We start from the raw sequence: 72,089 nt of genomic DNA on the forward strand, positions 1-72,089 counted from the left end.
TCTACTCGTAAAATTATTTCTAAGATCCTTGCTAATCCGCTTAAGCACCGCCATCAGCTAGCCTAGTGGATGAGTCTCAATCTGGCTTTATTAAAGGTAGATGTATTATGGACAACATTATTGGTGCCCATGAAGTTATCTTCAACTTGCAGAAATGGAAAACTCTTAATTATGTCTTCAAAGTAGACTTTGCAAAAGCCTTTGACACCTTAGATTGGAACTTTCTCCTTGATGTTCTGTCGCTAGAGGTTTTATACCTAAATGGCTTTCTTGGGTCCATGCTATTCTTAGCACCACTGAAACCCAATTCATCATTAACGGAACTACTCGGGATATGCCGGATGCACAAGGGCTTGAGACAAGGTGATCCCTTATCCCATATACTTTTCGCTCTTGCTGCCGATGTCCTAAGTGCTATGTTCTCTCATGCACTTAGATCCAAAGTTCTTATCGATGTCCCTTTAAAGCAGTCGGTTAACATCTGTCATTTCTAATATGCTGATGACCTTCTTATCTTTTCTGTTGGAGGATAAGACGATCTCCAAATCATCAAACTAATCCTTTACCTTTTTGAGGGGTCTTTTGGTTTATCCATTAATTATTCAAAAAACTGTTTATACTCTACAAACTACGGCTTCTAACCACATCATTCCTCTGCTAGAATCCTAAACTGCTCCAGGAACTATCTTCCTATCACTTACCTTGGGATCCCACTTTCTGGCCGAGAGACCAAGACGCTTAGACTGAGCTAAACTCAATCGATATGGTCCGATAGCTAAACTCACACCCCGGAAAGAAATTACCTTTCTCTTGAGGCCGCCTTACTCTCATCAATTCCGCCCTCTCCACCATCCTCGCTTTCATCGGATGTCGGTTTTCAAACTCCCTATTTGGGTGATCAATGAAATTGATAAAATTTGTATAGAATTCCTTTGGAAAGATCCTGACCTGGGCCCCAAAGGTATCAGATTGATTGCTTGGAATAGGATCTCTAGACCTCATGACATGGGAGGATAAGGAATTCTCAACCTCCAGGAATTCAACAAAGCTTTGCTAGGGAAATGATGGTGGAAATTATCCTGTTGTCCAAACAGTTGTTTGGCTAAAATCATTCGACCTAACTATTCCATCGATGATCCTAATGGACTCTTGTTTCACTCCCCCACCTAGAAATAAATCTTTCTTTTTAGGCAGGGAGAGATCTCCATTTAACCTGCATTCCATTCCCCGCCTTTATCAAATCTATCAGAAGTGGGTCTAACACTTTTCTCCTGCGGTTCGATCGTTGGCATACTAGGCTCCTTCTCAAAGATCTCTGGCCGTTCCTTTTTTCTCAATGCATTTCTCCATGGATTACTATCAGACAATTTTCTCAACTTCTAAATAACCCGGAGATTGTTTTCTCCTCTGACTCTCTTGATATATTATCTTCAATTCTAAAGATCATTCCTGATTGTTCTCTTAACCAGGATGACATTACTTCTTGGGCTCCAGAAAAAAGCGGAAATTTCACAGTAAAATAATTCTACAAATTTCTTATTGACGGTGGATTGCGAAGTTCGCATTACCCCTATTTCTGGAAAATCCGTTGCCCTAATAAAATTACCTTTTTTTGCTGGTTCGATGGGGAGGACAAGATCATTACTCTTGCAAATCTTTTCAAGAAAGGGTGTTTATCTCACTACACCTCGATACTCTGTTCTCTCTGTCACAATGCTATCGAAAAATCGAATCACCTTTTCCTCAATTGTGTTTTTTTCTAAACGTATCCGGGATTTCTTTTACTCAAGCCTTAGACCTCAATCCTCTTCCACAGTCAATCCCCTTACTTTGGACCTCCTGGTTACCATCCCTTATCTCTCACCACCAAATACTTTGGGACCTCATTTCCCGAGCTGTCTTGTGGATTATCTGGATTGAAAGAAATTCTCATATTTTTTTCAAATGAATGCTTTTACCGCATTACAATATTATTTCTAAAACTCGTAATATGCTTCTCTCTTGGTTCTCAACAGTTGCTCATAAGCACCAGCAATCACTCAATGAAGCCTCATAGAAAATTAAGTGCTCTTTCAACTTCCTTAGCTCTAGAAAATCTACCTCATTTGGCGATCCCGACGACGGTGCCGATGTGAGTAGGTGTCCCTCACGTCCGCCTAAGCGGGCTCGAGATGTCGGACGGTGTCTTCCGGCTCACTTTACCTTTTCCTGCTATTTCCTCACTGCCCTGCTTTCTCCTTTGTTGTTTCTTTGTTCTTCTTCACCTCTGTTGAGAGATGACTCTACCTTTGTACTTCTGCTTTTTATTTCAATAAATCTGTGGTTTATCCACATTTAAATCAAAAATAAATAAATAAATAAATAAATAAATGAATCTTGCTAGCCATCTTATATATTTAAAGCACATAAGAATGATGCTCGGAAACAAATAACCATAGGTCCTAGATGAAATCGTTTCACAAAAGGCAAACGTGTTATTTAATAGAAGAGCTCAATCTAATGGATTATATTTAAAACAAACAAAAGAAACAAATGATAGAAATTAAAACAAAAAAGATTATAACTTGACAAGAGCAGGGGAGAAAATGAATAGAGAAATGCTAGCAGAACCAACAATACACAAGTTTTATAATTGATTCTGAAATCACAGCAAAAAAACAAAGGGTTGATTTTTGCATCCTAACTATTTTGTGGGTAAAAACATGTAACTATGGCTTTGATTCTCCAAGTAATGAGCTAATTGCTGATGGTAGCTAACAACGACTGAAGATCCATCTATAACAAAATGAACTTTCCAGTCTTTCCCCCTTGTTGCCAAGAAATAACCACCAGTAACTCCAAATCCCTCCTAAAAGTTCAATCAGGAAAAACAAGCCAATTAATTGGTTTCTCTGAGGGGATTTTATCTTCAACATGATGAGTCTTATAACCTTCGGTAATTTGCCTAGTCATAGATTGCATCAAATATGCGACAATCATATTATAGATTCAAGCTAATACAAGTCCATATCTTTGAAGGGAAAAACTCCAAATTCTTTTGCAAAACAATACACCCTCCTGAGAATGAACTGTGGTACCTGCTCAGAACGATTTACCAATAACAAAACATCCTCCACCTCCCTAAAAATCTGTAACCAAGTCACATGAACTATTAAGATTAATACATTATCACTTGGTGCAATATAGTCACTGATAAAATGATTGGAAGCTGGTTTAGACAAAGAGATCAATTCAGGGAAGCTGCATAAATGAGAACTAGCAAAGAGAACACCACGAGAGTTATGTACATTGAAAGACATGAGATCAACTGGGAAAGATGCATTTTTCCTCTATTTTTCCTGTGCCATGATATGATAACAAGAATAAGTGTTCATTAACAATAGCAAAGCACAATGAACATGGACTGAAAAACAAAGGCACAAATCAAGCTTGCATGAATAACAAATACAACTGGATTTTATTAACTCAGAATACCTTGCAATTTTTGATTGTGATCTTGAGGCAATAATAATGAACATATTAATGATTAAGACACCCAGCATCACACTTCCTAACTGAACTAATTACAGTGATTCCATATATTCACAGTTACAATTTATACTGATCCTAATCAGTGTTGCCTCTTGATTGCCAAATGTGGTCTTAATATTTCTGGTTTTAAAATTAGTCAAGGAAGCAGAAAATATTGCTTTTGTAGGTCACAACACACAGAAAATGAAGCAGAAACAGAAAAGTGATAATAATTATATTTTCGATAAACAAAAGAAATAAAAGAGAGAAATAACATAAAAAGAGCAGGGAGAAGATGGCACCATATAAAACATGCTTGTTGAAATAAAAATGTATCAAGCAAACAAGCAAAACGACTGATGAAAATCGCCACCAAAAAGGCGGAATTTGTTGCAATGCATTGATTCATAACTTGTAAAGAGAGTAGTTATGTTTTGAGCAGTAACAGTGCTCACTATTTATGCTTCCATGATGTTAGAGACAAGGTGCTAATAGAGTCCTTCTAGGGCTGCTTTTTATGGATCTTTCTGAGATGCTAGAGACAAGATGGAAATAGTCTCCTCCTGGCCTACATCGCCTCTCTAGCTTAGGGCATCCACTAATTTTAAGCCTTGTAAGAGTAGGAAGCCTCTGTTGGAGGCCTTCTGGGAATGACTTCAGGGCTGGACAATCTTCAATATATAGATATTTAAGGAAAGTGAGGCCTTGCAACCCTTTTGACAGAGACACCAGCTTGGGTAATTTAGATAATGATAAAAAGATTAATGAAGTGAGGTGTCCCATATCTGAATACAAAGACATGATGCTTGGACAATTGCGTAACGGACAAGCTATCGAGAGATGCAGGGGCACTTGGGTAATTCTATCGGTAGCATCACAATCAGAAACCGTAAGATCCGTTAGAAACGGTAGACCACAATCTCCTTGTGATGATGCACTTATCAAATTCTTGCAAAAGTTTAAATTCAGATATTTGAGGGATTCTGAATCTCTCAACATCTCATCCGGCCAGGACAATAGGTCTTCAAAATGAGACATATTGAGACATTCGAGGGAGGTAAGGTTCTGCAAAGCCGCTGATAATGAGAACTGACTGCAATCATTAATACCTAATAAATGAAGTGATGAACTTAAGGGTATTGTCTCCTCCTTGTCTTCCAGTGACAGAAAGCCAACTCCTCACATCGCCTTAGCCACAACCCTGTCAAGAGATTTCAAATGCTTGAAGAACCCCTTTACGCTTAGCCATGAGAGCGATTTGTGTCCCTGATGATGATTCCGATATGTGTAACTCTTTGAGAGTTGGAATTTGTGGCATGGTTGTCAACTTCGGGCATTCATAAATAACCAACTCAGTCAGGCATGGAAACAAGGGTGGAGCAGTTTCTCTATCCTCCTCCAAACACCACCCCTCCAGGTTAGCCATTTGACTAAGCCAAAGTCTCCTCAGTGCAGGGAATGATGATGATGCATTGCCGATGGCGATGGTGTTGTTAATTATGTGTTTGATGCCATGCATTTCACAAATAGTGAGATCTTCAAGATAAAGGTAATTGCTCCGGGGCCGGGAGTTGTCTACATCTTCCGCACCATGCGAGACGGATCTTAACGGATCTTTGAGGTTGCTTTGTCATCTCTAATCCACATTGAAAAACCCGTAGTGCCCGGATAATATTGCGATCGAGCTCTTTTTAATGCAGCGTGAGGTTTCAAGCTTCAACATTGTTCGCATTTTCGCATTTTTCCACTGATGCTCTCCTACCCCAAGACAGGTACAATGACTTAATGTTTTGTTTGCTACTCATATTAGCTTCTTTTGCCTCATCTGCATTCTGCACCTTGTGGAGGTCATACAACACAAGTTCACCTTCAAGATCCCAACGCTGTAGCTCTCCTATCTTGTTCCCCGCATCCTCCCGAGACAATGTATTTTTGTTAATGTTTTTCAAGCAAGGCAATTGACTTAGACCCGGATGGCATGATTTCTAGTGTATGACAATTACTAAGATGAAGATGTCTAAGACTCTTCATGTATACTATACTCATGGGAAGTTTAGTAAGATGAATACAAAGACTCAAATTCAATGTCCGCAAATTAACAAGCATACTGATTGATTACTGGTAGTTCTCTTATGTCAGTCCCAGAAAGATTGAGATATCTTAGATGGTGGAAATATTCTATTGAAGTAGGCAGCTCGTCAACATTTGCTTCTCGACCCAACTGTAACACTCGAGCAACTTCAACTTTGATGACCCTAATGAATTCCATTCCGACGAGATAATGCGGTACGAACACTAGGGACGCAATCACCCATATCATATCCTACATCATGATTTAATAAGAAATGACGGGTCCTTTTTTTAAAAATTTTTCATGAATTCATTTCTTTGAGGCGATGTGGAGCACTCATCTCCGAGTAACAAATAAAGGCAAGGTCATGAATGAGATCATGCATCTTACACAGTCTACAACCTCGGGAAGGACGCCCATCATTAGAGGTATAATAATGGGTGACACTATCAATTCCATCAGTAACATTTTGCAGAAGAGATCTCCCTATCAATTCATCGAAAATCTCATGGCCTTCAACTTCTATATCGTTTACAGTTTGAGATGGAATAAACCCATGAGCCATCCAAATTTGAACAAGCATATCTACTTCAATCACACTATCTTTTGGGAATATGGCACAAAAAGGCAAAAACATTTCTTCACTTCAGAGGGCAAATCAACATAGCTTAGCCACAATGGGGCTCCGATTTCATCCTTAGCACGTCACTACACCAAAAAAGTGTTTTTGAGGCGGTTTCAAAGCCCTATAGAGGCGGTTATAACCGCCTCTATAGATATAGTGTTGGTTTTTTTACCCGCTCTAAACCGCTCAGTATCAGCTCGGGCTCTATACTTTAGAGCCGGTTTCTATCAACCGTTGGGGTAAGTTTTTATTTACGGAAGCGGTTTTTAATAAGAAGAGTAGAGGCGGTTATAACCGCCTCTACTAAGTTTTTCATTACCCTTCAATAGTTTTTAGAGCGGTTATAACCACCTCTATAACTACTAAGTTTTCATTATTCTTTAATAGCTTTAGAGGCGGTTATAATCACCTCTAAAAATTATAAATGGTAGAAGCGGTTATAACCGCCTCTATATCTACTAAATTTTTCATTAATTTCGAATAGTTTTTAGAGGGTGGTTATAACCACCTCTAAAAAAATTATAAGTGGAAGAGGCGGTTATAACCGCCTCTATAGCTATTAATTTCTTCCATGTTTATACTTTTTAGAGGTGGTTATAACCATCTCTAAATTTGTTATTGAATTCAATTTTTAATTTTTTCCTATTAATAATAAATAAATTTGTTGAACCCTGTAAATCAAAAACATAAATTTTTTTCATTACATTCAAAAAAATATCCTAAAATTCAATTTCATTGACCTTTATTGACATGTTATGAGTTAAAGTGCAATGTTTTTTGAGTAATAACAAAAATATAAGAGGTTTACACTATATATGTACTTTCATTACAAAATATTTTTCGAGTTAATTACACAAAGTAAAAAGCTTCATGTATCTTCATCTTTAACCATGAATTCTCCAAAATCTGCAAAAACATTAAAAAAAAAATCCATTCCAACTAAAAACTTGAATTTTGAGTATTGCAGGTCACTACCTGAGTACCCATTCCAACTCATAAGAAAGGTGAAAGAAAAGAACTGAACAAGAGTGAATTCAGAAAGCATTGAAGATTTAGATTTAGGGATCTCAAACATCATATTATGCAAATCAGGCTCTGAGAAGATTTAGAGAAATTGTACCTTTTCATTTTCTCCTGAATTAACATTTGGTGGTGAAGATCTGTCAATATTATCTGAATGCTCACTAGCTGTCATTAAATTTAATTTTAGCCAGCAGAAGTTTGAATATAATACTGCTGCATGGTAAAAATATTTATGGCTATACATGACAAACCTGCAAGTGGTGAAACCAGATGTTGTCCTTGAATGTTCATCTCTTCTAAATCTGCAACTTGATGGTTGTTCACAGGTAAGTTTTCACCTTTCTGATCTACTGGCTGTAGCATAATTATAATTTACTCAAACAGATCCAGCACAAATTTCTATATAGATAAAACACGCAAAGCATGACAACAAATTGTGTTATATTTCTTTTTTCTCCTCCAATCTACAAATTGATGGAAAATTTAGGAATACAATTTTATAACCGAAATGGTACATTGGTATCTCAATGAGAACTAGAATATATCAGAAATCAACAGTAATCTAACCTTTACTTCTGTTTGCTGCTGGAGACATTCACCTCCAGAAGGAAATGATCCACACTCTTCATCAACTGTTGAAATTTAACAATGGAAATTGAGTATACCCAACAACTATTTATTAGTAACTGGATATTCAAATCATAAGGAGATTATCAGTTATAAAGAATTCACTTTTAAGTATACATGTGGCAGAGAACAAGAATTTTCTCATAATCAAAGTTATCTCTTAAAGCATATGACACATTTTGTGCTCTAATGCTTACCTTTGATATTTGAGAAGCTATCAACCATCTGACCTATCATCTGTAGCATTGAAATAAACTTGTAAATACATAGAGAGAGAGAGAGAGACCATAACAAACTTTGCAAGCAAAATCTATAATTGAGATATTACTCCCCTTAATGTGTCAAGTCAACAAATGATAGTGAAGTTAGCAGAATGAACTTAATTAAAAAACCTGAGTATTTGGGCTACTAAAACTGCCGATGATTGCTATCATTCAAACCCCTTTGGCCCTGATTCATATAAAACCCTCAACTATCAAAGATTATTTTTGCTTTACAAAGTTTCAAAGCTCCCAATAGAAAATGCAATGTGACCAGGTGTTTTAAATCAATAGAAATTACATAAGCCAATAGCCCAAACTTGTGATTTGAAGTTTCACATGCACTTACTAACCCAATGATAAAGAATTCTATGTCTCCACAAACACACACAGAAAGCAAAAAATCTATGATAGCAGCAGCAACACCAACCAAAGGAGATTATAGAAACGAGAAAGAAGCAAGACAACTCTGTGTTAAGCAAGGATATGAACCTCATTCTCTTCTGTATGTACCGTTCCAAGAACCATAGGTGAAGAAAATGAGCCGACATTATCTCCTACAATATTTGCAATAAGATTGGTAAAATAACATCTATCAATATAGTCCCCAAAGCTTCACAAAATTTTGCTGCTTGACTATTGTTAATAATGATGTTGAGATATAAAAAGCTGGAGAAGATATAGACCTGATAAAATTTCATCAAGTAAAATGTCATTCGCTCCAAAACTTTCCCTCCATGATCCTGAAATATTTTTTTCATTATATGGGTAGAGCACATTAGAACCCTCAATTCAAATAAGTATTAAATCTGAATCTCACTCTTGGAATTAGAACACTTGCACAACTTACAGGCCACTCTTTGGATACATTTGTTGCCTTTTAAATTAATCTTTAGTATTCTTCCATGATAAAAAAAGAAAGAAAGCAAAAACAGCGAAAGTTCTTCATTGTAACCATACAATCCATCACGTACTTGTTCTTGTGCAATTTGTTGAATTGGAGAACACTTTAATAAATCCAAATCAAAAAAAGAGAACTTAGATTTTTGATTGTTCTGTTACTAGTGTTGCAAAATCATATGGTCAAATAGAATCTGTTCAACTTCAAACATGTTGAGTCTTGGAGACGATATCGCAGGGCAAGCAAAAACTAGATGACAAGTGTTGACAGACAGGAAAAAGAGAACATGGAGATCAATTGCTTGTTCTTTAGACACAGAATCTAAAACCCAGTTAGTGCTAGAGATGCCTTGATTAATTTAATAAACAAAACATACCACCAATGAGAATTGATCACATTTGTATATAAAGAAAAAGCCGATCTCATAGAACCTTTACAGGACCACCTCATTTATTAGCATTTCCGACGTAGATGGACGTGGAACCCAAAATTACCTTTATACATAGATGACTTCTATAATGGCCAGCTTTTAGATTCTTCATCTAGTGCTAAATTCCCTTTACATTAAGGTTTAGAATGATGATCATATCTTTGTGACAATTTCAGGAACCATCAAAATTAATGAAGTTATTCAATAAGCAATTAGAAATAGTAAACAGAGACAAACTATGTTAAAAAAAAATTCTAAATCATATTCAAGACGGTAAGTAGTAAATCGGCACTAAGCATTAGATTAAAGAAATGGGTAATCTTTGTATCTGACAACTAATGGCCAACTTCTAGATTCTTCACTTATTCCTAAATTCTATTTACTTTAAGGTCTAGATTGATGATCACCTCTTTATGTCAATTTTGGGAAAAACCTGGAAAATTAATGAAGTTCTTTAACAAGCAAGGAGAACAAAGACCAAGCATGTTAAAAAGATTATACATATTCAAGATAGTAAATAGGTACTTAGCATTAGATTCAAGAAATGGGTAATTTGTATATCTGACAACTGGATCAGAAATGTAATCAAGTCTGTATTAAAAACTAAATCAGGGACTACATCACTCAATTACAAAATCATATCAAAAGCATAGATCTAACAATAGGTCCATGCATAGACCTTCAAAACTAAATCAGGGACTACATCACTCAATTACAAGATAAACTTTAAACAACTCCCCCAAAAATGGAAACCAAATGATCAAAATAAGTGGAATCACTATTAAAAAAAAACAAAAATAAAATAAAATCAACAAAGAAGATCCCAAAAAAATTAAGGAAAAAACCCCATAATTAGATACACCCAAAGTGCTAGCTAAAAATTTTTCAAACAAATGAAAAATGGCTCTACAAACGCTTAGATCTCTCAAAATAAAAATAAATAAAAAGAAAAAAATCCCCTAATTATCAAAAATAATTTCAGAAAACCTGAAAAATTCCTCAAAAAGAAGCTTAGATTTCTCGAGAGAGAGATCCCGATCATGGCCAGCAGGTTTTCCTCAGATCAAGCTCCGGTGGCGAGTGCTGAAGGTCCAACGGCAGTGAAGCAATGCAGAACCACATTCATAAAAAAATCTATCCATAATCTAAAAACTTAGAATCACTACACTTGATCTTAGCCAAAAGGCCGAGAAAGGTATATTAAAACCCTAGAAATCTAAGGGCAAAAGGAAAACCAATTCCGGCGCCTCAACATCGGCCGGAGACCGGAGGGAATGAAGGGAAGACTGAGGGGTTTAGGACTCACTGGCGGCGGTGCTTCGGTGCGTCGAAGATTAGCGCCTGGCGGCGATCGTGTGAGTGAGTGCTCGGCAGCGCGGCGATGCGGCGAAGATCAACACCCGGCGGCGTGTAAGTGAGAGAGAGAGAGAGAGAGAGAGAGGGTTTTTTAAATTTGAGGGGGTTTTTGTAAACCGGTTGAATAGTTTAATAAAAAAAAAATAAAACATAATTATGGAGTCGGTTTTTAAAAACCCCCTCTAATAAACTGCTTCTAAAATTGAAAATTGGTGTAGTGCGTGGTATATCCCATATTTTATTCTCTAACACAGTTTGCCATTGACTTTCTTTGCTCTTGGAATGCATGATACTCCCCGTTACTTTTATTGCAAGAGGTAATCCTTTGCACTTCCTAACAATCTTTTTACCTATCTGTACCAATTTCGGTTGTCTTGATACACTTGAGGTGAATGCTCTTTGTTCAAACAAAGCCCAGGAGCTTTCTTCTGATAAACCCCTGTAGAGGATAAGGTTTTCTTGCACCCATTATCCTTGAGTAGTTCTCGTTGCGTGTGGTTACTAAAATTCTGCTTCCTTCTGCTCCATCAAGAAGCAGCTGTCTAAGTGCATCCCACTTCATGTGATTTTCATTCCAAACATCATCCAATACAAGCAGATACCTCTTCTGCCCCAGGAGCTGCCGTAGATCACGCTGTAGCACCTCCATGTTTGTATGATCATAAGATTTCTCAGAGGAAGCGAGCATGATGTTTCTAGCAAGCTTTGGCACATCATAATCATCAAAGACACATACCCATATGCGCAGTTGGAAGTGATTCTTCACATTTTCATCTCCATAGATCAACTGAGCAAGTGTTGTCTTGCCTAAACCGCCCATACCGACTATGGAAACCACTGCTACTTTCTCTTCAAAATGGTCATGTATCAGCATCTGCACTATTTCTTTTTTATTTTCATCTCTGCCGATCACATCTGATTCAGGTACATAGGAATGTGTTTGTGGCCTATTCCTCCAAGGCCTGTCGCTGTTGTTGTTTTTGTTGTCGACAACATTAAAATTGAAGGTATGCATCTCCTCTACGACATCATCTATTCTTTTGTTGATGCTTTTAAGTTTATCCCCCAGCTGAAGTTGAAACAGGAGTGGGTTATGATGAAGAGAGAAAAAGTCACGCACCTTGCTTTTCAAGGAACCATAAAACTCGGCCTTGCGCTGGATGAGCAGGACATGTGTGTTGGCCTGGTCAAGAATGTCCTCAGCATCATAGGCAACATCTCTGAGCAGCATCAGCCAGGACCTGACAGCCTGTTCCATGAGCTGCCGCTGGATTTGAAGTAAATACCTGCGGAGCTTCTCCAGCTGCCCATCAACTCCTCCCCAAATTGGGCCCAGATATCGAAATACAGAAGGTGCTGTCAACTTGATGATCAGTCCTAAGACTGTTGAGAGAATCGCTTCCACGGCCATTGTTCCCGATGAGAGGCGAGAGAGAGAGAGAGAGAGAGAGAGAGAGAGAGAGAGAGAGTTGACTGTACACACTTCTTGACGGGATATTATCACGAGACCATTCCGGTAATACATTAAACACGTAAACAAGTTTAGAACCACTCATATCCATAAATGTCATATTTCAGATTTATGATAATTAATATAAATAATAAAATATATAATGACGATATAAATTATTTAATAGGATAAATTATTTTAGAAGTCTTTTGTTTTAAAATTGACCAATTAATCTATGCATTTATTTTAATTATCAGTATTTTTTTTTTATTTTTTTAGAAGTCTTTTGTTTTAAAATTGACCAAGTATCCACCCAAATTAAAATTTTCTTGAATTATCCACAAGCGAATGTTCTAAATTTACACATCAATGGCTGTGCAAGATTAATTACATCCACTTGAATATCATGGCATGAATCCTCTCATAATCAAGATGAAAACATCATAGTAATATGGCTCATTTTACCTTCCCAAGATGATTCTCCAATGATTATCAATTATTATCCAAAGACATTGCAACAACATGCCACTCAAAATTATTCTCAGTTTCAAGGAGGATTAGGACATCATCAAACTATAAGAAATGTTGTTCCTCAAAATTTTTAAAGCATATCTTGCCACCCAAAGCTCATATCAATACTCCAACCACTTTAAACAGGGCCAAGGACAAGCACAATTTAACTTCACAAACTATTTTGGCATCCAGAGATGTCAATAAATCACACCTAACTAAAAAGTGTTGTACCAAATGCAACTTTCTAGAATTCAGAACATTGAAGAAAACAAAATGGGTCTAATGCACAAATGATGTCCATAAGTAGATAACATCATATCGCAACTCAATGTGATATACACAATTAACAAATGTATAATCCAAAGGATGGCAATGAACCAATAGCTTAGCATATGAGTCATGTCAAATACGAGAAGCAAAATGACAAGCCAAGGTTGTTTTTAAAGAGAGATACCACACACACCATTTGACTTTGGCACAAGACTTACTTTGGGGTAGAAGAAAGCATTTCCTTTTGAAGGATCAAATAATCCACAAGATACTTAATGCTCAAGCTACACAATCATGGGTGATGGCAGATGACCAAAAGGTTTTTTTTTCCCACTAAAAAGAATGGCACAAAGTGATTACTCTTAAAGAAAAAATCAAAATCAATGTAATCATCAGTAACATAAGGTGAATTAAAGCTAGCGGATCTACTATATAAATCAAAGTCATTCAAGGCATGGAAACTAGACTAAGGCTCAAGATGCTCTTTTAAGGGCAAATCTGGAAGTGAGGTGGCAATATAGGATCAATCAAGTGATTAAAACCCATTTCCGATGTCATTAACTCGATATGGGTTCAAATTCTAAACAACACTTCAGGTTTAACACTTCTATCTAACACACGTACTAAGACCACTAAATGAAATAAAAAAAGACCGAATCTCTCTGATACCACTTTATTTGTTACACCCTGAACCCGGCTCGCCGGACCCGGTACGCAGACAAACGGCCGTAGACCAATAAGGTGTGATCCCTATAGGCCTGCAAGGCCTCAGAATCTAATTCAGAACAGGTAAATCTATAACAACCCAACTGAGTTACAGGATTACAAACTCTACAAAGTACAGAATACCGGGATACAGAAGTCCAAAATACAAAATACACGAATACAGGGATAGACAATAATAAGAACACAAAATTTACAATAGGATAAGACAACATCTACAGACAATCTTTCAAGATCCACGCCAGTCTATCACTCATGATCTGAAAAGGATTTAAAGAAAATCCATGAGCTCACTAGCCTAGTAAGTAATCCAGAAATTGTTTTAAAACAACAGGGTTTACAAATCTCCATTTCAGATATTAAGAATAATTCAAAGTTCAAACATAGTTTAAACAAATACAAAATAAATAATTCAACAGAGGTATAGTTCTTAAGTAATAACGCTATTCAAGATAATTGAAATCAAAAGAATACCAGATTTCATAACTGCGAATAATAATTCGCCAGAAATGAGCATAGGTCTTCAAAACATAATTTAAACAAAACAAAATACAAGTTGAAATATTCCAATAAAGAATATTTCCAAATATGATTTACCGGAATTCAAAACCCTGAAATACGATATCAAAAATGCAAAAATTTCAAGGCAGGACAAATATTTGTGTTTTTGCAGAAAATCAAAATCAAAAGGGCAAAACCAAAAAGTAACAGATTCAAGTTTATGTCTCCAAATTCACTATAGATGCCACAAGTCATTTGTTTATCCTCGGTGACCCGAGCCAGAATAACAGAGATCATTTATTTATCCTCGGTGACCAGAGACTGAATATCAGGTGGCCGTTGATTTTTCAGCAAACGGACACAGTGCGAAACTACAGTCTCATTTTCCAGAACTTCTTGTCGACAAGGTCAGGGTTTAACCCCCCACTGACAGGGTTGCATATCACTAATTTGGAGACGAAAACATTCATAAACAAAATATTTGCAGAGTACAAGTTCAGAAATTCCCAAATTTTTTTCAAGCTCGCATATATTTAGAAATATTGATCAAATTCAAAATTCCACTTTAGGGAAAATAAAAAGATAAACAAAAATTTACTATAAATTAAATTAACAAAATTTAAATCCTTCAAACATCCACTGTTATCCAAAGTCAAAAGAATAATTTAAAATACTGAGTATAAAATCAATGGTAATCAAATAATCAATAAACAATTAAATAAGGAAAATACATATATTCCACAAATGATTAAGCATAGCTAGAAAATAATTAAATATCTAAATAAACCACTTATAAAATTTCAGAAATTTTATAATCTCAAAGTACGAAATTTTACCAATGGATTACTTACTTGTAAAAGAAAATCTTTTAGACTACATGACTCCAATCGACACTAATAGTGACTTCCTTGGAGGGTCCTATGATTAAAGACATCAAACTATAACAACAATTTGGGGAAAAGTTTGAGAACAATTCTAGCATAATAAAGGATAATAAGGCATAACTAAACAACCTTATTCCCATTACAAAAATTTCTAACAAGGAAGTGCATGAGAACATAGCACACAAGCAAACAAAAAGAGGAACTTAACAACCCAGGTATAAGCTATCAAACATGCTAGTATGACTAAATGAACAAGAACTAGATAATAGCTTAACAAATCATGCATGGTATATCAAGCCTGCAGGTTGGGGTGAGTGTGTAAAATCCCCTATAGGTTCGGAAAACCATGCAACTCCACTCACATTCTCACTTACTCCAAATATATATATATATATATATATTATCACCATAAGGCTCATGAAAACAAGTATATACATATATGATTATAGTACAATATCACAAAACCAAAGGAAGCCAAAACATAAAGAGGATGTCTTTAACACTCTCAAATTCAAGGCTTAAAACTTAAGCGTGCTCCTACAAAATCATTACTTATAAACCCATAAATGGTTGGAACCTGAGATTTACACCTAAGTTTAAGTGTGTGGAAATGCTCAAGGTTGCACTACAAAAATTTGAGCATGTGTACAAACAATCATGAAAACCAACCATCATAAGGGTATTGCCATTACCTAAACTACCAACCTAAAAACTTAACATTTTCCAAATATATATGCAAGCATTAAAAGGGCACTAAAACAAGAACAACAACATGCTAAAGGGCAATACTATCAAGTAGAAGGAAGACTTACTTGGTGTGATGAGTTGAAGGAACTACACTATCAAGGTGGCAGCCATTAAGGAGAGAAACAAGGTTTCTCTTGAAGGTAGGTTTAAAGAGAAAAGTGGTGACCAAGTCCGGGTTATCCGCGGCTCACAAGCTTTCAAGAAATCCCATGATCATTTGATTAAGTAATGCAAAAAAGGGAAGAAATAACCAATGGATTTGCATCTTGAGAGCAAGAATGCCTTAGTTTGGATCGAGACATGCACTCCATCTACTTTCACTCTCTTAAAGGACTGCACTCACTTCTTGCTAAAGAGCTCTAATATGGAGAACTTTCTCAGTTGTCTCCAATGCTCACCGGAGTTTCGAAGGTCGAAAGTTTTCCGATCCTGGAATATCTCTCTCTCTCTCTCTCTCTCTCTCTCTCTCTCTCTCTCTCTTTTACAGAAAATATGTAGCAGATGGGGTGGGTTGCTAATGGCTTTGCCTCAACATGCAACCAACAAGATGGCAACAAAAAGTCCACAAAACAAGGCTTAATACAAGGCTTTTGCATGGAAAGAAGGCCAGGAATACAGCTTCAAATGTGGTTTACACGTGAATGGAGACAAAAAGCTAGGGCCCACATTTGTTTTAAAGGATGTCTTCATAAGCCACCTCTTTGTAAAAATTTTAATAAAATCTCACAATTGATTTTCTTTTAATGTATAAAAAATGAAAGCTAACACAAATACAAACTTAAGATATACAATTAAAACATCAACCGGAGGTGGAGCAAACAATACAACACATCGAATACAAAAATGAAAAGATATAGCACAATTGATTTTTTTTATTAATTTTTTTCAAAGCATATCAATAGTAATTCTTTTCTTAAACAATTGAATAAATCACAATTTTCTTAAAAATAATATAGATTCTGAGACTATGAAAAGAAACTAACAAATTAAAAAACATATATAAAAGATCAAAACTCGACACAAGTGGTGAGATTTGTCTCATCATAATACTATTAATATATTCTTCATTTTATATTTTTAAGTAATAAATGGTGCAATATATATATATATATATATATATATTTGACAAAGTGGATAACTACATATATTAATAGAGAAGTAGAGAGAACACAACGAGAAGCAGAAGGAAGCATAACAGGGTACAAACACTATCTGACCAAAGCAACAAATAAAGTCTACTAGCCGTTGAGTATACAGGTGAAATAAGAACCACATAATGTTGAATAACACAATAGCTCAACCTAGAAAGGGGGAGAGGTCCCTAAGAAAGCTCGAGGGTACGAGAGCTACAAAGTGACTGGTCGAGCTATCTCTCTGGTCCATTAGGGGCTACTTGGCTCACCCTTCCTAGGTTATGCAAACTTCAGGCTTCTCTTGATCTTGCTGACAAACTCATCTAGCTTTTGCTCTTGCACTACAAACATCCAAGAAATTAACATATAAGAAACTTTACAAATAGCTGAATAAGCAAGACAAAAACATGCATAAAAAATTCGTTGATTCCTTTCAATCCAAATGTTCCAAAGTATAAGTTTCCTTTGAGGGCCCTCTAAAGTGTGTCCTCCATAGGTCCCACAGATTAGTAGGAGATGTAGGAGTATCTGTTGGGCCTAGCTGCCGACAAAAATGAAGCCAGATTTGCATTGCAAAGGGACAATGGAGCAATAATGGTTTGAGGAGTCAATATCTGCATAACATAGGATGCAAGTAGTAGTTGGAAGCTCGTTGCATCTTCCTTTGGCAGGTTCTTCAAGGTGATTTGTAATGAACTAATCCCAAAGTGTATAGATCATCAAGTAATAATGTTTGTGTGAGTAGAGTTGTCGTATCCACAAGGACTAAAGATCACTAGTACTAACTTTATCCTTGTTATCTAACTAGAAGTCAAGTTGTAGAAAAGTGAATTGCAAACTAAAATTCAAAATTAATAAGAACTAAGATCATTTTTTTGAAGAAGTGATTAACCAATCAAATCAAAGAGATGTAGGATAAGATTTCACTTGGGATTAATGAAATAAAGTGATTTCAATTAACATGGATTGCACCTAAGTGTTATTGAACCGAGGGGATTCGAGAATATATCTAGTGCTATCTCGAGATGCCTCAATACATAATCCTGTACTACAATAGAATTAAATCTCCTTAAATTCTACTTTCATACGATTGCAATGAGATCTAGGAAACCCCTATTTAGGAATCGGAGCTCTCACTACGACTATCCTAACTGGAAGAATCTAAGCGGCCTATCTCTATAGCACGCTAATGATTCCCTTCATCTATGGATGATCCTAACACAATGAATCTCTCAATATCAATCATGCAATCATAATGAATAAACCACTCTCGTTATGCTAATTCAACAAGATAAAAACATAAATGAACCCAAAGATCTGATGGAAATATACATCAAGAGCAATATGAAAGTGAAAATATCCCAAGTTATATCAAATCAGAACACCCAAGGAAGTTAGCCCTCCATTGGGGTGATGTTCATCTCAAAACAAAGGAAACATTGCATTAGAACAAACTCCATGAAAGAAAAAAACCCTCTTCCAATGTCTTCAACAATAGTGAGTGATGTGAGCTGATATCGTCGCCAAAGATAGTCACTTTGGTGACTCCCTCAAACTTTCTCTTTTTCTTTATCCTAGCTCCAAAACCCTACCCATCATTTAGAAAAAATCTCCCAAAAGTTAGCCTCCCTCAATACTTTTTTTAGGTTTCCTTTTATACCCCAGAAATCAGGTAAGTACATGGGAAAGTACATGGGCATGTACTTTGCCTATGTAACTCTTAGGAAACTTTAGAACATGAATTCTAGAGTTACATGGGCATATAGTTCAGTGGCTGCCCGGTACTTCTCTAGAAAATCCTTTTAGTCATTCTTAGGATTTACACGGGTATGTACATAGACGTGTAGTTTGGCCGTGTATTTCTCTAGACTCTTGATTTGCTCGAGCTAGGGTATGCGGCTATGGACACATCCATGTTTTTGGTTCATGTATTTCTCTAGAATTCCTCATTACCAATGCTTAAGAGGTACAGAGCAAGCATATGGCCGTGCACTTTGCTCGTGTTATGGACCCCGCCAACATTTGTGGACCTACTCCTTTTCATTAAAGCCTAGTTAGGTTGCTAAGCTTTTAGTTTACTCCCTTAATCCCTTCTTCTTCTTGTCACCTTGCTGGGAGAGTCTTGTGGAGAATGGAAATTCTGGAGGGATTCCCGGACTCCCATCCCATCCATGTCGCCAACCAAGCATTTACCTCCTTTGAACATCCTTCTCTCCATCCCTCTCTTCTCCAATCCCCCACTCCACCTTGCTCTCTTGAGAAAGTTGAGGAGAATTTAGTACCATCGGCGGAGCTCAAACTTCTACCGGAGATCTTAACGACCAGAGACGAGGCTAAGGAGATCAATGAACCATGATGCTCCCTCAAGTCTAGGTAGGTGTCTTTCTCTCTTGTTGGTGGTAGAGTTGGTGCTTGAGTAGTATAAGAAACTTGCTTGAATCCAAGTTTATAGCATGTTTGTAGACTAAATTCAGGTGTGAAGCATGTTTGGAAGCTTTTAGTTGCATGGTATTAGTGGGTGGTGATCTTAGTACAAAGCTTGTTCATGTTAGCTATCTTTGGCCTTTGTGTACACTCACCTTGTTGGCATTTATGCTTTTGTTTTCTTGAAGAGCTGCACTCTTTGATGGATTTTTTGGACTTGTTCATGCATGAAACCCTATCTTCTTTATGCTGGACAACACCTTGGTGTCTAGTGATTAATTGTAGTTCATGACCTTGAATGTACATATATACTCACATGCATGGAACCACCTCTATATATATACATATATGTTTGAAACCACTCCTACATGTGTAGGAAACCATGTTCTCATTTGCATGAAACCATATGTTTACACCCTTGAATGCTAGCTTGCATGATCCATGCATTGGTGTATGGTTTTACATGCATATGCCTGCCCTTATATATATAGATTATATTTATTTAATGTGTGTGCATGTGTGCATTACAATAGTTCTTAAGTGGCCTGCATCCTGGTTGTGATAATGTGAAATTATATATGCATTGGCATAGTTAAACCACTACGTTGGTAGAGCTTGAGTTGTGTTCAATTAATTATAGCTTTTGATGCTTTGCTTTTGTTGCTTCCTTTGAATCTATGAGTTCTAAATTGTAGTTAGAAAGACCATGCTTTGTAGTAGAGTGTTGGTATTTTAGACTAGCTTATCTTTAGCCTTTGTGATTGAACTCTTCCAAGTATTCATGTCTATTTTCGTTTGGTTCTCCCCTTGGGTTATAGGACCACCTTGAGAAGATAACCTTGAATTTCTATTGGAATTAGGAGATCATCAAGTAAGTAATCCCTTGAACTCTTGTATTGAACATTTTATTATTTTGGTTTATTTTCATATAAATTTCTGAAATTTATTTGTGATTATTCGTTGAAACTATTTTTAGGAATGACATCTTATTTTATGACTTTAGTTTCTAGGATTGGTTGAACCATGGTGTTATTACCTTGCCAAAATTTCTATATGTTTATTTTCCCCTATTACTTCCAATTATTTTGACAAAGCATTTATCCTTTCACTAATCCTATTTATTACCAATAACTAGATTTTTAAGATTTAATAAGCACTTGAATTTTTATGTCCACCTGCCATTAGCTTTGGTTATTTATTTATTATTTGGTTATTTATTTATCCTTTAACCTGTCCACCTTCCATTAGCTTTGGTTATTTATTTATCCTTTAACATGTCCACTTGCCTTTATATTTTGCTTATCTTCATTTTGAAATTGTGATCATCTATGTTCTAGCATCAATTCTTTTTGCAATTATTTATCTAGTTATTTTGGAAATAAGTGGGCTATATTCTTGGAATGATGAGATACATTAAATCTTGTATCTTCACTCTTTGGTATTTCGATATATTAATAATTATGCATTAATTCCACCCTTGTGATTATTTGAATAATTTTTTTTTTTTGGTTTCACTGTTAATTATGCTTGTGGTATTTTATTTTAATTGGTTAATCATTTTTTTCTTGAAATTTTCAATATTTCTATGTACGTGTGAGCTTGAAAACTGTCGGATTCTTTTTTGGAAATTAGTACATTGCAAACATTTTTGTATTTGAATATTTTGATCTCCAAAAGAGCAATATGCAACCCAATCAATGGGGGGTTAAACATTGACCTTATCGATACGAAATTCTGGAAAATGAGACTGCAGTTTCGCACCGTATCCGTTCGGTGAAATAATCAACGACCATCTGTTATTCAATCTCGAGTCACCGAGGGTAAATAAATAACCTTTCTTATTCTGGCTTGGGTAACCGAGGGTAAACAAATGACCTCTGGCATCTATAGTAAATTTGGAGACATACGTTGGAATCTATTAATTATTTGTTGTTTTGTCCTTTTGATTTTGATTTTCTACAAAGACACAAACTTTTTGTCCTGCCTTGTAGTTTCTGTAGTTTTGATATCGCACTTTTGGTTTTCAATTTTTGGTGAATGGCATATTTGGAAATATTCTTTTATTAGAATATCATACTCTGTGTTTTGTTAAATTATTATTTTGGAGATTTGTATTATTTTGAAAATTCGGTATACTTGAAAACACACTTCTAAAATTTCTGTTTTAGTCTAACTATGGTTTGGAGACTTATGCTCATATATAGAAAATTTTCTAAATTTTTGGATTTATAGCTTTGAAATCTGGTATTGTTATGATTACAGTGTTCTTGAATAGTGGTATTACTTAAGAACTATACCTCTGTTAGATTATTTATTTTGTATTGTTTAAACTATGTTTAAACTTTTAATTATTCTTAATATTTGAAATTGAGATTTATAAACTCTGTTGTTTTAAATAAATTTCTGAATTACTTACTGGGCTAGAGAGCTCATGGATTTGTTTTAAATCCTTTTCAAATCAAGAGTGGTAGACCGGTGTGGATCTTGAAAGATAGTCTGTAGATGTTGTCTTGTTCTGTTGTAAAATTTGAATTCTTGTCATTGTCTGTCCCTGTATTCTTGTACTTTGAATTTTAGACTTCTTGGATCCTTGCATTGTATACTCTATAGAGTCTGTAACCCTGCAACTCAGTCGGTTGTTTTAGTTTTTGTTTTGTCCCAGAATCGAGTGTCGAGGGCCTTGCAAGTCTCTTTGGGTTCCCGTCCTGTGGATCTGTGGTCGTTTGTCTGCACATCGAGTCTGGCAAGCCGGGTTCAGGGCGTGACATGTGTATTCTTTTGAATGCTATTTTTGGCTTTGTTTTACTCCCGATGTCATGCTTTGGTTTGAGTTGTGTTTATATTGGCCTAAAAGTATAGATGGAACAAACTGAGTACTAATTCACTCTTAAAAATACTTTTGAGGACAAGTTTAAGTGCATAAGATAGTATTAGCATTTATATAATATAGCAATTATCATGCATCTTCCCATCCATTCGTCAAACCAAAAACGAGTAGGGAAAGGTTCCAAAAAGGAGGCAAAAGAGGCCTAACAACTGGTATGTAGCTAAGGAGGCCTCCCTAGAGGAAGGATCTATTTAAAGGTGCCTTTTGGAAATGGTTTAAAAAAATGATTACGCTGGAAGTAGTTGAATTGAATAACTAAGGATCCACACTACTTAGCTTTTGATAAGATTTTTCCACCACTACTTACCCAACAAAGGCGAGTTAAACTCTTGAATATTGAGAACCCCCTGACTTCCCAAGTCGCATGCAGCTTGCAAAGTAATTCCAATTGTCAGATCTACATCCTGCCTTATTAATGTTTGAACAACTTCATCCAAGGCTGTCTGCCGGAGAACCTGACCCTCACAGTCCAGCCCTCGCCGCATCTCCGGGTGACCGTTGGGTGGCGAGTCCGTAGGGTGCGGGGGACAGTGCCGCCAAGTCAGTCTGAAACTAGGGCCGCCGACTTCACAGTTGACTTGTTGCAATTACCAATATACAGTGCCAACCTCGTGTTGGGAGTACAGTGGCTGTAAGGACTGGGTCCCGTTTTCTTCGATTACCGCGATCTATGGATTTAGTTCGAGCACCGAGACACCCGCATCGATTGCATGGGATTTCCCACCCCACATTAAATTACATCTCCCCATCAACCCTGGCTAAGACGGGTCACGCGCACCAGACGGCCCAATATTGGCACCTCGAAGTTGACCATGCCAACTCGCGCGTTGAACCCAAGGTGGGTCCGCAAGCACCGCGTAAGTTTATCTCGTCCCTCAGAGATATCCTATCACGGTTTTCGGACATCTTCTCCTCACCATCAGGGATACCCCCCAGCGACCTCTGGATTACCGCATCCCCTTGCTTCTAGGTATGACCTCCGTCAATGTTAAACCATACCGTTACCCGTATTTCCAGAAGGCGAAGATAGAAAGGCTCGTCAGGGAGATGATCGTGGAAGGGATCATCCGCCCTAGCTCGAGCCCTTACTCGCCTCGGTCCCGCTCATCAAGAAGGCGATGGCAGTGGCGGTTCGCGTTGATTACCACGCTAGCGAATCGCGGTCACCATCGAGGACCGATTCCCCCATACCAATCATGGAGGAACTCTTCGATGAGCTCACCGGCGCACAGGTTTTCTCCAAGTTGGACCTCCGTGCCGGGTTTCATCAGGTGCGCATTCACTCTCCGGACATCGAGAAGACGACTTTCAAGACCCATGAAGGCCACTACGAGTTCCGGGTGATGCCCTTCGGCCTGACCAACGCCCAATCAACTTTCGGTGCGCTTATGAACTTGGTGTTCAAGGATGTATTGCGTCGTTTTGTGTTGGTTTTCTTCGACGACATCCTCATCTACAGTCCGGACTGGGTCAGCCATGTCGAGCACCTGCATGCAGTCTTCACCCTTCTCAGATCTCATCGGCTATTTACCAAGCAGCAGAAGTGTGAATTCGGCAGCACTGGGATCGGTTATATCGAACACAGGGTGTCTGTTCTGGGGGTCATGGTTGATCCCTCCAAAATCACGGCCATCCAAGAGTGGTCCCTTCCAAAGTCTGTCCGGGAACTACGGGCCTTCTTGGGCCTTACCGGGTACTACCGACGCTTCATCCGACATTATGCCACACTCACTATACTGCTCACCAACCTCCTTCGAAAAGAAGCCTTCGTTTAGTCGCCCGAAGCCACCACTGCTTTTCAGAACCTAAAAGCAACCATTACTACGACACCGGTCCTCCAGCTGCCCGACTTTTCTCTCCCCTTCGAGGTTCAGACCGACGCGTCTGGAAGTGGGATAGGGGCGGTGTTAGGGCGGTGTTAGCCCAAAAGGGCCGACCGATCGCCTTCTTCAGCAAGCTACTGAGTCGCAAGCTCCAAGCTTCGTCCACATACAGCCAGGAGATGTTTGCCATCACCGAATCCATCAAGAAGTGGTGACACTATCTCCTTGGGCGGCGATTCACCGTTCTCACCGACCACCAGAGCTTACGGGCCCTTCTCCACCAGACCATACAGACCCCCGAGCAGTAGTGTTGGCTCACCAAGCTGTTAGGCTACAACTTCGACATCCTCTACAAACCAGGGTCTCTGAACGGTCCCGCTGACGCTCTCCCGCCTGCACTCACCAAGCATACACACCATCTACGCAGTCACCCGCCCCGTCACAACATTATGGGATGCTTTCCAGCACAGCTACACACATCACCCTGCACTAATTAAACTCTTCCGTTCCATGCAGGACCACCCCGCCGACAATCCCCATTACTCCATTAGGGACGGCGTCCTGCTCTATAAAGGTTGCGTGCTGGTCCCTGCCGAGACTACACTCCAGCTGTTGCTACTCGCTGAGTTCCATACTTCGGCCAGCAGAGGGCATGTGGGCATCCAGTACACCTTTGTTCGATTGGCAAATGTGTTTTATTGGCCGGAGCTCCGCTGCTCGGTGAAGGAGTTCGTCAACCGCTGCGCCATCTGCGAGTCCACCAAGCCATTCAACACTACCCCTCAAGGCTTACTTCAACGGCTCACCATTCCAGACAAGATATGGAACTCCATGTCCCTCAACTTCATCACCCACTTGCCACCATCCTCTGGGAAAACAACCATCCTGGTCGTCGTCAACCGCCTGTCCAAGAACGGCCATTTCTCCGCCCTGGGCCCACAGTTTTCCGCACCCCAAGTTGCCTTTGTGTTCATCCGGGACATCGTGAGAATCCATGGGTTCCCTTCCACCATCGTATCCGACCGAGACCCCGTTTTTATGAGTGCTTTTTGGAAGGAGTTATTCTGCCTATAGGGGACGACCTTGGCAATGAGCAACGCCTACCACCCCCAAACCTACCGCCAAACGGAGGTCTTGAATCCGACGCCACCTGGGAACCACTCTAGGACTTCCGGAGGGATTTTCCAGATTTCCACCTTGAGGACAAGGTGCTTTTCCCAGGCGGACTGAATGTTGAACGTAAGAGGGTCTCGACCGGCTCCACCAAATACCGAGATTTCACCTAATGAGGGGGCTGGGCTACGACATGGATCGGGTGGTTTTGATAGCCTATCTATATGGATATGGACTTTTGAAGTTAGTTATTTTAATTAAAGTCTGTTATCTTAATTATGTACTCGGTCGTTTTGTTACAGCTGGATAGCTGACCGTTGAATTTAAGGAACTTCTGTTGAATGTGAAAGGGAGATTATCAGTTCCTGAACCCTTCTTCCCTATCTCTCTCTCTCTCTCTCTCTCTTTCCTTCCTTGTTCTTTCCCTCTCACCTCCAACCTAGGATTTCCAACATCAGTTTTTCCCCCTTTTTAATACATGTAGTTTATCTACTTTTTCAAAAATAAAAAAAAATAAAAGAATGCATATAAACTTTAAGTCTTAGGTAAAATTCTTTGACAAAGACAATGGGTATTTAATAAAGGAAATGTTCTGTTTATTATATTTTTGATGAACGAAAGAAATAAAAGAGAAATTAAAACAATAACAGTTGGAACGTGGCATCAAAAGGCATAAAATGTATCAAGCAAGCAAGCAAAACAATTGATGAAATTTGCCACCAAAAAGACAGAATTTGTTGAAATGCATTTGTTCATAACTTGACATGAGAGTACTACTACTTTAAGTAGGAACATGGCTAACTATTTATGCTTTCATGATGTTATAGACCACTTTATTCAGTTTTAATTCAGATTGAATTAATATCATTATGAAGTTAATTTAGCATAGAATTCAAACTAACAAGATATTCCAAATATAACATGTGCTAGGAGATCCCGGTCTCCTTGATGGAAGGCCTAAGGGAACATCCAAGTGGTCCACAAGTCTCCCACAGACTGTGGACAATGGTGTAATCAGAATAACTGATCAAAATAAAATTTTTCAAGAACATTGGACAAAACTAAACCATGTGAAATGGATTTTTTAAATCAATATAATTATTAATAATTGCTAAAGAAGGAACTGTTAATTAGTTTGATAATTTTCACCAAGTGTTTTGGTTCTCATAGAACACAATTGTTTGTGTTCATATGAACTAAGATGGATTCAAACGATAATATATATATATATATTCAACACAAGCATCACTAAAACTACATATGAATCAAAAGGCCAAACAATTCATGTGGGAGATAAAAGATGAGAACATGGCTCTTGTTAAACCTCACAATAATCACAAAAGGATAAATATTTGTGATTGATTAGATAATTAGTAATATTTACTTTTAGGATTTTTTTTTTAAATGGATAAATCATATTTATTTATTAAAATTAAAGAAAACAAAAGTGAAAGAAAAACATATGAGAAGACCACACATGCAAGAGAGTACAACTGACTTAGAGAAAAGAGGAGGAGAACAACACAAAGCTGGGGGAGAATTGATCCACTAAGAGTTTAATACTAATTCAACTATTTAAGTTGGTAACATGATGAGGGTAAGTTAATTTATACTCTATATATCAATATATGGGTAAATTTTTTGATAGGATATCAAACTATAGCTCATTTTGGGGTCCAAACTTCAATTTGAATTAAAATGATTGCCCAACTTCAATTTTGTTTCACCAAAAGATCATTCAATAGATTTTGGCCTATTTTTGATAATGTAATGTCAAAATTTCCCTATTAACAGGTGAGATAGAATTATCAGCTGAATAGCCAATGAGTTATATATATGATGATAAAAGAATTTTCTGACATATACAACATCAAAAATATGCTAGAATCTCTCAAGTAACCACTCGATGAAATAAAATTGAAACTAGATAACCATTTTGATTCAAATTGAAGTTTGGAAGCCAAAATGAAAAAGAACCATAGTTTAATACCCTATTAAAAAATTTACCCCATCAACATATTCTATAAATCAACAAATTCTAGCCACAACTCGGCAGGGCAGGCTTTGGACATAGGCTATTATGGCATATCACCATGCCCCTTAATCTAATAAGGCCCTGTAATTCATCATTTTTTAAAAGTACATTTAAAATTAAAAGTAATGATAATAATAATAATATATTTACTCAACCGTATTATTAAAAATCTTAATTATTTTTAAAATATAGGATTTAGTCCACTTAATTGATTTATGATAAAATAAAATTATATCAGGGGCCTGATTTTTTTGGCCTCGTAAGTCACGATATTTCTAAACAAAAATATTTAAAATTTATTTATTTATTTATAATAATAATTATTATAATAATTATTATTATTATCAATATAATCATATTAGTAAGAATCATAAATATAAAACTTTTTAAGTGCCACTCACAAAGGGGTGATAGGCAGTGGCTTAACATCATATGAGTGATTAGAGTCATATAATGTGCACCCCAAAAAATATTTAAGAAATCAAAGTGAGTTCATATATTTTTTACCATGTTACTTTTGAGAGAAGAAAAATGACATCCTCCCATATGAGACCCATGAATATTAAATGAACAGTGATGGTACATGATTTATACTGTTCAGTGCATGCACAATACTAAAACAATATTATCGACAAGGGATTCGACCTTAGGTCAACCCGTTCGCCATTCTCATAATATAAAACAATTTTTATTATGTAATTTATTAAAAATTATTTTAATTGTTTTATAATTTTGCTTATGGCCTCATTTACTCTAAGATTGGGCCTGCAACTGAGGTTAATGATCCAAATAAACTTGTTTAACAATCTTTCTTTTACTGTACTTAATATAAAATGTTTCTGCTTATAAGATAATCCTTTATTTTTTTGTTAAAGTGGATAAACAAATAAAGTTTGGGATGATATCTCAGAGACAAAAAATGAACGAACATGTGACCGTACTAATTATGGAAAAAAAAAAGGCACAAACAGAACAAAAACTGAACGTAACCAAACTAACCCAAACAAACTACAAGAACAAACAGACAAACATAAGATGGTAAACAGGACAACTAATAATAAAAGATAACTGAATTTGCACAGTACTAAAGAAAGTGGACAATGGGCTCTAAGAAAATGGTGAGAACAATTAACCTTTCGTTTGGATAGGCATATTCATTATTGGCATTATTGGTTTATTGCCTAAATTTCTCATAAAGGAGTTGGAATCAAATTTTCATTAAATGAATGAAAATAAGGCCACCAGAATCAACAATACACAATTTTTGTAATCAATTCTGAAATCAGAAGAGGAATTCTTTTCATTCTCAAACTCATTCTATAGGTAAAACATGCAACAATGGCTTTGATTCTCCAAGCAATAAGCTTCTGCTGATTGCTGATGATAGATAACAGCATCTGAGGATCCATCTATAATGTAATGAACTTTTCTACTTGTTGCCAAGAAATAACCACCAGCAACTCCAAATTCTTCCTGAGTTCGATCGGGAAAACCAAGCCAATTTTTTATTTCTCCTGGGGGCTGGGGGGTTTTATCTTAACATGTTGAGCCTTTATCCTTTGGAGATTTGCTTAGTCACAGATAGCATAAAGCTAATACAAGTCCAATTCTTTGAAGAGAAAAGCCCAAAATTCTTGTGCAAAACAATATGTGAATCAGCTGGGCATCTCATCCTCTTGATAATGAAGTGTGGTCCCTGCACAGAGCAATTCACTAATATCAAAACCTCCTCCACCTCCTGAATAAACAACCGAGTCACATGAACTATTAAGAGTAATACATTACCACTTGCTGCAGTATAGTCACTGATAAAATGGCTGGAAGTTGGTTTGGACAATGAGATCAACTCAGGGAAACTGCAAAAATGAGAACTAGAAAGAGTACACCTCGAGAGTTATTTACACAATGAAAGACATGAGATAACTAGGAAACATCTTTTCCTCTGTTGTCCTGTGCCAAGATATTATAACAAGAACAAGTCTTTTTTAACCATAGGAAGCACAATGAACATGGACAGATAAAACAAAGGCACACATCAAGCGTGAAAGAAGCACAAGCAGAACTAGATTTTATCAAATAAGAATATGTTACAGCTAGTGTTCTAATTACAAACACACAAGGGAAAAGGCAGTGATAATGACATACTCCAAGACATTCCATACATGTTGCTTACAATATTAGTTAGTTTACATGATTCAATGCATCATAATACAAGCATAGATAACAGATTGAAAGAAAAAAATAAATAAATAAATAAATCCTTCTACTTTGCTATCTAAAGAAAACAATGGCGCAGAATACATATAAACTGTTAAGTCTTAGTTAAAATTCTTTGACAAAGACAATGGGTATTTAATAAAAGAAATGTTCTGTTCATTATATTTTCTACGAAAGAAAGAAATAAAAGAGAAATTAAAACAAAATAATAGCAGTTAGAAGGTGGCACCAAAAGGTATAAAATGTATCAAGCAAGCAAGCAAAACGGCTGATGAAATTCGCCACCGAAAGGACAGAATTTGTCGCAATGCATTTGATCATAACTTGGCATGAGAGTACTACTACTTTAAGCAGGAACAGGGATTACCATTTATGCTTTCATGATGTTATAGACAAGGTGCTAGTAGTGTCCTTCTAGAGCTGCTTTCTATGGATCTTTCTGAGATGCTAGAGACAAGGTGGAAATACTCTCCTCATGGCCCGCATCGCCTCTCTAGCTTAGGGCATCCACTGATTTAAAGCCTTTTAAGAGTAGGAAGCCGCTGTTGGAGGCCTTCTGGGAATGACTTCAGTGCTGGACAATCTTTAATATATAGCTTCTGAAGGGAAGTAAGGCCTTGCATCCCTTCTGGTAGAGACTCTAGCACAGGGCATTTTGATAACTCTAGTTTAAATAATGAAGTGAGGTGTCCCATATCTGAACATAAAAACTTGATGTTTGGACATCGGAAAACAGACAAGCTCTTGAGTAATGTGGGGCACTTGGGCAATTCTATCAGCGCATCACAATCAAAAACACCAAGATCCTCTAGAAACGGTAGACCACAATCTCCTTGTGATGATGCACCTATCAAATTTTTGCAAAAATATAAACGCAGCTCTCTGAGGGACTCAGAATCTCTCAACATTTCATCCGGCCAGGACAATAGTTCTTCAAAATGACCCATCGCGAGAGTTTCGAGAGAGGTGAGGTTCCGCAAAGCCGCTAATAATGAGAACTGACTGCAATCATTAATATCTAAATAACGAAGTGATGAGCTTAAGGGTCTTGTGTCCTCCTTGTCTTCCAGTAGCAAAGTCAACTCCTCACATCTCTCTAGAGACAATGCTTCAAGAGATTTCAAATGCTTGAAGAACCCCTTCTCCTTGGACATGAGTGCGATTTGTGTCCCGCAGTATGATTCTGTTATGGATAAATCTATGAGAGTTGGAATTTGTGGTGGCATGGTTGTCAACTTCGGGCAACGAGTAATCGTCACATTAACAAGGCATGGAAACATGGGTGGAGCAGTTTCTCTATCCTCCCCCGGATACCACCCTTCTAGATTAGCCATTTCACGCAACCTCAGAAACCTCAATGCAGGGAATAATGATAATGCATCGCCTGTCGTGTTATTAATAATGTATTTGATGCCATCCATTCTACTAATAGTGAGTTCTTTAAGATAAGGTAATTGCTCCAGGGGTGGGAGTTGTTGGCATCCTTGGCAACCTTCTAGTCTGATCGTTACCAAATTTTGAAGTTGCTGTCCGTCTCTAATCCACATTGAAAACTGTGTGCCCGGATAATCATGCAGTCGAGCACTTTTTAATGCAGACGTGAGGTTTCGGGGCTTCCAACACTTGTTCGCATTGGCCACCCGATGCTCCCCAAGACAGGGACAATGAGTTAATGTTTTGTCTGCTACTCATATTAGCTTCTTTTGCCTCATCCGCATTCTTCACCTCGTGGAGGTCACACAAGTCAAATTCACTGTCAAGATTCCAATGCTTTAACTCTCCTATCTGGTTCCCCCCGCTTTCTCAGAGACAATGTATTTCATCAATGTTTTCAAGCCACGCAATCGACTTAAACTGGACGGCATGATTTTTAGTTCTGGACAATCACTAAGATGAAGATGTCTAAGACTGTTCATGTACACTATGCTCATGGGAAGTTTAGTAAGATAATAACAATGATTCAGGTTCAATGTTTGCAAATTTATAAGCATACAGATTGATTCTGGTAGTTCCCTTATTTTAGTACCAGAAAGATTAAGATATCTTAGATGGTGCAAATATTGTATTGATGTAGACAGCTCGTCAACATTTGCTTCATAATAAAACTTGAACACTCTGACCAACTTCAACTGTGGACCCCATCCTCTTAATTAATTTTAAATTACTTTTAGTTAAATTTTAACTACTTATTTATATTTTAAAAGGAGACCCTTATCTTATCCCAGCCTCCCGGATCTGATTTATCGTTCCGTAACACCCGAGCGAGGATCCTCACGCGATATTTGTTTTGGTTTAAAAATTAAAGGAGAGTAGAAAACCGGAGGAAACCCTATCTCTTCTCGTGTCGTGTGGTGACCTTGGTAGGTGCTCTTGATATTTTGTTCCTCGTTGAATTTTGTGACGAAAGATCCAAGGTAGGTGCTTGAATTTTATTGTGGTTGTGAGATCTTACTTATTCTCATTCTTAGTTTCCACCCTATAGACTACCTTAAGAAATTTGATATGTGTTCACCAACCTTTGTGTTTATTCATTCATTTATGCACATGATTTATGTTTGTTAGGGCATCCTTCGAGTGCTTGATTTTGGATAATCTGATTTGGAGTCTTGGAGTTGTGAGACATTTAGGTAAGTATCCCACATATAAATTATGCTATGTATATACGTTCTTTGACACTAGCTAAATTTGTGAAAATAAGTATTTATTTATTTATTTTGTGATAGATAGGTTTCAGTTCATTATTCAAATTATATTTATTTAATTAACAGTATTTTCGGAATTATTTTTAATATATTTAAAACTTCAAATTAATGATATCCTGTAGAATCTGAAATGTCTAGATGTGTACTCAAATCCTGAATATTTCAAGTATTTGAATTTTCAGTTAATTCATTTTAAATCCTGATTATTTGCCATCTGAATTTCATGTATTTGATTTATGATTATTTAAATTTTTGAATTAAAGATATGTTTAAACTAAGAGATCTGGAAATTATTTAAATATTAGTTTTCTTAAATTTTTAATTATTATATATACTACGTTTGCAATCAGGATCATATCATTCCTGTTTTTTTTATTACTATTATTCCTTTGTTTAAATTATAGTTAACTTTTGAATTTCAAAGTTGTATTTCATTTGTTTTATTCAGACAGTATAGCTTGTGAATTTCAGATACTATATTTAAAGATTATTGTTAACTTTTTTTAAATTCAGATTTTCTATTCTACTGATTTTGGGTATTTTATTTAATTTTTGTTTAACAAATATTATTATTTTTATTATCTGTTAATGTATGGATTCTATTAATTGGTTTATTTTGATATGACAAAAAAATGGGATCATGTTACTGTAAACTCTTGTACTTTGCTTGTTTTGAATTTTGTTAGTTCATCGTTTTGTGAACAAGGTACTTTGATATAGAAATTAGTCCCCAACTAACTTTGCAATAACCCTGTCACTGGGAGTTAAACACTGACCGTGTCGAAACGTGTTTTGTTCTAGAAACTATAGTTTCCCACTGCTTGCCGTCGGTGCAGAATATCGGCCTTTGTTAATTTTGGCTCGGATCACCGAGGGTAAAAATATGACTTTTGTTTTGTCTCGGGTCACCGAGGGTAAATATATGAATTTTGTGATTTGTTTTGGGCAATAGTTGTTTGGGGGATCTATGTTATGTGAATTAAACTTATGTTTGGTTTTTGCAAATCATTAAATTATGATTTTTGATAAGTGATCCCTATATTTTTAGTGGGTGGTTACTGGGCTGTCAAGCTCATAAATTTTGTTGTTATTTTTTTTTCTTTCAGATCAAAAGTAGAGGTCAGTGACGGATAGCTTAGCAGGGATCATTGGGCCACCGTCAATCTTCTTAGCATGTAATAAGTCCCGTTGTTGTGGGCATAGTTTTTATTTGATTAAATTTGTAGAAACTGTGCAAGACACTTAGTTATTTCTTTTAGTGTTGAACTCCATTCTTGTTTCTAGCCTTTGCTCTCTGTTAGACTTTTTTTGTGATTTGTTGAGAACAGGTTTTGAGGCCTTACATGCCTACTAAGCCTCAGCTTGGTGGGTGTGTGGCCGTTTGTCAGTGCACTGGGCCAGGGGAGCCAGGTTCAGGGCGTGACATCAACTTTGACAATCCAGTGAAGTTTGTTTGGACATTTAATGCAGTGCGAACACTAGGGGGGCAATCACCCATATCATATCCTACATCAAAATTTAATTCGAAATGGCGGGTCCTTTTTGAAATTTTCATGAATTCGTTTCTTTCAGCCAATGTGGAGCACTCATCTCCAGTAACAAATTGTGCAAGGTCATGGATGAGATCATGCATCTTACAAAGTCCACAATCATAAGTAGCATATTGTAGAAGAGATCTCCATATCAATTCACTGAAAATCTCATGGCCTTCAACTTCTATATCTTTTCCAGTTTGAGATGGAATAAACCCATGAGCGATCCAAAATTGAACCAGCATATCTACTTCAATAACACTATCCTTTGGGAAGAGGGCACAAAAGGCAAAACATTTCTTCACTTCAGAAGGCAAATTAACATAGCTTATCCACAATTCTGGTCTGATTTTATCTGTAGCATGTGGTATATCCCATATTTCATTATCTAACACAGCTTGCCATTGACTTTCTTCGATCTTGGATTGCATGAGACTCCCCATTACTTGTATTGCAAGAGGTAACCCTTTGCACTTATTGACAATTTTTTTACCAATCTCTAGGAATTGTGGTTGTCTTGATACACTTGTGGTGAATGCTCTTTGTTCAAACAAAGCCCAGGAGCTTTCTTCTGATAAACCTTGAAGAGTATAAGATTTCCTTGCACCCATTATCCTTGAGCAGTTCTCATTGCGTGTGGTTACTAAAATTCTTCTTCCTTATGCTCCATCGAGAAGCAGATGTCTAAGTGCATCCCACTTCATGTGATCTTCATTCCAAACATCATCCAATACAAGCAGATACCTCTTATGCCCCAGGAGTTGTCGTAGATCCCTCTGTAGCAGTTCCATGTTTGTATGATCACAAACTTTCCCAGAGGCTGTGTGTATGATGTTTCCAACGAGCTTTGCCACATTAAAATCATCGGAGACACATACCCATATACGTAGTTGGAAGTGGCTCTCTACATCTTTAACTCCATAGACCAACTGAGCAAGTTTCGTCTTACCTAAACCGCCCATACCGACTATGGAAACCACTGTCACTTTCTCTTCAAAATGATCACGTATCAGCATCTGCACTATTTGCTCTTTCTCTTCATCTCTGCCAATTACTTCTGATTCAATTACATGAGACTGTGTTTGTGGCCTATTCCTCCAAGGACTGTTGTTGTTATTGTTGTTGTCTGCAACCTTAAAATTGAACTTGTTGTTGGGGTCCAGCCCATTTGTTGGGTTGGATGAATAATTAGGCTCCATGCCCATGATGAAAAAAAAAAAAATGAAGCTAGGTCAATAGTGGAGAAGATGGAGGACAAAGAGGTAACTTTACAAGGTGAAAGTTTTCTCATTCCTTGGTAATGAGAATAGGTTATGCTTGTGATGAGTGTGATTATCCAAAAGAAGTGAGAGAGGGAAGGAAAAGAGGGAGAAGGAGAGAAGGCTAGGGCAAGGAGATCGGACGGCCAAACCTCGCCGGATCTCACTCAAACTCCGGGAGAAGACTCCTTGCAAGAAGCACTACCTATTGATTAGGTTTGATCCTTCTATTTCTCCCTACTTGTTGTTTGTTAGCCATCTTGATGATGATGATGATGTTTGTCAATGAGAACTCTTCTGTCATGAATGCCTTTGTCCTTGTGCTTGTAAACCTCTAGTTAGCTAGAGAAGATCCATTGTAATCCTTTATTGACCTAGTGGATACATGTTTAAGAGGCTCTAAGGAGTCCCGTGGTTTTTCCCTCGATTTGTAGGGTTTCCACACTAAAAATCGTTGTCTTGAATCTTTGTTTGTTTGATCATCTCATTCTAACATGAATGAGGGGTTTGATAGCATTTTATGAGTTGTTTTGAAGCTTTGAAGCCTTGTAGAACACTTGGGAGGAACTTTGAAGCCTCAAGGAAGACATTGAAGGTTTTTTGCAGCTTATGCGGGCTGCATACGGGCCGCACAAGATCGCCAGTGAGCTTCACGGGGTGTATGCGGGCGCATGAACCCCGTAAGTGAACAGTGTGCTACAGTATTCATACTACAGTAAATTGCTACATTACCAATAGGCAAAAAACCTTACGGGCAACCGTGCGCGCCCGCATACCGGTCGCATTTCCGGCCAAACCCCCAACATTTGTGCATCTCTTCTATGATACCATCTATTCTTTGGTTGATGCTTCTAAGCTTGTGCCCCAACTGAAGTTGAAACAGGAGTGGGTTATGATCAAGAGAGAAAAAGTCACGCACCTTGCTTTTTAAGGGACCGTAAAACTGGGCCTTGCGCTGGATGAGTAGGACATGTGTGTTGGCCTGGTCAAGGATGTCATCAGCATCGTAGGCAACATCTCTGAGCAGCATCAGCCAGGACTTGACAGTCTGATCCATGAGCTGCCTCTCCTCTGCATCTTCAACCAGAGGCTGGATTTGGAGTAAATACCTACGGAGCTTCTCCAGCTCCTCATCAACTCCTCCCCAAATTGGGCGTAGATATTGAAGGACAGGAGGTGCTGTTAAGTCGATGATCAGTCATAGGGCTTTCACGAGAATAGCTTCCACGGCCATTGTTCCCGACGAGAGATCTCAGGAAGAAAGATGACTCGGTTGATTGAACCCACTTCTTGATCAGATATTATTGGGGGTGAGACCGTCCACAGATAGTAGATCGGTTTGCTTGGTGACTTTTCAATGTCAACAGCTCCATGGCCACCCATATTTAAAAATAGTAATATTTTGTACCGTCACCTTATTATTATTATTTTTTTAAATTGTTTGGTTGATCTCCCTATTTATTAATGTGCCTTTATCAGGTATTTAAAAAAAATAAAAAAATTGAAATGACAAAAGAATAGGACAATTAAATAGACACATTTAGAAAAGTATAGAGATTTATTACTAAAAGCATAGTTAATAAATGTAACACTTTAGATTTATGATGAATAATAAATAATAAAATATACAATAAACTTATAAATTATTAAATAAGATAAATATTTATAAGTCATTTTTTAAAAGAAATTGATGTATTAATCTATGTATTTATTTTAATTATTAATACATTTTTTAAATTTTTATTTATTTTGAAGGCCATTTTTTAATTAAAATTTTAATGAAATCTCAAAATTAATTTAAAAATAAATAAATCACGTGTTATTTAAAAACAAAAGGGCACAAATACATATTTGCGATATACAAGAAAATATCAACTAAAGGTGGAAGAAACAGTAATACGCATCAAATACAAAAGTAAGAAAATACACCACAATTGAATTTTTATTAATTTTTTTCAAAGAGCATCATTAGCAAATTTTTTTTCTATTTGTTTAGCAAAGTAATTAGATAAATGAAAACTCGATTAAAAGATAGGAAAAATTATAAGACATTAAAAAAAATTATAAGACAACAAAAGGAAAATAAAAATAGAAAGATATATAAAAGACAAAACTTCTACTAGAGATGGATGTGAGTAAAGAAAAAAAAACTAGTAATACTTTAGAAATAGTCCGTATAAAAAACCATCGATTTGAGATGGCATGATTTATACCATCATAATACTATTTATATATTCTTCTTTTTGTCAAACCACTGGTAGCCCAGTGGTAATGACACCATGCAGTGGTGGGCAAAGTGCTAGATCACAATTATTTATGATGAAATACTGTAGTAGACTATTTATCACTATCCTCAGGTTAGGTATTGTTGACATTATTGTTTAAATTGGTTCTATTCTTGGGCCCATATACTGTTTTATAATACTGTTTAAATGGGTCTCGTGAGTCCTTTGTGAGAGGTGTTGCATCTCTCCACTCCGTAGTTGCATGGTATAGAAAATTTATTAGTCAGATTTGATTTCTGAAAATTTTTTTGGTGTTCACGGTACTTGCCTAAACTGCCATATGGGCTAGCGCTTGTCACCTTTGTCAATATATTTTCGTCCTTTGTATTTTGTGCTAACAAGCATTATTATAATATAGTGCAATGGTGCAATATTTTTTTTCTGTGTTTAATATTTTTCCATTATAGTTAATATTAATTTATTATTATTTATTATTCATTATTTTTATTTACTAATTTTCAATTCTATTTAGGGTTTATTTTAAAACTGTTTTGCATTCATTAGAACAACTCAGTTAAAGGAATGACAATTGAGAAAAGTACTATTTCAAATCACTTTCCGTCTTTAGTTAAAAGTTGTGTTCCGCCATTCATCCCAAACAGCACAATACAATGGTACAATGGATGTTTCATGTAAGCTTTTAAAAATGAGCAAAGTTCTTCGTCAATTTAAATAAAAAATTCAAGGATTGGCAAATGAAGTTGAAAGCTTCAAAGAACTTGTTGCTACTTTCCTTCTTTTAGCATGGTTCATTGAGGTTACTAAAAAAGGAGAATATAAATAGGGTTGCTAAATGAGTTGAGCCTTTCTCATTCAGCTCAATAAGTGGATAAGTTGAGATTAAATACACTTATCTTGTTTGGTAATTTTTTTTAAAAAAAAGTGGACAAACCACATGCTTTCATTAAGAAAAAAAAAACAACAAAGTAGTCCACTAGTGGTGGAAGCCAACAAAGTACAACAAAAGAACAACATAACAAAAAACTAGAGGAGAGAAAAAGAGCAGGATGGGATATAAGAATGGTAACAGATAACAAAACCCCTAACCAAGTCAGGAGCATGGCTGTGAGCAAACTATGGACCCTACTCTCTAAATTGCTTATTACGTATTGTCGTATCGTGTAAGCTGACCAAGGAACCCCAAATTATGCTTAGCTGTCATAATAGACCCTTCTAACCTAGCTTTCTTTGTTTCCAAAGCTACTACAATCCATGTCAAAAACATATAAACGGTTTTGGCGATCACAAAAGAAAATGCAAAATAATTATCTTAAAAAGTGTGTGTTTCTTTACAGCCAAAGATTCCATATTATAGTCCCAGCGTCCCTCTTAGAGGAAGAATGTTTGAAAGTCTGGGCAAAAACCATCCAAATACTGTTAGCATCTAACATAGAAGGAGAGAGTTTTTGGAGGATTCGATTGCGGAATAATAGAGGACACAACTGGTGGTAGGAAGTTTGTTACACCTTCTTACAGCCAGAATGTCTAAAGTAGGGATATAATTGTCCCATGCTTGCCAGTTAAAAAGGTTGACTTTCTTTGGGCATAAACTTTTCAGGATAATATTGGATGTCTCACAGAGGATACCTCCATGACTAATGAACCCATAAAAAGATTTAATAGTGAACTTCCCATTAGTTGTAAGGTTCCACGTTTTAGTGTCACAAGCCGATGTTCCTTGGGCGAGAGTCCCATGGTTGAGTTTCTAAAGCGCAAGCTGGTGAGGAACCATGTAAAATTAGCAAAGTGTAACAATTCCTTAATTGTAGCAAAAGGGTGTTGTGCAGAACTAAAGAGATCTGGCTATAGGTACATTGGTGAACAATTGTTCACCCATTTGTCATACCAAAAATAGGTGGTGGAACCATTGATGATGTTGGAGGAAGCGCAGGCCCTAGAACCCGAGTAGGGATATATGAGGAGGCCATTCCAAAAGAAAGACTTCTTACGTGAAGACCGGCAGAAAATTTCCCAAAGTTGGTGAGTCCTGATAATAATCAAACTAGAAAACCTTAGTTTCACACCAAAGGCTTTCAAAAGTGATTTTCCACCACCATTTCCCAAGAAGGGTGGCATTAAAGTTTTCTATATTCAAAATACCCTGACCCCCTTCTCTTGAGGCAAACATAAGAGTTTCCAATTTACTAACAGGGCTTAAGTCTTTCTATATCCAGCCAATCTAGAGAAAGTCCCTTCTTATTCGATCGATGGATTGCACCATCAAACTTGGATGTTTGTAAATGGACATCGAATATGAAGGAATAGACGACAGGACTAAGTTGACCAAGGTTAATCTACCACCCAATGAAAGGAATCTAGCCTTCTAGATGGTTAATTTGAACTTAATTTTTGCAATTAATACTTCCCAGTCCTATCATTTTGGTTTACTCCCAAAGATAGGTATCCCCCAAATACTTTACTAGGAGAAAACCTTTTACACATTTCAGAGTTTAAGCTAATAAGATTGCAAGCAATTGACTAATTGAGGTTGAGAAAATGTTTGTTGAGAAAATGTTTGTTTTATGAAAGTTGATGGTCAACTTGGACAAACCTTCAAAGAGGTACAGGATTAGCTTAATAATTATGAAATCCTGAATCTCCCCTATAGTTAGGACTAATAGATCATTTGCATATTGTAGGTAACACATTCTCTCTAAAGGTCTTAATGGCACTCAGAACAGGACACCAAAGTCTAGGGCGTGGTTAAACATAAGGCTTAGAACATGAAAGACCAGGGAAAACAAAAGTGATGAGAGGGGATCTCCTTGCTTTAGGCCTTTGAGGTGTCTAACATAACCTTTATGGACTCTGTTCAAAAGGAAATTTGTTTTTAAAGAAATCAAAATCTATTTCACTCACCCAATCCACCTTGACCCAAATCCATATGCCACTATGAGCTCTTGTAGAAAATTCCAATCAACTATATCAAAAGCTTTTGCAAATCGACCTTGATAATGCGACCTAATAGTCTTCTCTTATGGAGACTAAAAATTAGTTTTTATGAAGTAACAATGTTATCTAGGATACATCATCTTTTGATGTAAGCCGACTATGAGAGATCTACTAGCAATTCTATGACTTGCTCAACCTGGTAGCAAGGAGTTTGGACAGGATTTTAAGGGATAAATTAATGAGACTACTTGGCCTAAAATCTGATGGATTTGTTAGGAATCAGGGAAATGCTGGCCTAGTTGATTCTCTCTAGGTTGACTGATTCCTCAAAGAAACCATCACAAAGATTGGCTAAATCATGTTCCCCTATGTTTCAATATTTCTGGAAAAAGGAAAGTGGAAGTCATCGGGCCCAAATGCTTTATCAAGCCTAGGTCAAAAGTATTGTTTTTAACTTCATTCTTGGTGAAAGGGAAATGCTTCAGTAAATTCAATAAGGCTTGATTTCTTACATTTGATATTTATATAGAAATACGTTGTTTTTTTAATAATTTATAACTAAGTTATTAAAAGAGTTATTTATAAATTTAATTTTAACAAATGGACTTATAAACATTTTTAACTTATAAAAAAAAGTTTTTTGACAAAGGTGAAAACACTGCCCCACAAAGGGGGTCTCAAGGAATTCACATATATGGTAGTGCACCAATTAGGGTAGCTTATTAACATCCTAGAAATTTGTTAATTCGGTTAGATGTCACATGGCACGTATATGCCAAAGAGATTTTCAAGAACCAAATCGAGCTAGTAAATCTCTCCTATTAGCTACAATATTTATATAGTATTCTACAATATGTGAACAACACTGCTGACCAATAAATTTGATCCTGGGTTTGTCCATTCACTATTTAATATAACAACCCATTGCACTGCACTAGGTAGTGATTGTTAAGAAAATCCATATTATAAATATTATTTTAATAAGGGTTTGTATGAAAATTTCCTTCACAATAAAAGAAATAAATTCTAATTATGTTCTATATGGAGGCTTTAATCATTACCATGACCCTATTAGAGAATTAATTATTAATAAATTGTAATTAGTTGTACTATCCCTATAATTAGTTGTAATCCCCTAATTGTAGGATAATCTCACTAATTGATTGTAATTTCCTAATTCTAGGATAGTTTACTATTTCTATATTTTGACAAACTCATGACATTGCCCAACTTTGTGTATAAATACTTATTCTAAATCAATGAAATGCAACCCATTGTTTCTTAATACTCTTCTCTGTATCATCAACATGGTATCAAGAGCCTAATCTTTGTGGGCATATATATATATATATATATATATATATATCTTCTCGATCAGCATCCCTCAAAACCTTTTTCCAATGGCTTCTAATGAGACCTCTTTCCCACCAGTGATCCTATCACTATCCAAAACTTCTAGGATCCTTAACATCTCCTCCTTACAAGAAATTCATCCAATATTACCAAATTGTCTTCAACCAATTATCTCACCTGGAGCCTTTAAATCTAATCTCTTCTTGAAGGCAACGATCTTCATCATTTCATCGATGGCACTCATACTCCATCACCACCCACCGTCATTGTTAATGGCATTGTATCTTCCAATCTGGCATACACAACTTGGAAGCATCAAGATTGTCTCATCTTTAATGCTCTCCTTGGTGTTATGTCTGTTTCGCTGCAACCACTTATTGCTCGCACCACCACTTCCTTTGATGCATGGCAAACCTTGGCTCACACCTACTCCAAACCATCTTGTGGTCATTTTAAACAATTGAAGGCACAATTAAAGTAGTGTGTAAAGGGCTCAAAATCAATTATTAAATATATGAAGGCAATCAAAACTCATGATGATAAAGTTGCTCTTCTAGGGAAGCCAATTGATGATGAGGTTCTTATTGATCGGGTTCTTGACGAACTCAGTGATGACTACAAATCAGTTATTGATGTGATTAATGCCCATGACATGTCCATTTCTTTTGCTAAACTCCATGAGAAACTTCTCAAGAAAGAAGCTTCTCTTTAGACTGGTTCATCATCTTCTCTATAACTACCGACAATGGCAAAGCCCACAGTCTTTTGGAATTATCCAAATAGGCGTCCACACCAACCCCAACAACCACATCCCACCACTATATCTTTTTCTCCTGATCAATGCCAACCTAAACCTTATTTGGGTCATTGTCAAGCATGAGGTATTTAAGGACACACTAGCAAAATGATGCTCGATGCTTTATCTTGTCACTTATCAACAATCCTATACACCTCATTCTTAAGGCTCTCAAGGATATTGCCCCTCCACACCTTGGCAACCAAGAGTCAATCAGACTGTCCTCGGTACCACCACTACTCCTACATGGTTGCTAGATAGTGGCACACCTCACAACGGTACATTTGACCTGAGCAACCCTTTCTTCATAACCTGTATCAAGCATCTAAAGATGTCATGATTGGTGATGGATTGGCTCTTCACATCACCCAGACTGGTTCTACCACCATACTCACTTCCTCTTGCACCTTTACTTTACAAAACTTCCTTTTTGTTCCTCCCGTGAAAAAGAACTTAATTTTGATCTATCAATTTTGTCCTAATAATCATGTTTCTATTGAATTGTCACCCTCTACTTTCAGGTGAAGGATCTAAACACGGGGTTAATCCTTTTGATGGGTGCACCTAAAGATGCCGTATATGAGTGGACAACCATATCCTTTATCAGTTCGTTCTTCACCGTTGCTTGCCTTTTCCAGTGTGAAGACCACTTTGTCCAAGTGACACTCTCACCTAGGTCATCCCTCATTTCCTATTATGAAAAACATTGTTTCTAAGTTCTCTTTACCATTATCTAGTTCATTATCTTCTTTCAAGCATTGCAATGCATGCTTAAGTAATAAAAGTAAAAAAAAAAAAAATTCCATTTTCTTCTTCTACCTTAACCTCATCCCATCCTCTTGAACTTCTCTTTTATGATGTTTGGACCTTTCCTATTTATTCTGTTGATGGTTTTTAGTACTATGTTATTTTTGTTGATCATTATACCTGATACGTTTGGTACTATCCCCTAAAACATAAATCCCATGTGTATGATGTCTTTGTGCTCTTCAAGGTATTAGTCGAAAACCAATTTAAACATCGAATTGTTACCCTCTATTCAGATAATGGTGGTGAATATAAAGCCCTTCATCATTTTCTCTCTACCAATGGTATATCCCACCTAACTATGCCACCCCATACACCTGAACACAATGTTTTTTTCTAAACGACATCGTTGCCATATTGTTGAAACGTATCTATCTCTTCTCACTCATTCCTCGATGCCTCTAACTTTTTGAACTTATGCCTTTGCCACTGTTGTATATCTAATCAACCATATGTCCACACCCACACTACATCTTTTATCTCCTTTTGAAAAACTCATTAGGTCACCACCCAACTCCTCTAAAGTTTGGGTGTTTAATTGCTTATGTTATCCGTGGCTTTGTCCTTATCCTCAACATAAACTTGACTCTCATTCCACTCCTTGTGTTTTTCTCGTCCACACAAAGTGCTTATAAATGTCTTGATCTGTCAAATTCTAAAACATGTATTTCTCATAATGTGAAATTTCTTGAAAACTCATTTCCTTTTACCACTTATCAACCTCATCTCTCTCACACCACTTCAGAGATGATTTCTAAATGGCTTCCCCAGTCCAGATTCTCCCTATTTTTGGTGGTTCACTTAATATGTCTCGACAAAGGGATCCCTTATGTCAACATCTGTCACAACATGCCTAAGTGGTTGACCAACCCTCCTCACTAGTCAATCACCAACCTCTACTCTCAAATATCCCTTTCCTCGAACCATACAATTTTGAGACCTTTTCTACTTCAACGATAGCTCAACCTACCCATCAAAACATCCATCTCATGATCACTAGAGAGAAAAACAGCATCCACAAACCCCTAACCAAGATGACTCTCATTGTTGTCCTTTCTCATTCATTAGATTTTGAGCCTTACACTATTAACCAAGCCCTAAAAGATCCCAAATGGAGATAGGCTATGAATGATGATTTGATGCTCTTGTTCGGAATGGAACATGGGAGCTTGTTCCATCTACTTATATGCAGAATCTTGTTGGTTGTAAGTGGGTTTCCATATTAAATGGCTTGTTGATGACTCTATTGACAAGCACAAAGCCATATTAGTTGCTAAAGGTTTTCATCAGTGACCTGGCGTGGATTATCATGACACTTTTATTCCAGTTATCAAGCCAACTACAATACGCCTTATTCTAAGCCTAGCAGTTAGTAGGGGTCGCCTATTGCGACAGTTGGATATTAACAATACCTTCCTTCAAGGCCATCTTCCGAAGATGTCTACATGGCCCAACCTCCGGGATTTGTTGATCACGACAAACCCACCCATGTGTGCAAATTAAATAAGGCTATATATGGACTCAAGCAGGCTCCAAGGGCTTGGTATCTTGAACTTCGCCAATTCCTCATTGAATCTAGCTTCATCAAGTCTCATAAAGACACTTCTCTATTCATGCTCCACTTAGGCGACACTACTATATATTTACTTATTTATGTAGATGACATTATTATCACAGGTTCCAACACCAATGTTATTCAGTGCTACATTAACCTTGTGCCATAAATATTTTCACTCAAGGATATTGGTGTGTTATCTTATTTTCTTGGCATTAAGGTTCTCACCACTTCGTCTAGTCTACTACTTCCTCAACAACACTATATTACTGATCTTCTTGCCTAGACCAAAATGTTTGGTGCACAATCTATTGCTACACCGCTTGCCACACATGAAAATCTCACACTTTATTCAGGTATAGCATTGAATGGCTGCAGTGAATATAGAACCATTGTTGGTAGTCTACAATATCTTTGCCTCACTCGCCCAGACATAACGTATGCTGTTAACAAGCTTTCTCAATTCATGCATTACCTGACATCTGAACTTTTGATTGCTGTAAAACGGCTGCTTCGCTATCTATGTGGCACACAGACTCATGGATTACGTCTTTATAAGGATAATCCACTTTCTCTTCATGCCTTCTCAGATGAAGATTGGGCTGGCAACAAAGATGATTATATCTTTTCAAGTGCCTATATTATCTATCTTGGTCATCATCCTATCTCTTGGTCATCAATGAAAAGCTCACAGTTGCTCGGTCATCCATAGAAGCTGAGTACTGATTAGTCACAGCTATGGCTTCAAAACTCAATTCGATTTGTTCCCTTCTCACAGAGCTTGGCGTCACTCTTCCTACACTGCCTATAATTTATTGTGACAATATTGGTGCCACATATCTCTGCTCTAATCCAATTTTTCATTCATACATGAAACATATGGCACTTGATTATCACTTTATTCGGGATTAAGTTCAGTATGTCGTCCTTCGTGTAACTCATGTTTCCGTAGTAGATCAACTTGATGACGCTCTTACCAAACCGCGACGCTTCCAAGAATTAAGGGTCAACTCCTTCGGAGCTTCATCTTGAGGGGGTATATTATAGAATTAATTATCAAATAGATTGTAATTAGTTGTACTATCCCTATAACTAGTTGTAATTCCCTAATTGTAGGATAATCTCACTAATTGACTGTAATCCCCTAATTGATTGTAAATTCCTAATTCTAGGATAGTTTACTATTTCTATATTTTGATAAGCTCATGGCAATGCCCAACTTTGTGTGTTAATACTTATTCTAAATCAATGAAATGAAAGGCATTACTTTCTCAATACTCTTCTTTGTATCTTCAATAGACCCAAACACGAGGCTATAGGAGATCTCATGAACTTATGGACCATGAAATTAGATTTAATTTTTTTTAATTATAAATGTTGATAAGATCAAGAAATTAGATTCAATTTTTGTTATTTATAAATGTTGTTAAGCCATAGCCCTCAATTATTATTATAAGTGGGAGCTGAATGCTCAACCTCACATTTGGAAAAAAAAAAATGAGTTATCACTCTCTTATTGTAGAAGTAATAATTTCAAAATTTAATTTATAGTATGCCAATTGAAAATCCATTAATATGTTAATATGAAGGGTGGATATTACTATTACTATTACTATTACTATTACTATTACTATTATTATTATTATTATTATTATTATTTTTGTGATATTGGAGCTTCTAAATAGTATCTATTTTATCATCTATGAAACTTGAATGACAACATTAAAGAGTCCACAATACAATAAAATACAAAGTCAAAAATGGGATCCTTCAACCAATGACCTAGCTGTCTATTAGTAGCCGAGTCCATATTAAAACCTTTTACATGTGGTGAGAGTTTCGAATTATGGGTGAATGCACATTTCTAGGAGTGTGAATAGTGGTTGTGTGCGGGTGGGTTTCGCTCATGTGTACGCAGACCCTACACCCACTTGCTCCCGCCAAGACTTATGCATGTCGCTGCCTTTCTTAGCGGCCTAGCCACTCATCTTAGCAAAAAAAAAAAATGGAGTCCATCATAGGCATAGGCTTAGGCCTTGGTCTTATGCCTAGGACTAAGACCTATGCCTAGGGCCCCATAATTCATATATATATATATATATAATATTTTTTATTTAATATTATCCTATTCAAATAATTATCATCATGAATATTCTAACCTTTTTTATTCAACTATAAATTATATAACAAATTTGGCCTTATAATAGGGCCCCAGGCCTCATAATTAATTTTTAATTATATTTTAAAGTATAACTGATGAGTGTATTCATATAGATATTTTATATACCCCTTTTATGTTTTTAGCTTGTTTTTTAGCATTTACTTGCTGTGATCCGATGCTACTTTGGTATTTGTGCTTAAATGTGTAGGTTAACAGGTCTTGGGGAAAAAGAACAAGATTTGGAATATATTTAATGTGAAAAGAGCACAACTGAATTTCATCAAGAGAAGCACTGCCTTAACACGCAAGTGCTTCTAGCCTGTGCAGATCTCAGGACTTAGAGAATTCATCAGAAGAAGATAAGTACTGTAGCAAAAGCACAGACAAAAAGCCAAGAGCATGGTCATGCTTATGGAAGCACGACCCAAGCACTGGTGTGCTTTTGGGCCATGTTGATTACATATTTTTTTATTTTTGTATCAAATCAAAACCCCATACTTTCCCAAAAAGTTCACGGCTGTGGTGCTTCCATGAACGACTTTTTAAGCCAAAGTTATGGTTTTGAAAGGGACTTTTGGCAGATCTTCTTTTGGACGGTGGTTGGGCTTCTTCCTCTACACACATCTTAGACTGGAGGTGGATATCAGGTGCAAGGGTACCATGTGGAGCGGAGCTTAGTCACAGAAGCCTTCTTGGAGCATGATCGGAGAGATTTGAGAAGCAAAAAGGAGTTCATGGATTCTTACTCGTTTGTTTTATTTATCTTTTCCATGTTGTATGTATCCATGAGGGGCTAACCATCTCTGGTGCACATGATTCATGAATCTATGTGTTAATTTGTAGTTTGGTTGACTCTCTTGCAATGACTATAGAGTTCTATTGTTTTCTATGTTAAAACTTGTGTCATATAATTGGATGTGAATGATTTGCGTAGATGTGACTGTAAAACTTGGCGTGTGTTGATTGCCATAGTTTTAATCGCCATAGGTGGTTGCAAAACTAGATGTACTTCCAATAGTTACAGTTGCAGAACTTGCCGTATTTTATTATCATAGATATGACAAGGCTTGAGAGCACACATAGAATTCATAGAATGTACTCGATAGTCATTGTAGGAGAGTGACTATCTATTTCACTAGGGGATTAGTCCTGGGTGCTGCTCTATCTTTGTGGTTCTCACCCAGACCTTCTCCAGTCCTTACCTGTCATCTTTCCCATTTTAGGTTCCTAGTTATCATCTTTATCCATATATTTGATTAGGCTAGATATTAGAAAAACAACTAGTACTAAGAGCTATCCAATCCTTGTGGATTCCATTACCTGACCTATTCAGGTACACTTTACTACTTCTTACGACCAATGCACTTACAAATACGCAAGGGGTGTATCAATAACATTTAATTTATTATAATATCAATACACAACAAAATTGGCTTATAAAAGAGCCCCACAATTTTTCACGGTCACACAATTCATTTTTTTAATTTATATTTAAAATTTTTATTTATTATCATCATATAATCCTATCCATAAAATTATCTTGAAATTTTTAAATTTTGTTTACTATAACACTTATAATAGGGCACCACAGATTTCTATATTTACTATCATATGATCCTCTCCATATAATTATAATCTTAGAAATATTTATTTTTTTTAAACTAAAAAATTTATCTTATTTAATTTTTTTTAATATTTTTTATTTTTATTATATAATTTATTATTTGATAAAAATAATTAAAAACAATTATTATGATTTTGCCTAGGCTCCACTTTCTGTAAGATTGACACTGCCAACTTGTTATTAATACAATTCTAATCTCTAGTAATTAATTAAGACTAGCTAATATCAATCAGTTTACATGATTTGTTTGAGGCTTGATGCATATTGGAGAGTCAACTTGTTGTATCGAAGGGTAAACTCAGGTTTCCTTTTATTCTTTTTGTTCTTTGATTAATTTCTCCAAACACATTGGTGCCATTTTTGTTTTCATTCAATATTTTTTTTATTAATGGATAAACTACAAACTTCATAAAAATAAAAGGAGAAATAACATCAGAACACAAATAATGAGTAACAAAAACAACAAAAGAACAAAAAAAACCATCCACGAGAAGTGGAGACTGTTACAACAACTAAAAAAGCACTATAGGTACACAACAAAAGAGACACATCTTCTTAGAATGACAAAACAACTTCCAAGGAACTAGGAGTAAACATGCTCCTTGTTATTTTTCTCTATCCATCTAATCTCATTGTTCAATATGCCACGAAACTCCAAGCTACATTTTGCCATGTCAATTGAGTTCTCCAATTTTGTCATCTTCATCTCTAGTGTTGCTTTTGGCTAAAGGCTACCTGTAAGGGTTTTACCTTATGCGCTCGGCGGAGGATGGTTCCATGCCGAGGGAGGATGACCGATGAAGCCAAGATAGGTCAAAATCCGAGTCCAAACAAGGCACTAGTCGTCCGGTGGCCTATATGCGGGTAGCGGCCGCATATGATCAAGGATCCCTACCGGGAGTGCCGAGCGAAGGGTGCGCGGGCACGGTGCCGCACATTACCGAGAGCTCTCTAGGCAGCGTGCGGGGCGTGATGCGCGTGGTGATGGGATCGTGATCGAGGGACCGGGATGATCAATATTTGGCTAAGTATGGGCCAAAGGAGCCAGATCGGCGTTAGTATCGGCAGTACGGTCGATATGGACTTGTACGGTCGGTCAGCGGATTGGGCGGGCAGAGCGGAAGCTCTTAGCCAGCGTGACGGAAGGTGCGAGGGCGCTATCGAGGGTCTTTACCGAGAGGAACGGCCGAGTACCAAACTAACTACTGATGGGCATTGGCACCCGTGGGCTGATAGGCGCTACCAGGAGAATGGGGTGAGTCAGTATCTTTTCTCTCTAGTTTCTTGTCTTGAGTGGGTTTCTTTGGGTATCCTTGGTGTGGTGCGCGGATGGTTCTTCCTGAACCCTGATCATGATGTCTTTGATGATACTTGCATGTTTACTTGCCTTGTTTACTTGATAGGGCATGGTTGCTTGCTAGTTTCTTGGGTTGTTTTTAGTTCCAGGTTCTTGGAGGCTAGCTCGGTGCCTTGGTGGTGTGACGAGCGCTGCACGGTGATCGTTGGTGCGATCGGGAAGGCCGTGACACTACCCATGCTTGCTCCCTCTTTGACAATATCAGGTTTAAAGGTTTATGTGCAAGATGGGTCACTACATCATCTGGCCTAGCCTTTTGAGTGGGATCATCCATGAGACTAGCTAGTCCACCATCATGGTAAGTGCTAGTTGTTGAAAAACCGACACATGTCAACATAAGAGATTTTTGAATGGAAGTGGCGTGCTCTTCCACAACCGCATGCACCAATGGAAGCTCGACAGCTTTGTACGACATTCTGAATTACCGGGATGCTTCTTCCAAAGCTCCACTCTTCTGTCCAATGGTCCGACAGGTGGTAACCATGTCAGATATTTTGGGTTTTATAGAATCAGCTAGACCGACGATGACTGGTGGAGCAATGTCCACCGGTGCTCAGCGGGGCTCGCAACCTCTACCATTTTTTCATAAATTTTATTATTATTTTCAATAATGTGCTGTAAATACAATGATAAATGATTAATTTATATGTGTTCTCCCCTCTTTAAGAGACTATGGGTCTGTTTGATACGCAAGATTTTGAGGGACAACACATGACTACTTCTATTGTTATGCGTTTGATTTACAAATGGGATGGGAGTACAGCACAAACTACCCAATCGGTACAGCACAACTTTTTAATTTTTTTGTACCGCTAAAACCACGGTACAAAAATTCTTATGTAGTACAGAACAACTTATAACAAAATTGTCCCTATTTAAAATTAAAAATTACATACTCAATAAGAAGTGATAACATGATTTATTTTGTTTTATTTATTTATTTATCTTTTTATTTATCCTTTTAAAATTTAGTTGTTTATTTATCTATTTATTTATCTATTTAAAATTTTATTTATTTATTTATATATCTATTTATTTATATTTTAGGATTTAAATATTAATGAAAGTTTGTTTGTTGTGGATTAAATGTTTTTAAAATTATGTTAATTTTTTTAATTTATTGTTGTTGTTGGGCGTTGTAAAATTTGATAAGATTTTCATAAAATATTATTGTATGTTTTTTATTATAAAATAAATATAGAATAATAAAAAGGTATTATCATAATTTACTATTTTATGTTCCGTACTGTTCAATGAAAATCAAACATAGAACAACACAAGCACTTGTGCTGCACTTTAACTATTTGTACTTTATTGTACTGCTTGTGTTGTTCTTTTTAACGAATCAAACGGACCCTATATGTCCTTATAACTAAACCTATGCTCCATGGTTTTACATTGTTTTTAAACCGCAAACAAATTACTTAAATAAAATAAAAAAATTATTGAAAACAATAATAAACTAGTCTATAACAATTTATAAAATAATATTAATAATAGTTAATTTAATTTTAAAATATGTCTGCTCTTATCAACAAAACTATGTTTATAAGATGTTAGAGAATTTTTTATAAAAAATTCACATGAAATAAGCCTACTTTTCAAATAATTCTTGTTAATTTATTTATATATTATTATTATTTTAAAAACGGTTTTTAAAAGATAATAAATTTTAGAATAATCAATAATTTTAAAAAAAATTCAGTTAAAAAACCACAAATAAACTATTTTAATAATTATAAAAAAATAACGGTTTGTTAGTGCAACCGCACTATTTATTGGCATGATTTGACACCTAGACCAAGTGACGTGGCAACCAAGGTGACAAAGCATAATTGATGATGTGGCAAGCATGGTGACATGGCATGGAGACTTGGAGTGCAAGGCAAATATCTTGAAGATCATGGTGGAGATATTTTTAGTAAGTCTACAACATGTGGCCAAATATCTTGAAGATCATGGTGAAGCTATCTTAAAGATCTTGGTGGAGTTATTTTTGGCAATGCATTACATTTGAAGACAAGATCATATCAATACCATATTTAGATGATTTGATTGAAAACTAAATATGGTGGAGCTTATTTAAAGAAAGATCTATTCATGGTGTGAATGAATATATGATTTGAAGAATCCTTGATGAGGATTGATTGAAGTCTATTGAAGGCAAGATTTGAGGACCAAACTTGGGTGAATTGAAGATCAAGTTTGGAGAATCTTTGAAGACCAAATTTAGGAGAATTTGGCAAGTTTCATGGAAGACGCACAAGGACGTGCGCCCCTTGCGAGGGGACTGCGTGATGAGGAGCTGAGGAGATAGGCTAGTTGCGGCGGTCGGGATCGGGAGATTTGGGTCGCATCGACTCGGACTAAGCATGACCGAGAGGTTGATGGGTCTTGAGGTCGTCCGTAGCGTAACGTAACTCGGTCAAGTCGTGATCGGGGCCATGTTGCAACTTATGTTACAACGGGGAGTTGCAATGACTAATTTCGCGAGGTTTTTAAATTAGTAGCCCGGAGATTCTAAAAAGAGGTATGTGCTATATTTGGGACGTTGAGGCGTCTATATAAGTTACCTTGCTCGTAGATTGTAAGGTGTGACTCTTGAGTGACTCTTTGAGGAGAGTGTGTGAGCACCAAACAATCTAGAGAGGGTAGTGATCTTTATTGTTGAGAGTGTGAGTGACAAGTGTTTGTACTCATCTACTTTTTACCTCTTTTTAGTGGATTGTTTATCTCCGGGCTTGGCCCCCAGGGACGTAGGCGAGTGGGCCTTGAGCCCGGGTTACCAACGTTGTGTGTCTCCTTGTGTTTGTTTGTGTGTTTTTTCTTTATTGGTTTGTGTGAGACTTCTATAAGTGCTTAAATGTTACTTAATACCCACAAACCACACCGGAGGAACTAACAAGTGGTATCAGAGACTTGGTCGCCGTTTTTCACTTTGGTTTCAAAGTCGGCGAGGTCCTAACAAGTTCCATTGATGGCCGGAAAAGAAGGAGCTTCCGTCACACGACCACCGTTGCTAAATGGATCCAATTATCCATATTGGAAGGCACGCATGAAGGCGTTTATCAAGTCCATTGATGAGAGTGCATGGATTGCTGTAGAAGAGGGATGGTCTCCTCCTACTCTAGTTGATGAAGACGAGAACGTGATCATGAAGAAGAAAAGCTGTTGGAGTGTCGAAGACATGCGCAAAGCTAATGCTAATGGAGAAGCTCTCAATGCAATTTTTGGAGGAGTTGATGAGAACCAGTTCAAGTATATTACAACATGCGAGAGTGCCAAGAAAGCTTGGGAGATTCTTCAAACCATACATGAAGGTACCAACTTGGTAAGAGAATCCAAACTTCAAATGTTAACCACTATGTTCGAAAATCTCAGGATGGGAGAAGATGAGACGATAGCCATGTTCAATGCCAAATTGATGGACATTGCAAATCAAGCCTACCAGCTCGGCAAGGAGTACTCGGATAAAAAGCTAGTCCGGAAGACTCTTAGATCACTCCCAAGAAGATTTGATGCAAAAATCTCGGCAATAGAAGAAGCAAGAGATATTTCAACTATGAAACTGGATGAGCTGATGGGGTCTTTGCAAGCATATGAGATGAACCTTAATCCTGAAAGAAGAATAGAAGATATAGCCTTGAAGGTTGAAGCAATAAAACAGAAGGAGTTACAACAGGCTGTTATAACAGAAGATGAAGACAAAGAGGATAGAGAAATTGTTTTCTTGTCAAGAAAGATGCATGACATGCTTAGAAGATACAAGACACAAGACAAGAAATTTCAAAGAAAAGATGGTCTAAATAAAGAAAAGGAAGAAGTTGAAGATCATCACAAAAAGGATGAAATTGAAGATCGTCTCATGAAGATCAAGTGTAGAGAATGTGGAGGCTTTGGGCACTATCAAGCCGAGTGTGCTAATACTCTCAGAAAGAAAGGAAAATCACTGAATGATAGATGGAGTGATGACTCAGATGGTAGCACTGAAGAAGACGATGAAGGAAGTCTGAGCAACCATCATACGTCCTTTCCTGCTGTGATGAATGGATCTCACGCTGTTGCAGAATATGTTGCAACATCAGCTACAACATCCACTCGAAAAGCGGCGGTGAGTACAATGAGGTAACAGAAAATGATCTTCTCACAAGCTATAAACTCATAATGAACAGATTTAATGATATAATGTTACAAAACCAACGCTTGGAGGGAGAGTTGAGTATATGTAAAGAAAAGCTGTTCAATGCTGAGAAGACCTTGGACTCTATGAACAAGGGTACTGCCAAGCTTGACGAGATTCTTTCAGTTGGAAGAACTAGTAAAGCCCGATATGGTATTGGGTATATTGGAGAAAGCTCAAGTGTCAAGACGAAGACTCGGGGAGTTGTGTTTGTCAAGTCAATTGCCCTAACAAAACATTAAAAAGAAAAAAACAAGTCAAAGCAAGGGAAGAACCTAAAAAGTGAAGTGCCTACATGCTTTCATTGTGAGAAAGCGGCCACATAAGACCCAAGTGTAACAAATTGAAAGAAGACTTGAAAAGTGGAAGAATAATTGGACATGAAGAAGCAATCATTAAAAGAAAAGTCAGAGGGAAGACTATTGTAATCAAGAAATTGTGGATTCGAAAAGGTGAAGTACCAAGAGAAGAAGAAGAGTCCTCCAATTCGAGGGTTTGAAGATGGTGATAAATCAGACAGGTACAACATTATGGTACAACAATCAATATGTTGACCGAGGTCCTATGAAGTCAACAAGCAAAAACACTCCAACGAGTGAAAAATCTCTTGATGTCTCTCAAAGTTATCATCAAAAAAACAAAAAAGGAAATAAAAAGGAGTGAAAATAAAAAAAAATATATATTCAAAAAGGAGAGGGATTATTTTTGAAAAGAGATTTTTAAAGGGTGCTTGAAGTTATAACTAATTAATGGGGGCATAAAAAAACCCTAATATCCCAATTTGTTTCCAAAAAAATTGTTTTTGAAATCGAGTAAAGCAAAGGAGAAGGCGAAGACAGAGAAGAAAAGATGAGGACAAAGAGGATGGCCCGCCGTGCTCCACCGACCCCACAAGAAATTGCTGCCCGAATTGCGGAAGTAAGGATGAGAGGGACTGATTCTGGAGGAAGCCCACCAAGGAGAGAAGAATCAGAAGATTTGGGGAAAGCGATTGTCCCTTATGTTTCTTCTCAGGATGCTGAAGTAAGAGAAGCGGGAACATCGTCTCAAGACTTGCCTTTAGGTGTCAAAGATAGAGATGATCTCTTGAGATGGGTTCGTGAGTCTTTTCCAGGTGCTTATGTTCAGAGAACAGAGGAAGATGAACAGGTGGACTCCACTACTGTTCCAGTAGGAGAAGGTTCAGAAGAACAACAGGCTAGGGATGAAGATGCTGCAGAAAAAGAAGCAGACCGAGCACAAGCAGAAGAAACTGTTGAAGAAAGAAGTACAGATGCTTCCACTAGTGCTGAAGAAGAGGCTGCTACCATTCTAAGTGAAGTTCTGGGTGATCTACACCGACATGCTGAAGCACCTATAGAAACAGAACATGTCACAGCACCGGTTATAACATCTTCTGCAACATCCGACAGTTCACATAGTTCTGATGAGATCCCACTCAAAGATCGTGTTGCCCAGATTGCTAAAGGGAAGAAAGTAGCATCTGAAAAGAAGGCCCAGTCAAGGAAGAAAACCCAGAAGAAGGAGAAGGTTAGCAAAAGAAAGTCTTTCTCTGATCCCGAAGTAGAAGCTTCCCCTAGGTACAAGAGAAGGTGTACTGAAGCAGCAAAATAGGGGGAGAAAACATCAGCAAGCTCTAAGAAAGAAAAGAAGAAAGCAACCCAACAGGCAAAAGACAGTGATGAAGACAGATTTCGTGACAAAGCATCCAAGAAGAAGTTTGAATCTGTTGAAGAGAGAGGTGTTGTGGTTGAAAGAATGATTGATGAAGGAGCTTTTGAGAAGTATGGCTTGACTGAGCTGCTGCAACAAAGAAGTTTATATAAGTCTGCCACTTTTCCAGAAAGCTATAGTTTGTCTTTAGTACAGGAATTTTACAGTAATTTGCTGCCTTCTGACAAAGGGATCACTAGAGTTTATGTTCGAGGTAAGTGGATCCCTTTTACTCCCACTTGTCTGAATAAATTCTTGGAGTTTAAACCAGAGGTGAAGGGAAACTATGAAGAAAGACTTGAGTTGAATGAAGAAGTTCTGAAAGAGATCACTGGAGGAAGGACAGAGTCATGGGGAGAGGAGACAAGACTCCCAGCATCCACCCTTACGGCCAAGTATAATGTTCTGTTTAGACTTGGCATTCGAGATTGGTTACCACTCACACAATTCCAAATGATAGTGAAGGAGCTCGCGCTTTTATTGTTTGCTCTGCTGGTACTGGCAAGAAGTTCAACTGGGAAGGCTGATTTTTCCGTAATATTGTAAAAAGAAGTCGATCGTACAAACTTCTCGACATCACTTGATATCCCGTGCATCGCCGTCATAGATTTGTTACAACATGGAGTACAACTCGTGAAGGGAGAAGCGACTACAAGAAGAAGAAGTCAAGATTTCTCGAAACTATTCAAACCTGTGTAAAGAAGATTGATTTACTCAGAGGGAAAGGTGTCTCCACCATCAATGCCCGAAGATGAAGAAGAGGCAAAATCTATTGGTAGAAGAAGAATATGAGAAGATGTTGAAAGAGCAACTAGAAGATGTGGAGAGGAGGCAACGAGCATTATCTGCAGAATTGTTTATCATTGCCAAACAAAAAGCGTAAGATTATATCTCACTCGGAAATTCTTGAGAAGAAGAAGAAGAGAGAAGACAATGGCCACGACTCTGGGGAGATGAAGACCAGAAACTCAAGAAAGGGGAGTTCTTTGAAGATGGTATAACAAAAGCTTGCAGCAGTTCATGAAGACTTTCGCATCAATTATGTCACAAAGGGGGAGAAGTGTGCTTGCACTAGATCGACTAGTTATTTGTTTTTTTCATTTCTTGGGCATTTGAACATTTAGTCTTATTGTGTTGAACATTGTTATGTTTGTCGAGCTCATTATGGTTAATCGTATTTTTATCTCACTAGTTGCGCTTTGTAATATTTTTCTCAAGTATTTTTGTAAGCAACTAGATGATATCTTGATGTCGATCCCTAGTTTTTTTGTTCTCCGATTGATGTTGTACCCGGAAGTTATAACTGAGTCGCTTTAGTCTCGTGTCCGGATCGATGTTGTAACATAATGTTGTAACAGTGAGTCACTGGTGCGAAAGCGCATGTGTCAAATTATGCCAAAGGGGAGATTGTTAGTGCAACCCAGCACTATTTATTGGCATGATTTGACACCCTAGACCAAGTGACGTGGCAACCAAGGTGACAAAAGCATAATTGATGATGTGGCAAGCATGGTGACATGGCATGGAGACTTGGAGTGCAAGGCAAATATCTTGAAGATCATGGTGGAGATATTTTTAGTAAGTCTACAACATGTGGCCAAATATCTTGAAGATCATGGTGAAGCTATCTTAAAGATCTTGGTGGAGTTATTTTTGGCAATGCATTACATTTGAAGACAAGATCATATCAAGATCATATTTAGGTGATTTGATTGAAGACTAAATATGGTGGAGCTAAATTAAAGTAAGATCTATTCATGGTGTGAATGAATATATGATTTGAAGAATCCTTGATGAGGATTGATTGAAGTCTATTGAAGGCAAGATTTGAGGACCAAACTTGGGTGAATTGAAGATCAAGTTTGGAGAATCTTTGAAGACCAAATTTAGGAGAATTTGGCAAGTTTCATGGAAGACGCACAAGGACGTGCGCCCCTTGCGAGGGGACTGCGTGATGAGGAGCTGAGGAGGTAGGCTAGTTGCCGGCAGTCGGGATCGGGAGATTTGGCTGCATCGACTCGGACTAAGCATGACCGGGAGGTTGATGGGTCTTGAGGTCGTCCGCAACGTAACCAGAACTCAGTCAAGTCAGCAGTCAGGGCCATGTTGCAACTTATGTTACAACAGGAGTTGCAACAGCTAATTTCGGCAGGTTTTTAAATTAGTAGCCGCGGAGATTCTAAAAGAGGTATGTGCTATATTTGGGACGTTGAGGCGTCTATATAAGTTACCTTGCTCGTAGATTGTAAGGTGTGACTCTTGAGTGACTCTTTGAGGAGAGTGTGTGAGCACCAAACAATCTAGAGAGGGTAGTGATCTTTATTGTTGAGAGTGTGAGTGACAAGTGTTTGTACTCATCTATTTTTACCTCTTTTAGTGGATTGTTTATCTCCGGGCTTGGCCCCCCAGATGTAGGCGAGTGGACGCCGAACTGGGTTACCAACGTTGTGTGTCTCCTTGTGTTTGTTTGTGTGTTTTTTCTTTATTGGTTTGTGTGAGACTTCTATGAGTGCTTAAATGTTACTTAATACCCACAAACCACACCGGAGGAACTAACACGGTTCAAAGTGCAAAAAAATCACCATTTTTTTAAATTTTAAAAATGTCTAATTAGTAGCCTAGTCAACATATGGGTGCTGACTAAGCAATGATTTAGGTTTAGGCCATTTAGATAAATATAATAGCCCTAAAGCAATTGTGACTATAAAATAAAGAAAATAGGGTCTATACAAAGAAATAGCCCTTTAAATAACTTATCATAAATATGATTTTATTTTATTTTTTATAACAACTTGATACTAATTATTTAAAGGTCAGGTCAATTTTTTCGCTATTGATTTGTTTTGTTAGCGAAACAGTACTTTGATGAGAAAGCAAATCGTAAAAAAACACCAACTTGTACCAAGAACCCATTTTTGTTTTTGTTCATTATGATGTAAATTATGTGCCATAAATATTATTTTATATTTTTTAATAAGTTGATGCTGATCATTTCAAAGTTAGGTGCACAATTTGTTGCTATTGCTTCTATTTTGTGAACAAATCAGTGCATAAATTAATGTGAAAGCAAATCATATGAACCATCCAACTTGCATGGCAAGAACTAGATTTCTCCAATGGCCTGGCTACTCACCTAAACTCAAAAGCCTATCTGAAAATTGGAAGGGCTTGGACAAATATATGAGGCCCGAAGACCGGGTTTTGGACAAAATATGGAGCCTTTTTAAAAACGGATATTGTTTGGTTTTTATTGTTAAAAGCCCAGTTCGGCCCGAGTTATATAATATATTTATTAATTAGTTTTAAAAACGGGTTATAATAGTTTGAATTTTAGCTGTTGTGACCAAACAAAGATGTACATTTGGTATTTTGATTTTAATTTGTTTTGTAGAATAATATTAGGTAGTGTTCACAAATTAATATTATTGTCAATTTTTTATAAATCATTTATTATTTGATGGAAAAACCTATTTGGATGGGCTAGGGCGGGCCTTGGTTAAAGGCCATAAAATTCAAGTGGGGTTTGGCAAAAATGAAGGTCCGCATTATTGGTTCAAGCTGTGCTTGGGCAAGCTCAAATTTTATTAATTATAGAATCGGCCTGGCTCATGGATAGGTCTAGCTAAAACCAAGGACCACATCATATTAAGGCCTTGTTTGGATTGGCTTTTGGAAAACCTAGAAGTGTTTTTTTATAAGTTAAGCACTTTTGGGTTTTAAAAATGTTGTTTGTATTGGCTTTTCTGAAAAAGCAGAAGCTGTAAAAAAATCTGAAAAATAGCTTTTTTCAAAAGCTAGTCATGACCAGCTTATGAAAAAAGCTATTTTTTAGCTTATTTTTACAGTTTCTGCTTTTACATAAAAGCTAATCCAAATAGAAAATACAAAAAGTGCTAAACTTACTCTTGAGAAGTACTTTTTTTTTCAGAAGCACTTCTACTAACCTAAAAAAAACACTTTTTTTTATAAGCCAATACAAACAAGGCCTAAAACACATGAAAAAAAATCAATATAAGACATTGGAAAGAAGATAATAATGTTAGTGGCGAACTTACCAAAGCCATTTGATCCAAATGGTTAGAGTCACTAACATTTGTTTCTCGTGTAGTGTATTGAGTGATAACAGCTCGAATCTTCGTTGGATTAATTTACTCACGAGTGATGTTGCACTTCCCACGCACGCTCTTGGATAGACACATTTGAGGCATAACTCACACCTAATAGAGATACTGATAGATCTTGTGACCTTTGTTAAAAAGAATTATAATAATCTCAACAAAATGCAAGACATTGTGAAATTATTGAAACCAACAAAACTAATGGTCTCATTATTGGCGCATTAAGGAAAAGGCGGCAACAATGACTTGCTTCAGGTTGTTCCAATCATGTTTAACAACCACTACTTACTGTAGTGGAATGCTATAAAAATCATTAATGAGCGAACCCAGAGTCAAATCCATCGGTGGACAATGCTATTGCAGCACTATATATACATTGTAGAATATTGTATAAATACTATAACAACTATTCATTTACTGTTCATGGGCTTTAGTGGGAGGATGTCATTCCCCTCCCCTCCACTCTAGGGTGGACATGGTAGGATTCTAACTGTCTCATGTGATGTCTAGTCAAGTTAATAAATGTTAGGGGGTCATTAAGCCACTGTAACTAGTGCACCATCATACTTGACTGTCCCTTGACACCACTTTGTAAGGTATCCCTTGTCGTCTTTGTTAATAATAATAATAATAATAATAATAATAATAATAAGGCAGCTTCCTTCAAGTTTGTTTACATGATTCAAATTATTAAAATGAATTTATGCATTTGATCATGATAAAAGCATCGATAACTGATTGAAATAAAGAAATGAATCTTGCTATTCATCATTGATAACAGTTTGATAAAAACACATAATATTGATGTAGGAAACATATAAACTTAGGTCCTAGGTGAAATTGTTTCACAACGGCAACAACCATTTACTTGAAGAACTCTCATGGATTATATTTTCACAAACAAAAGAAACAAAAGATGGTTATAACAAAAAAGATTATAACTTAACAAAAGAAGGAGAAAGCGGCACCTTATAATAATGGGTTTGTTAAAATAAAAATTGTGTGATGGCAACCGTGATTTTTAGTTAAATAGCTTCTTTTCAAACCCTTCAACAATCAAAGCAGTAAGAGAGCAACAATTACAAAGATTTCCTCTTCCTTTTCCCTGAAGGAATCATCATTTTGCCAAGCGAGTAACAGCTCCTTGGGCTGCATGGAGAGTGGTGAGCCACCTCCGACGCAGTTATGGGCAAACATAGCTGGGGCTATTAACCTTCATCCTTCAATCATAGTTTCGCTCGAGGATGGCAAGCTGAAAAGCTTAAAGCTTCTGTTAAGGGGTCTTTTGATTAAATTTTGAAAGCAAAATGAGAGCAAGGATGCGATTTCGAAATGCCTTACACAGGAAATTGTTTGGTAAAAATCCAGTGTTTGAATATGTGGAAACCACCCTCTTGGGCTTATGGAGCTTTGTAGGTGTGGTGAAAATCTCGGATATGCTTATTGACTTCTTTCTAATCAGTTGTGAGATGCATGATTGATGCAAAAAATCTCTTTAGGGGGGCCTTTGGACTGTCAGCGGTCTCACACTATACCTGTTTCCATAACACCCTAATTTTGAACCTGTTTTCAAAAAAATTGTCGAAGGTTGAGGTATGGATTCAACTCCACAATTTGCATGTTGATTTCTGGGATCAAGACTCCCTAGAAACCATATTGGAACACATTGGGAAACTTCTCAAAGTAGATAAATATAGGAAATCTCTCTCAAAAACTTGTTTTTGCCAAATTGTATCTTGAGCTTGATATATCCAAACCTCTAAAGCAAGGGTTTTGGCTGGAAGATGATGACAATAAAGTATTCCTTGTGATTCTCTACGAGAAGCTACCTATGTTCTATTATAAATACAGCTTGGTGGAAAACAGGACCAACTCCTATAGTAGCCAACAAGGACATGGCCTTAGTGGTGCATAGTCCTTTGTCCACTCTGATAATGGAGAGAAATGGATGATTGTGGATTGTGTATTGTGTATTGCCGGGCATGACTCAGTAGAGGGCAACAATGGAAATGGACCCCAGTTATCCGGCCCTACCATCGGAGATAGATTAGGTTGAGGAAAGAAACTACGGGTCGTGGATGATGGTGACCCGCCGGTGAGGTCGTAACAGAGGACGTGGTGACATGAGTGGTCTGGCCTCACGTGCATCACACATGGTTTCAGATGAACCTAAAAGATGTGTCTCTTGTGACAACCTAGCTAATCAACACATGGAAGATGTAAGGCCCCATCAATAGACACACTAGTGTTTGGCAGCTTGGATATCCTGGGATGGGGATGGGATATCCAGGACTATAGGCCCATCCGGTTGTTTGCTTTCATGGATGGGCTTGGATGGGGAATGCCCCCATCCTTGTATAGTGGATGAGTGGCGTCCCTACAAATCAGTGGAACGCCGCTCATCCCGTGAGATTGAGTCCTTATTCATCCCTCTCCCATCCATCCTTCATCCCTCCCCATCCATCTCCATCCCATGTCTCCGTGAGAGCTTGGATCTCGGACCGTCTCACAGGAATTAAGGTAGTGATTCGTTCCGCTCTCTGTTCATCCTTGTAAGCATCCCAAATCCCTAATCACTTATCCCTCCTTGATTCATTCATGCATATTAAGACTATCATTTCTATTTTTAAATTGATTGTATTTGATTTGTTGTAATGTGGTTCTTTTCCGTTGTTGCGATGTTGTTGCGATGTGTTTTTAAATTTCTATTTTTAAATTGATTGTATTTGATTTGTTGCAATTGTGTTTGTTGTGATGTCATTGCAAAAGAAATCTTTGTCGAAGTTGACCTTGAGGGTCTTTTCTATTTGATCTAGGTTGCCTTTGCAAGTACTGGTTTTATGGCTTATTTTTGTGAATTTGTTTAGAATTCTGTTACGTGAAGTAGTGATTGACTGCCAATTTGAGGTGATGATAATGCTTGTTGTGCTATTTGATGATAAAGCTGCATGTTCTTACCTGATTTAATCAAGATGTGATTTTTATGGTGCTTTGAGTTTGTTATTAGATTGGTTGTGGAGACACCATGTAGAAAAAGCAAGGGACTTATATGTATTCTAATCATCTTAGAATATTTGGAACACATGAAAAACTTATAATTTCTCTCATTTCAATTCACATGAAGTCTTCCATGAACTAGCCAATGGATAAATGATAAGAGAGAAAATTAAGATTCTCACAAATTGTTTGAATTTTAGTCCATCATGATACAAATTAAGATTCAAGCATATCAATTTTTTGTTAGATTTATGTTGTGTCTTTTCTCATGCAGGGTTCTCAAGGTTTAACTATGTTGTAACAAAATGAATAGCAAGTGGGATTAAGCTCAAGCAACTAACACTAGAAACCGAGGATAGCAAGATTCAATTAGTAACATTATTATGACAATGGAAAACATTATTAACAAACTTCACTACTGCACCAACCTCATTTTGGTTTCACTATGGTTGATAATGATAATACTAGCAAGTAATAGGTTTTTCAAAGGAATAAATTGATTTCTCCTCGTCTGTACTACTTTCTTAATTCAGGCTAAATTTGATGTGAATAATTTTGGCATAAGTGAGTTTAAATAGAATCAACGTACAGAATTAATTTATTATTATTAAACCATCTAATTTTTAATGGGTTGTTTCATAATAAGATATAAGGGAGACGCATGCTCATCTCAATCATCAGACTATAGCCGACCATTGAATACCATGTTTAATTTTTTTTTTCCAAATATTCATGTTTTTAATAATGAACAGGGCCATCTTTTTTTTTGTTGATTATTTTTTTTATCAATTAGGTGAATTTTCATGGAAAGGAATAAAAGAAAAATCTCGCGGAAATTATGAGAGGTCGTAGCAATTGCAACCACAATTATGGGAATTGTAGTGACACATATAAGTAAGCGTAGAGTATGTCGTGCACCCAATTCCATTAGAGCCTTGGATAGAGAGAATTATTTTGACTGCTTGTTAAATGGTGATGACACAACATGTATTAACATGGTTAGAATGAATAAATTCACTTTTTTTAGCTTGTGCTCTTTACTACGATCTCGTGGACTGCTTAAAGATTCAATAAATGTCAACGTGGAAGAATAATTGCTAATGTTCTTGCATATTGTTGGTCACAACCAATGAAATAGAGTGATCGAACACAATTTTCTTAGGTCTGGTGAACTGTTAGCAGATATTTTAATCTTGTCCTACATGCCATTAGAGAATTACAAAAAAGAGTTTATCGGACCTCCATCCAGTACTTTATCAACCTACATTGCACAACGCTCAAGATCCTTTCCATACTTTAATGTACATAATTGTATATACATGTTTACCAAAAATATAGAATAATCATATTTTAAGAATGACCCAACAAACTTACGTGTTCTTAGGATTGTATTGGGGCCCTTGATGGCACACATATACATGCGAGTGTTCCAGTAGCCATGGTTGCATCTTTTTGTAGTAGAAAGGGTTTTCCAACACAAAATGTGCTCGCTGCAGTAGACTTTGATCTTAACTTCACTTATGGGCTTATTGGTTGGGAAGGGTCTGCACATGACTCAATGGTCTTGCGTGATGCTTTAGAAAGACCCAATGGTCTTAAAGTGCTACAAGGTATATGCTACTATTTATTTACTGATTGATATACAAAACATAAATTGTTATTATAGTATATAGCATAATCCTATATCGTTTTGTTGTTCAGGAAAATATTTCCTCGTCGGCACAGGATATGCTACAAGACCTGGATTTATAGCACCTTTTAGAGGTGTTAGATATCACTTGAATGAATTTGGGTCACGTATTCCTGAAAACCCTAAGGAGCTGTTTAACCATAGGCATTCATCAGTGCGGACTTCAGTTGAGCGTGCATTTGGGTTTTTGAAAAGTCGGTTTAAGATTCTCACATCTAGGCCCTTTTTTCCATATAGTACCCAAGTTCACCTAGTGATTGCATGTTGCATTCTTCACAATATTATTATTAGACAAGGTGGTGATAGATTGATACTCTCCGAAGAGAAATGGGAACAAGAGATAAGAGTTAATACTTCGAGAAGAGGGCAACATGAAGATGTTAGAGAGTGGTTGAACAAAAGGGATCAGATAATGCATGATATGTGGAACAATAGATAAACGTATTTATGAAGGATATGTTATGTTATTTTTTTTATGTTTGCAATGTATTTCTGTTTACCAGACATTGTAGTTTGATGTTGAATTGCTTTCTTTTCATATGTTGTGAATTCTTATGTTGTTGCTTGATGTTGAATAATTGATATAGTTGCTATGAATGAATTCTTAAGAATAAGTATTCTATATTTTCATTGCTATATAAGGGTTTGTATATGAATGTGTGTTTGCAATGTAACAGGAAAAAAATGGAAGCTCCTAGTTATTCATCTAGTAGTAGGAAGAATGTAAGTAATATGCGATGGAGACCGAGTGAGAGCAAGTTTTTCTTGCAATTTATGGCAACACAGGTGGAAAATGGTTGAAGTGTGATAAGACATTCAAACCATAAGCAATTCATGCAGTCACATGTGCTTTGAGAGAGAATTTTGGTAAAGACTGTACTGAGTCTAACATACATAACCATCTCCGAACATTAAAGCTCAAATGGGCTATAATTAGAAGACTTCAAGAGATGAGTGGTGTGGGTTGGGATGAAGAAAACAAGAAAATAATTATGGGTGAAGAGGAATGCATGACATATCTAATGGTATGCTTTTTATGTCTTACAATTTGTAGTCACTTTGTTCATATTTCTCTAACCCATTGAAGACTACAATTTGCTTGAAGTTGTTTGTGGCAATGATCATGCAACAGGGTATTTTGCTCGCGATAGTATTGAAACACCTCTGATTGATGATGGTGTACCAAACTTTTCGCAAGATAATTTTAATATTGGATTCACACCAGAGGATCTTGGACATGGACAATTTGATAATAACTATGGGTTTGAGACACCCTCACCAACACCAAATAGCTCACAAGGGCGTATCTCTCAAAAAGCACAAACAAGAAAGAAAGGTAAAAAAAGAGATGCTAGTGCTGATTCTGCATTGGCACAAACTGTAGGTTCAAAAATGGATAGACTTGCATTTGCAATTAAGGAGCATAACCCAGTCACTCTTACCACCAAGCTAAGTGAAACATGCATGAAGCTTACTGAAGTTGGTTACTCAACACGTGATGTGGCCAAAGTTTATTCATATTATGCAGATAGTGTGACTAGAACATTCAAATTCTTGGGCGCGCCAGATATTTTCTGTCAGAACATGGCATAGGAAATTGTAGGACCACCAGGACAATTTTTAGTTTGGGATGTGTTTTGCATGTGTTTATTCATATTATGCATGTGTTTTGCTTGAGGGTTGATCGCTTGTATTTTTTAGTTTTGAACTACGACACTATGTCTTCAATGTTTTTTATAACTTGGTTGTAAACTTATAGCTTCACTTATGGTGTTGGATTTGTTATTAATACGTAATGCGATCAGATTGGAACTCTATTTTGAGGTTTATTGAATTGTTGTAATGCTAATGTTTTCATTGTCTTAAGGCATAATCATTTTGTCATTAGGAACAATAATTAAGTTAAATTTTTTGTTTCCTTACATTATGATTTTATTAATTACTACAGTTTAAATGTTTATCTCAATATTTTAAACTAATTAAATTCATATCAAAAAATCAAGTTAAATAATAAATTGCTATGTTATTCATTACTAATCCTTTTAAATATATTTTATGCAAATAAATAAAAAATTCATCTATTAATATCCATTATTTAAATAAAATATTTACTTAAAATATTTTAAAAATAAATTTCTCTAATCATCCACTATAATTGAATTTAATTAAATAGTTTGAAAATATTTTTAAAAAATTATTAATTAAATAAGGGGGTAACTTCACTCCCTTATGGATAAAGTTATCATACCACTCCTATATCCACCCAACCAAACATTCAAAAATAAATATCCAAAACTTTACATATTCTTATCATTCTAACCAAACACCAAACAAATATTCACATCAATGAATATTATTTTATACATGAAATATAATATCCCACTATCCAAACACCACCTTCAAGGATGTGGTGGTGGATTACGTCCGCCGAATACTCGTTACGAATCCCCACAACATACGATGGTGTGGGCTGTGAAGCGAAGGGAGTTGATGCACCATAGGGGGTTAAGGTGATGTGTGAAAGAAATCCAACGGCTATCTCCGCATCTGATGGTGTGGAACTGTGGAAGCGAAGGGTGAGAAGTCACACTCAGCAGATCTGATTAGATCTTCAAATCAAGAAGCGGGAATGCCTCCAACCCTGTTTTGCTGCAATATTTTAATTCTATTACTTTTTCTTCTTAACACAGAAGATGCCCCTTTTCGTATTATGCCCATAAAGCTTCCTTGCTTTCTGATTTTATAGCTGCAAGTTCCATATTAGATGTTTGTTTTTCTAGGTCTATTTATTCTTGGTGCAATGGTCTATTAAAGCAAGAAAGACATTGGGCTAGGCTTGACCGTTGTCTTGCTAACCCAAACTGGAGTTCTTCTTGTAATTCCCACTTCTTATTCATTTACCTAGGACTGCTTTGGATCATTCTCCACTTTCTTTAACTACCTTTTGTAATGTTTGTCAATCTTGTATGATTTTCTATTTTGAAAAATATTGGCTTGAGCACACTGATTGTATTTCATTTGTGAACAATGCTTTGAATTTTAAGCCCCATTTTTCTCTGATGCATGCTTTTAGTCATAGCCTCACTTGTTCAAAAAATGCTTTACTAGCTTGAAAATCCTCTGGTTTGGGTGCTCTCCACTTGGAAATTAGGGATACTGATTTTAAGATCCAGACCTTAGAATTGGAAGAGATGGAGGGTTTTCATTTAGACTCTGGTCCTTTTGAACTTAGAACTCTCTATACTAAATTTAATGCTCTCCTTAGACAAGATTCTGTCAGTTGGGCTCAAAGGGCTCATATGCCTTGGATTAAAGGTGGGGATGAAAATTCTAATTTCTTTCACAATTGTGCCAAAATTTGTAGACACACTAATTTCATCCTCCTTATTGTTGATGATCAAGGTTCTAGCTTTTCTGATAGAGAGCATATTGAGGAAACCTTCCTTAATTTTTATACACACCTTTGGAGTGAACCTAGCTTTGCTACTTTCTCTCAAATTCTTCAATCCCTATCCCATGAGTTGAACTCTATTTCCTCTACTAGTTGTGACCAATTGACTAGAGAAGTTGCTAAGGAAGAAAATTTCAACACTTTAATCATCCTCCTACTGGTGAAAGTCTTGTTCCATATGGCTTCAATGTTGAATTCTATAAATTCTTTTGGGAGGATCTAGGAGATCACCCGACTTTAGCTATTAAACATTTTTTTCCTAGTGTTTCCATTCCCACGGCCTGGGGTAAAACTTTTGTCAGTCTAATTCCCAAGAGAGATCACCCTAAGAGATTTTCTAATTTCCGTCCCATTTCTCCCTGTAAAGTTTGTTACAAAATTATTACAAAATTATTACAAAATTAATGGCCAATTGGTTAACACCCATGCTTGACAACTTGATCAATAGAGAACATAGTGGCTTTTCTCTCTGGCCGCACTTCTTTGAACAATATCATTGCCGTCCAAGAGATTATCCACTCTATTAATCATGATTGTAATATTCCCCCTAGGATGTTACTTAAGGTTGATGTTGAGAAAGCATATGATACCTTAAGTTGGAATGCTATTCTTGCCACGCTAGCTTAAATGGGTTTCCCTAGTATCTAGATATCTTGGGTCAGGGCTAGTTTCAACTCCGTCTCATTCTTCTTTCTTAATAATGGTCAACCTTTCAATTGGATTTCCCCCTTTAGAGGGGTCAAGCAAGGGGACTCTTTATCCCCTTACCTCTTCATTATTGTTTCCTCATAATTTGTCTGCCATTTTTAATCATGCTCGCATGCTTAACATAATTCTGGTCTTCTGTGTGAATCTTGTTAATAACTTCAGCCATTTGATATATACAGATGATTTAATTCTTATTACCTCTGCTTCTCTGAGTGGCTAGGAATGCCAAACTTTGTCTTAATATCTATTCTTCCTTGACAGGCCAAGTCCCTAATACTGCTAAGTCTGCTATTTTTTTTCCATTGTGGTTTAATAGAAGAGTGACTAGGAGTATCAGTGACATTCTTAGGATCTCTATTAGTTCCTGTCCTTTTGTCTATCTTGGTGTTCTTATCTCTCACAAAAGACTTACCTTGGCTCATTTCCAATTTATGATAGACAAAGTAAATAGGTCTGTTGGGGGATGGAGTCGGTCAAGGATTTCTAAAGCTGGTAGGGTTGTTTTGATTAATAGCTTCCTACTAGCTACCTTGGTCTATTACCTGTCAGTATATCCTGTTCCTGATAGTGTTTCGGATAAGACATCTAAGTGTGCTAGGAGGTTCTTATAGGCTAGTTGTGGCAATGGTAGTGGTATTCCACTGGTTTTTTTTTTAGAGAAAGAGCTCGTTGAGCTAATTTATTAAAAATAAAACAGAGGTACAAAGCGTTCAAACATTACACACCAGCCCAAGACTAAACAAGAAAGAAAAACCAATTACAACAATAAAAAGGAAAAGGAAATCAGAAAGTAAAACCGTGGTCCAACAAAAGCTTCATGATCCAGCGGGGAAGATCACGACCAGATAAGAAGAGGTTTAAGTTGTGAAGATTCGCACCAGCAACAGAGAGTGCAAAAGCTGGAGCATTCCAGCGGCCGGGGATCTCGACAAAGGAAGGATCACCCGCCAACAGAAGAAGATGGTTGACATCCGAAACTGGGTGGGAGTAGCGCCAGGTCATCGGACTACTGACAGAATTCAGAAGATGGGGAAGAGCCCGACTACAATGCAGAATACGACGAACACTCAGCTGCCGATCCAGGACTGTTCTAAGAGCGGTATCCAAAGCTCTGATCTCTGAATCCAACTGCGACTCCGCTACGAACTTGCAGTTCCCTGCACATGAAATGGAATAAGTCAGGTTTGAAACAAAAAAACCCAAATGGCCAACCTTGTTTGAGCAATTCCAGTTGTGGGCATAGAAGAGGAAACATTCATCCAAGTTTGAAAAATTGTTGAGGATAAGGCGCCGACCAACACCAGAGGCATTCTCCTGCCAAAACGCCTTCACATGGGCTTCTGCTTTCCGAACAATATTGGTAAAATTTGGACTAGAACTTTTAAAAATGGCCTCACACCTGGACTTCCAAATGAACCACAGAATAGCAGCAATAAAAGAAACAGAGTGCAAAGAAAGATTATAGTCAGTGATCCAAGCACCAGAAGAAATATTATCAGGGAAAGACAAGTTTCTTCCCAAAGCCTGAGAAGCCAAATTCCAAACCAGTTGGGCTTTGCAACAATCAATAAATAAGTGCTCAATAGATTCCAAATCAAGACTACACATGCTGCACAAAGATCTAGGACCAAGGTTAATGCTGTTAAGATAATCAGTGGTAGAAATTCTACCATGAAGAAGCATCCAAACAAAATGCTTGACGCGCGGAGCAACACGAAGTCGCCAAAGCTTATGCCAACCCTCCCAAATCAGAAAAGAGTTTGAATTTTGATTAAGATGGTTATAAATCGCAGAAGACATATTCAGATTAGCAGAATTTGGATGCCAAACCCAATAATTATTCCCCCCGCAATCAATAGAGCAAATGTTAGACACAGAAGAACCCAGGTAGTCACCAAAGATATCACAAAGATAAAGACTATTCCACTGCCCGTCAGTAACAATATCAATCAATCTAATATCCAGAAAATCAACATTGACATTCAAGAAAGTGGGTTTAAAGGCTAAAGGAACATCAAAAAGCCAAGGATCCAGCATAAATGATGTTTGCAACGGATTGACAGTTTTAATCCACAAGTTAGGCTTCAGAATAGTTGCAGTAAGACAAATGCCTCTGAAGACCCAAGAGCACTTAGAAGGAATGGGATCATTCCAAAAATTGAGACAACCATACTTTTGGCGAGCAATGTCGACCCAAAACACATTCTCAGCGTTCAGGTACTTGAAGACATTCTTAGCCATAAGAGAGTGTTTAGCAAGAAGAAGGTTTCGATGCCCTAGGCCCCCCTCAGATTTATTATTCGTAACACAACTCCAAGCAACAGAATGGATGCCCTTTCCATTGCCCCCTTTATACCAAAAGAAGTCCCTGACAACTTTAGTGATTTCCTGAAGAACAGAGTCCGGAACAGGATAGGCTGACAAATAATAGGTAGGAATCGATAGAATAGAAGAATTAATGAGAATAGATTTGGCAAAAATGAAGAAAGCTTAAGAGTTTTTCCACCCTAGCACACAGGCTCTTAATCTTATCAATCATAGGCGAAAACGATTGGACACTAAGCTTTTTAGGTGAAATGAGAATTCCCAAATAGAGCAGGGGAAAAGTTGAAAGGGGAAGGTCCAAAATGGAACAAATACTAGAGGCAACTCTACTATTGAACCAGGAGGGGAGAAAAACTTGGGATTTGGAAAGGTTAGCACATTGGCCAGTCAACCTAGAATAAATAGCAAGACACACAATAATATTACGAGCTACAGACCGGGTGGCTCGGGTTATCAGGATGAGATCATCGGCAAATAAAAGATGATTGAAATTTGATCTGAGGTTACAATCAAAACCGGGAATCATATTCATACTAAGGGCTCTGTTCATAATAGAGGAGAAATTCTGGGCAACTAAGATAAACAGGTACGGAGAAATAGGGTCGCCTTGACGGACCCCCCTAGAAGAAGAAAACCAAGGGGAAGGAACACCATTCACTAAAATAGAATAAGAACTAGAAAGAAGGCAAGCTCTAATCCAGGAGATCCATTTAGCCGGGAACTTCATTTTGGTCAAGGTTGCAAGAATTGCACTCCAGCTAAGGGAATCATAAGCCTTCTCAATGTCAAGTTTGATAAGCATCCTAGGGGGCTAGTGCGATCAAATTCAAGAGAATGGGCAACTTCTTGCACAGCAATCACATTATCAAAAGCTCCTCGATCCGAAACAAACCCAGCTTGCTCTCGACCCACAAGCGTAGGGAGAACAGGCTTAAGTCTATTGGAAAGAATCTTGGAGATGATCTTATAACAAACATTACAAAGCGAAATGGGACGAAAATCCGAAACCAAACACGGATTGGCTTTCTTAGGAATAAGCGAAATAAAAGTCCTACCCCAAG

General features: G+C 37.0%; 4 protein-coding genes and 1 pseudogene across 4 annotated transcripts; 1 reads left to right on the forward strand and 4 right to left on the reverse strand.

The window, feature by feature from the left end:
- Window positions 1–10,522: 10,522 nt before the first annotated feature.
- LOC120254374 lies at window positions 10,523–10,646 on the reverse strand (annotated as a pseudogene).
- Window positions 10,647–11,206: 560 nt separating this feature from the next.
- LOC120254370 (putative disease resistance protein RGA3) lies at window positions 11,207–12,214 on the reverse strand. Its single transcript, XM_039262477.1, has one exon. The coding sequence runs from the start codon at window positions 12,212–12,214 to the stop codon at window positions 11,207–11,209; it is 1,008 nt and encodes a 335-aa protein (XP_039118411.1).
- A 16,334-nt stretch (window positions 12,215–28,548) lies between these two features.
- On the reverse strand, window positions 28,549–31,094 carry LOC120254369 (putative disease resistance protein At3g14460). Its single transcript, XM_039262475.1, has 3 exons — window positions 29,891–31,094; window positions 29,092–29,177; window positions 28,549–29,002 (listed from the first exon to the last, which is right to left on the reverse strand). The coding sequence occupies exon 1, from the start codon at window positions 31,068–31,070 to the stop codon at window positions 30,039–30,041; it is 1,032 nt and encodes a 343-aa protein (XP_039118409.1). The 5' UTR covers window positions 31,071–31,094; the 3' UTR covers window positions 28,549–29,002; window positions 29,092–29,177; window positions 29,891–30,038.
- Window positions 31,095–34,381: 3,287 nt separating this feature from the next.
- Window positions 34,382–36,399, reverse strand: LOC120254371 (putative disease resistance protein RGA3). Its single transcript, XM_039262478.1, has 3 exons — window positions 36,300–36,399; window positions 35,823–36,195; window positions 34,382–34,903 (listed from the first exon to the last, which is right to left on the reverse strand). The coding sequence occupies exons 1-3, from the start codon at window positions 36,397–36,399 to the stop codon at window positions 34,417–34,419; spliced, it is 960 nt and encodes a 319-aa protein (XP_039118412.1). The 3' UTR covers window positions 34,382–34,416.
- An 18,491-nt stretch (window positions 36,400–54,890) lies between these two features.
- On the forward strand, window positions 54,891–56,285 carry LOC120254372. Its single transcript, XM_039262479.1, has 2 exons — window positions 54,891–55,556; window positions 55,641–56,285. Exons 1-2 carry the CDS (start codon window positions 54,891–54,893, stop codon window positions 56,283–56,285), a joined length of 1,311 nt encoding a protein of 436 aa, XP_039118413.1.
- The last annotated feature ends 15,804 nt before the right edge of the window (window positions 56,286–72,089 follow it).

This window comes from Dioscorea cayenensis, unplaced genomic scaffold (genome assembly GCF_009730915.1).
Source record: "Dioscorea cayenensis subsp. rotundata cultivar TDr96_F1 unplaced genomic scaffold, TDr96_F1_v2_PseudoChromosome.rev07_lg8_w22 25.fasta BLBR01000431.1, whole genome shotgun sequence".
NCBI classification, from domain to species: Eukaryota; Viridiplantae; Streptophyta; class Magnoliopsida; order Dioscoreales; family Dioscoreaceae; genus Dioscorea; species Dioscorea cayenensis.

What these genes read in the sequence shown, in the direction of transcription:
- LOC120254371 (XM_039262478.1), bottom strand. Translation starts at nt 36,399, where the DNA reads ATGGGTGGCCATGGAGCTGTTGACATTGAAAAGTCACCAAGCAAACCG. An exon ending in AATATCTGATCAAGAAGTGG is followed by an intron (nt 36,196 to 36,299) that starts GTTCAATCAACC and finishes TCGACTTAACAG; the next exon opens with CACCTCCTGTCCTTCAATAT. An exon ending in ATCATAGAAGAGATGCACAA is followed by an intron (nt 34,904 to 35,822) that starts ATGTTGGGGGTT and finishes CCCCAACAACAA; the next exon opens with GTTCAATTTTAAGGTTGCAG.
- LOC120254369 (XM_039262475.1), bottom strand. Translation starts at nt 31,070, where the DNA reads ATGTGGATTAGAGACGGACAGCAACTTCAAAATTTGGTAACGATCAGA.
- LOC120254370 (XM_039262477.1), bottom strand. Translation starts at nt 12,214, where the DNA reads ATGGCCGTGGAAGCGATTCTCTCAACAGTCTTAGGACTGATCATCAAG.
- LOC120254372 (XM_039262479.1), top strand. Translation starts at nt 54,891, where the DNA reads ATGGCCCGCCGTGCTCCACCGACCCCACAAGAAATTGCTGCCCGAATT. An exon ending in AAACCCAGAAGAAGGAGAAG is followed by an intron (nt 55,557 to 55,640) that starts GTTAGCAAAAGA and finishes GCAGCAAAATAG; the next exon opens with GGGGAGAAAACATCAGCAAG.